Source organism: Notamacropus eugenii, chromosome 3 (genome assembly GCF_028372415.1).
Source record: "Notamacropus eugenii isolate mMacEug1 chromosome 3, mMacEug1.pri_v2, whole genome shotgun sequence".
NCBI classification, from domain to species: Eukaryota; Metazoa; Chordata; class Mammalia; order Diprotodontia; family Macropodidae; genus Notamacropus; species Notamacropus eugenii.
The window spans coordinates 15792188-15864276 of record NC_092874.1 but is presented as its reverse complement, the minus strand read 5'-3'; the positions used below and the strand labels follow the sequence as shown (position 1 = coordinate 15864276).

The following is a 72089-nucleotide window of genomic DNA, read 5'->3' as shown; positions in this document are numbered from 1 at the left end:
ATAAATGCCAGTTATGACTGAAATAATCACAGCTATGGTTAAATAATTATTAGTAATTAAATAATCACCATTATTAATCAAATTATGATGAGTATAACCATAACTGGTATTATATAGCATTCTAAGGTTTATATAACTTTACATACATTTTCCTATTTATAGAGATTCTCTGAATCACTCCTCCCCTGTCCTATTCCTATTTGCCAATTTCCCTGTTCCCCAGAATCCAGGTCTCCTGGGCTAAACTCACCTGTCATCCAAATATGAAGAAGAAAAAAGAAGCCAAGAAATATCTATATCTATATCTATACCTATATATTCAGCATAGAATCCCAAATATAGAACTGGAAAGGATCTTAGACGTCACTAAGCCCAACTAATTTACTTTGCAGATGAAGAAACTGAGATACAGACACTAATGACCTATCCAAGGTCATGCTGGAAGTAGATGGCAAAGATGGAATTGAAATTTATTTAAACTCCTTTGATTCTAAGTCCAGACAGTGCCCTTTCCACTACACTAAGCTGCTCACTTCCATAGGACAACACAAACGTGGCTCCTCCCAAAGTCAGTCCTCCCTCCCAAGTTCTAGCTAATCAAATCACATCAAGACTTCCCCAGTCACCGGAACCTCATTTACAGTCATCTTTTTCTCTTAAAAAAAGTGTCAGTGAACATTTCCATAGTCTATCAGAGCAGGTGCTTTCAAAAGTCCCAGGGAATGAATGTTTCGCTGCTCTATTGGCTCAAAGTGATATGAGACTACTGGCCAAACGTGATGGCTCACAGTTTCAGCTATGGACTACAGAACTGTTAGCCTTCCTTGTCAGGGAGAGGCTTTTTAGTAACTACAAATTAACAATGTAAAGTTGAAAGCCTAGCAAATGACCCTGCAGAGCTGAAACATAGAAAGTGGAAGCAAAAAGAAGCTCATTGACTACTAGACCAATGAGGATACCTAGCAGAGGACAGAGATATGGCAGCCTTTACAGAGTATAGTGATGTCATCTCCAGAGGACACAGTCCTTCAGCATCATAGCTCTGAGCTGTCCTGTATGTTCATGTATGTGCCTGTCCATTACATGTCCCCTATATTTGTGCCTTCCACATGTGTGTCTTAGCTACATAGGCTCCTACGTTGTCTCCTTTCACGCGTATTTCTTAATTACACATGCTCTCCATGCATGTGCCTACCATGAGCCTTTCCTCATAAGGCATGTTCTGTGCCTGTGTGCCTCCTCACATTGCTGATATGAAAGATTATATCTCCACATGTTTGTGGGGGAACGTGCATATAATTTTTAAAAAATTGATTTGCTGTACCATTTGATTAAATGTCTTTTTTTGTTTTGAATTCATTTGTAGCAGTTATGGTTTGGAGTGAGTGTTAATCTGCAGAGTGCTTTAAGCCTGTGCTAGCTGTTTTGTTTCCCACCATGAGGGAAGAGTGATCTGGCTGCCACATACTGGAAAATGGATTTCTGTACAGGTATGAATTGGACAAGACAGCCTCTTACTGAGGTCCTTTCAACTCTGAGATTCTCTGATACATTACTCTGTCAAAACAGGGAACCACTGTTAGCATAAGTGAAGTTTCATGTATTTCAAGGGATTACATTGATCTGCCAGTCACTCTTACACAAATCAGTGTGGTCCCAGAAGGAAGACAATCATTTCCAGATTTCTTTGCAGACAAATGCTATTCTGCTCTGGCAGAAGAGCTGTGTCTTCAAACTTTGTTCAAAACTAAAATAAAGGACGAAGTAACTCCCCTGTCAATGTCTTGAGGAGTCTTTCTGTGAGTTGCCCAGTGTCCAAACTCAGTGGCAATTCAGTAACAATTTGTTGGTCTGGGCCAAGGGAAGGGAGGGAGAAGCAAGAGAAGAAGCTCATCAATTAAAAGCTGAGTTGTGTTAGGATGCTATGAAGATGTGTGACCTTCTGGGGCACCTACGGATACCTAGAATAACTTGGTTGGTTCTCCCAGGTTCGAGAAGAATTGAGGATTTTCTTTTCACTTTTAGATTTTTAATTAGTTTGAAAATTGCCTTCTTTGTTGCCTCAACCTTCTATGGAGAGTCGGGGTAGCTCATCCTCTGAGCCCTTAAGCAGGGAAAGGTCACTGGGGAAAACTGCCAAATCCTCTTCTCATTTGGGACCCTGAGCCTCTGCTTCCAGAATATTGAAGATGAGATATTTCCTGTCTCTGATTTTCTTTTGCAATGTCTGCTGGCTGTCCATTCATGATCAAGGATGTTATTTAACACATTCCCCTTCAGTCTCCTGCATGGGTTCCTGTGGTGAGTGCAGAATGTGAATTGGGTACAACCTGTTTATTTCCATGGCAACTAAACAGCCAACCATGCCAGACTGGGCGGCTACAAGGGAACGAGAATCCAGGTGATGAGGGAGACACACTTCTATCGAAAATAAATACCTTGAACTACAAAGCAGCAAATCAGCCTGTGAAGGGAACTGATTTTGTATGCCTGCTCCCTTTTACTGGCTCTAACATTATCCCTCACTCCCACCACACACCCGTACTTCAGCAAGTCCCTTAAGAGAGGCTTTTCTATTTTCCCTTTCTTTTTTGGTGGATTTTGTTATCTTTTTATAAGGTTGCCGATGCTAAAGAAACCGGAGTGATGACACATTGATCAGCCTGACATCCCTCTTGATTTTCTTTTTAAAAATTTTCTTTATTTTATTCTGAACTAAAAAAACCAACTTTTCAATTGTTTTTCCCCTTAACTGGTTTCCCTTTACCTCCCCTTCCTAGCTCACAGGAGAGCACATTCAAGATCCTCAAGCCACTCTTCAGCCCCATCACCGTTTTTGACTTTGGAATAGTAACCAGGCCATGGGGGGACACACTATGACCTGGCACCGGTGCTATGTTCTAAGACACAAATAATATGTGCATTAGTAGAGGCTGCTCATTGAATCATTTCAGGCCAGGACTTATGTGAGACACCGACTTCCTGACTTGGTGATGATTAAGAAGCTTCCTAACTGATACAGATTCTAATCCTATGAATTTGCACTAGGCCTACTGTCCTACACCTCTCATTGATATCTGCAACAAACCTTCAGTTAGGATCGACTGGGTTAGGACCATCTCCCATGTGATCACCTGCTACGGAAATAGACCAGCAGTACCATAACATTCCATTATCCTTTCGAGAAGGTGATGACTCTCGGCTGAATCATTGTTCCAGAGGTTGAAGGCTCATATGTGATGCCTGCAGGAGGCACTTTGGATCCTAGCAAAGGATCATATTCCTTAGCCCACTGATTGCAACTCATCTATATTGATCATCAGTCCCTTACCACTCCTTCAATTCAATTCAGAAAGCATTTATAAGGCAACTAGGTGGCACAGTGGATAGAGCACCAGCCCTGAAGTCAGAAGGACCTGAGTTCAAATTCAGCCCCAGACACTTACTAGCTGTGTGAGCCTGGTCAAGTCAGTTAACCCCAATTGCCTCCAAAAAGAAAGGAATATTTATCCATCACCTACTAAGGCATGACCCTCTGCAAAAGGACACAAATAAAATTGCTCCTGCCATCAAGAAGCTTATATTCAATTTGTTCCTATTCAATAAGTATTTACTAAGTACCTACTATGTGCCAGGCACCTTGATAGATGCTGTGTATACTAAAAAGAAAAAGAAACCATTCCTGCCCTTACTGATCCCTCCTTGCCCCAGGAGCTGGGCAAATAAATGCCAAAAAGTGCACCCCTAATACACCCAGAATTTCAGGCTTAGAGAGAATCTCAGAGAACAACTAGTCTGACCCATACCTGAGGGTACCCATCCATAAAACACCCCTGAGAAGTGGGTATCCAGTGTCTGTTTAAAGACCGTTAGAGACTAGGAGGCCATTAAGAGCAAGAGTTGAATTCTAAGCCTAAGTGTGCCCCCACTCTGTGACCAAACAGTCCCTCCCTCTCTCCCTCTCTCATTCACTCATTAAACATTTACCAAACATGTAACAGCAAGGTACTGAGGATAAAAAGACAAAAATTAAACCAATCCCTTCCCTCAGGAAACATCTATTCTATTTGGAAGAAACAATGTTTATACATATAAATAAATGCAAAATATACCCAAAGTAAATACAAAGTGAGGAGTTAGTCCTGCCAACTGGAGAGATCAAGAAAGGCATCACAGAGCTGGTACTTGAGCAAAGCTTCAAACAATGGAAGGAGTTAACAGGCAGGGGTGACCAGAAAATGCATTTCAGGTAAGGAAACCTGTCCATTTAAATCCCAGAGGTCAAACAGAAATGTCATGTTTGGAGAACACTACTGTGATTTGGTCACCTGGTTAAGTCTTTAGGAGCAGAATGAGTATAAGTAAGCACCCTGAAACTCAAAGCCTTTCCCAATATGGCAGCCTCATTCCCCTCAGTGAGCTCCCCCACAAGGACCTGGTGATGGTTTGTCTGCTGGTGTAATTAGCATTTCTCGATGGTGTCTACTTTGGCAGGATGCCCACAAGTTCCCCAAGTGGTGCCACACTTGGGCTCCGAGTAAGACTGTCATCACTAATTACAAGCTCCTTTGAATAGCAAATTCTATGAAAGTTGACAGACCCTGACGGTAATGACATAGTATGCAGCCCTCGTTGGGAGAGAGAATATGTCACAGTTGAATGGGGGCTATTTTTGTCACATCTTTTGTGAACAAATGTTCAAGTGCTCTGTTGAATGTCTCACACACATTTGTGTACTCCCACATCCCATATTTTGGCCAAAATCAAATTGGTATACCTAAATAGAGCCACTCAACGCCCCTCTGGAAGCTAAGATGTCCCATCATGGCTCCAGCTGGAGGTGGAAACTAAGACACTCCAAGAAGAGAACATGGCCACTTGCCACTCAGAGACATGACACATTGCCAACACCTTGAAAAGGTAGAGTGACTGTGGAAGACTGATTTTGAAATAATATGTAACATTTGTTGTTGTTCAATTACGAACAACTCTTTGTGACCCTTTGGAGGAATTTTCTTGGCAAAGATGCTGAAGTGGTTTGCCATTTTCCTTCTCCAGTTCATTTTAAAGATGAGGAAACTGAGTCAAATAGGAGTAAGTGACTTGCCTATGGTCATACAGCTAGTTAAGTATCTGAGGTCAGATTTGAACTTGGCTAGATGAATCTTCCTGACTTTGGGTCTGGCACTCTATCCACTGCACCACCTAGCTGTCCTAGTTAACCTTGGGAGTGAGGTGCTACTATTACTCCATTTTATAGATGGAGAAATTGAGGCAATCAGGGTTAAGTGACTCGCCCAGAGTCACACTGCTTGTAAGAATCAGTGGCAAAATTTAAATCCAAATCTTCCTGATTCCAAGTCTAGCACTCTATCTACGGTGTCACCTTGATACTACTTTCTCTGCAAGTGTTTGTCATGGTGATTTCATTGCATCTGAGGGCCTATCTGTGATTGCCCCCCCCCCCATTTTCCTTGTCATCATCATTTCTGCTTAGCTATTGACAGAACATATAAACCCTTCTTTATTACATTATAGATAGAAGCCATCAAGACTCACTGTTAAACTCTTCACTGTAAACTTAGAATCTAGGGGTTCCATATGATTCACATCACCACTTTTCTCATTTTATCCCCAGCACAGGGGTGGGAAACTTTTGGCCTTAAGGCCATATGTGGCCCCCTAGATCCTCAAGTACAGCCCTTTGACTGAATCCAAACTTCACAGAACAAATCCTTTGAGAGGACTTGGACTCAGTCAAAAGCTATGCCCAAGGATCTAGAAGGCCACATGTGGCCTCTGAGGCTGCAGGCTCCCCCCCTGCCCCAGCACTTTGTACAGTTCATTGCACATAGTAAGCACTTGATAAATACTTCCTCCACCCATTTATGCATAAGGACTTCATTAGGAAGTCTCAGCATTTCATACACCCCAATGTGGGACACAGTGAGTTTGTAAGTTATGGGGAAAGGATGGACCAGGAGGCCTGCGATATTTGCAGTAAGGGCTATAGTGTTGAACTGATGACTAATTTTGAGAAAAATTTCCCTAAAGTACCCCTAAATCCCCTGAGAACATTTTTTACCTATTCAAATTCCTCCCTTCCTTCATGATCCTGCTCTAAGTCCACCTCCTATAGGGCTCTCTCTGAGCATCTGGGATTACAAGGGTGACTTCCTGCTCCTATTTTTTCTCCAGTCTGTATAGTTGTGCTGTTTGCTCTCTCAAACATGCCCTGAGGGGGCTGTATCAGAGCTTCAGAACAAGTGTTATATCAGAAATAGAACTAGGGCTGTTTCTCGAGGATCTTCACAGCACAAACTCAACCCTGGCTGGAACACTGATCTCTTGCTACCTTGGAGTAGCACCAAATGCTGTCTTGGGTCACCTGGGGGAAGGGATACACATACAAGCAATAAGATGTATTTAGTAGAGATAAAGGTAAAATCTTATGTTTGGGTCTTTGACTTGAGTCCATGAAATCAACTACACCAGTACAAAATAGGGAGGGGCATAATTAGCACCTCATCTGAAAAATGATCTCCAGTTTTAAGTTAGCAAGCTCAATATAATTCAGTTATGTGACCTGGTCAATCATGTGACCTGGTCATGTGATCACACCAAAAAAGCTAGTGTGATCTTAGGTTTTATTCAATGGAGACTAGTGACCAGAACTAGGGATCTGGTAGTCCCATTGTACTCTGCTCTGGTCAGGCACTATTTTGAATATTATGTTCAGTTTCAAATGCCACCATTTAGGAAGGATTTCAAGCTAGAAAATTTCCAAAGAGGGGTGAACAAGTATATTGAAGAGCCTGAGTCCCTGTGGTCCATCATGAATATTCAGAACCATGGACAGAGGTGTCTGTCAACCAATTGAACACCACGTGATTGCTATCGTCACTCTTGGGCCTTTTATATCTAGGAATATGACTTATTCAGTTAACAGCTAATGCTGCCATAAAAGTACCCCTTTACCTCCTGTTTCTTCTCGGTATGCTATGTAAATCAATTTCTGCAGAAGGTTTCAAACCTTGGTAAACAGTTTAAGAGACTTAGATTATATAAGGGTAATAAAGTGTAAGCGAAGGACTTTTGTATGTCAGATGCTGCAAAATCTCCAACTCCCTTCTTCTCCATGGTGAAACCTTGTTCTTCCTGGCACCTGCTACAGAGTGAAAGAAATCAAAAATTCATATGCTTAATTCAAATCTCCTGGCTCCCATCAGGCACTGGGAGGGGAGGTGTCAGCCACTCACCATAATCAACCCAGGCTGGTGAGTGCACTTTTACAACTGGCTCAAACAGCTACAGAAAACTTGACCCAACCCCATGCCCAACACTAGTTCTCTGATTTGTTTGCTCACTGATTTGACTGGAAAAGAATGTGCTTACTTTATTACAACAATCACTTGAATCCAGGACCTCATCCCTACTTGACCCTGAGATCTGGATGGGCCTACTCGCTGCCCTTCCCTAATTTTGGGAAAAAGAATGAGTACAAGGAGATGGATGACCTGCTTTCCTTTTCCTCCCTGTTCCCTTCCCCTCCCTTTCCCCTTTCCCCTCCCTCTCCCCTCCTCCCTCTCTCTTCCTCTCCCCTCTTCTCCCTCTACTTCCTCCTTCTCTCTCCCTCTCTCTCTTCCCTCCTATTTTTCTCTCTCCCCTTCTCTTCCTTTTACTCTATCCCTTTTTCTCTCTCTCTCTCCTTCCCCTTCAAAGTCCACATACCAGGTGATATCCAGACACCCTCTCTTCTTCCCATGGGCACCTGAGAAGTCCCTTTTAGAATTCCTGTGCACTTTGTCCCATAGGCTATTAGCAGATGTAGTTGATGGAGGGAAGTGAGCAAATTTCCAGACACAAGTCATCTACATCTCATGTGGCTAGGTGCTGGTTATCTCTCCTTAAAATGGGCCATTTCCCTGGACAAAGAGGCAGTTTTGTGAACCACTAATAAAGATATTCCATAGTTGTTCTATTTTTAAAAATGTAATAGGTATAAGGAAGCAACTCTCCCCATCTGCCTGGTTTCAGCTGATGCAAAGAATCCATTTCCCCATCTGTATTCTACAAGATATGGAGGAGCTCCTTTCCTGGTGTGCAACAACACTCTAGAGGTTGAAGTAAGATTATACCCCCTACTAATACAGTCATTGAGCTGCCTTGACTAAATGTTGCCAGAACATGGAGCCCCACGGAGCATAATTGTTTAAAAAGCTTAAATCAGGAGTTGTTCTCCAAGTAAACAGAATGCAGAATGACTCCCAGGAGAAGACCAAAGCCCAATTCTGACTTTGGTCAGAGCAGGAAAGCAGCTGCTCTGACATATGAGGTGATTTTTAAAAAGTTAAATGCTGAAATCCCACATTCTGAATGTGATTTTTTTAAAAATCATGCTATACAACAGAAAGGAATATTCATGGTATATGAGATCAATTCAGCAAGAATGCACCCATAATATCTAGGCATTTAGTGTAGGATACTAGGAATACAGAGACAAAAATTAAAACAGTCACTTACTTTATGAAGAAGTTGAAGAAACTGGAAGGAGCCTTTCAGGCAGTGGTGGTGAATACACAATTGTGGGGTTGGTCAGGAAAGAGGTAAATCCTTTTATTAAGGGGATTTGTTCTGTGAAGTTTGGATTCAGTTAAAGGGTCACACTTGAGGACCTAGAGAGCCACATGTGGCCTCAAGGCCACAGGTTCCCCACCCCTGAGCTAAGTTGTGTTTGAGATCCCTTCCAGCTCTTAGACACTGGGATGTTGACCCTGTTCTGAAGGAGACTGATAAGGTGAGAAGCACATATGGGGAGGCCCATAAAGTCCATGTTATTGACATTTTAAATACCAATGGCCATGGATGCTCTTAGTCATTTGCAAAACAAAAAAAAATCATCCTAAGCTATATTGGCAGAAAGGACTTTAAAAGTCCAGCAAGTGATAGTAATAATAACTAGTATTTACATAGTCCTTTAAGGTTTGAAAAAGCATTTTATATATTATCGGCTTGGTCCTCACAACTAGCCTTGAGAAAGGGAGGCCATTATGTACCTAGACAGAAGAAGAAACTAAAGGAGACAGAAGTTAAGAGACTTGGCCAAGGTCGCATGGATAATAAGTGTCTGAGGTCAAATTGGAACTTAGATCTTTGTAATACCAAATTCCACTTACTATCTACTATGTCACTAAGCAACCTTTTCTAACAGTGGCTGTTTTCCTTTCTACTCTGACTTTAGATTTTGATGAAGACCTTCAGGAAGACCCAGATTGGCTCTAGTGGGGGCTGGTTTGTTCAGCTGAATTCCATTAGCATCTTGAGAAGGAGCAAGAACTTCACTGGGAAGGAACCATGGGGCTTCCTTCATATATAAATACAGATGCAAAAGTTTCCATGGGTCTCGCCTCTGGATTTTGTCAAAGGGGCATAGAATCTCTAATGGACAGATCAGAAAACCATTTATATTTGCCTTTGTAATACTTAGGTCTTTCACACGATCAGAAAATACCAGGGGACACTTTGTCCAATTCTTCCCTGAACAGTACTCTCTACATCAGATGTGCACAGCCTTTGTGTGAAGTGCTCCACTAAAGGGGCGTCTAAAGGGGCATCTACTACACTAGGAGACAGCCCGTTCAGCACCTGGACAGCTCCAGTTGTGAGGAAGTTTTTCTCAAAGTCTGAATAAACTTCTTGTTACCAATTCTACCCTCTGGGGCCAAGCACAACAATCTAATTCTTCTCCCAAGTGACAGTCCTTCAAACCTAGATCTCCTGACCTCAAGAGAAGCTGGGAAATTGTCCAATTTATTTATTCTGCCCTGCTATTCATTGCTGTTCATCCAAGGAGACTGGAATGGGGGATCTCGAGGTATTTTGAAGTCCTAAATCCTATGATCTGATGATATATCCAATTGGTGTAATCCACCAGATGTCATAGGCATATGTTGCCTTGATAGGAGAAGGTAATTAATGTTAGAGATTTAACAGGCATCCTGTTGGTCTGCAAGGCAGAGTAAATAAGAGAAAACATATTGTATCAACACAGGTCCCTATCACTTACTCTGTTTACTTATGCTATTAAGAAGTTAGAAGGAAGATTTACTTTGACAATCAACAACAGATAATTGGCTACATACCTGGGGTCCACCCTACATCAAACTTTATCAGTGTGACCGTCAGCAAGTCACTTAATCTGTATTTCTTCATTTCTGAAATGAAGAGGTTGAAAGAAATGATCTTTGAGGATCCTTCTAGATCTCAAACACCATGTTTACTAATATTTCTTTCAAATTTTAGGATTTTCTCTTTGGATAAAAATCTCTGACCAATGCTTCTCTGCCTCTGTTGTTTCTTCTTCGTCTTTCATTCGTGCATTAAATGCGGGTGTCTCCCAAAGTTCTGCTCTTGCCTTCTCTCTTCCCTACACTTATTCTCTTAGAAATCTCATTCATACCTATGGCTACTGTTAGAATCTCTGGAAATGACTCCTAAATCTGTTTCTCCATCCTAAAACTCTCCCCTGATCCACAGTCCTATATTTCAAATGGTGTGTCGGATATATTCATTGATCTATTCTACTAGCACCTTAAGTTCAGCATATCCAAAATAGAATGCCTCATTCCCACCCACACTCTAAAAACCTGTCCCTGTTTCTGTTAGTGACCCCATAATCTTCCCAGGCTCAGCTTTGTCACCGTGAAACCATTCTTCCCTTCCCTCCCTCACATCCAATAAATACCAAGACCTATTCTATTCTTATGATATCTCTTGCATCTTTCACTCTTTTTCCTTGTACAGCAATTACTCAACAAATCAACAAACATTTATTAAATACTTGCTATGTGCCAGACACTGTGCTACATCAGTGACCATGGGACATTCCATTTCCCATCTCTGTGACTTTGCTCAGGCTGTGCCCAATGCCTGAAATATTCTTCCTCTTCACTTCCACCTCTGAGAATCTCCACCTTCTGTCAAGATCCAGCTTAGGTGCCACTTACTACACGAGACCTTTCCTAATTTCTCATCCTCAGATGCTAGTGACCTCCATCTCCACAGATATCTTGTGCATAATTCGTATATTTTGGATGTGTATACATTATTTCTTCTGGAAGAATATAAGCTCCTTGTGGGCAAGAATTCTTTTTGTCTTTATATTCTTAGCATCTAGAACTATGCCTGGTATATAGTAGGAACTTAATAAATGCTTGGTTGATTGATTCAGAATCACATGTCATCTCACCTAGGCTTAGCCTTCCTACCAGTTTTTCTTGCCTCCAGTCTATCCTCTTTGTCTTCTATCCTTTAGGCTGATGTCCAGCCATTCATCTTCATACACTGCCTATTCTACCAAAAAAATCCAGTGGCTGCCTATTGCCTTCCAAGTAAATTATACATTCTTGAGCAGCTTACAAGGCCCTTCACAACCTGGTTCCAAACACCTTTTCAAACTTACTTCATCCTTTTCCTCCTTTGAGAATTGTTTTTTCCAAATAGGATTCACCTCCATTCATTTCTTCTTCCATCTTGTCTTCGCTCCTCTCATCTTTGCATCTGTATTCATATTTCCCCATTGCCTGGATGGTCACATCTCTCTCAGGAGACATCCCTCCTTCTTTCAAATGCCATCTCCTTCAAGAAGCCTAATGCAACTTCTCTCCCAGCTTACAGAGATCTCTCTCATTCCAAACTCCTCTCAGAATTTTGTCTGGGCCTTTTCATTCCCTTCTATCACTTTCTCTGTTCATATCTTAGAACTCTCTGTGACAGTCAAGTCACTCATCTGTCTCTCTTGTCATCCCTGGTGTCCTGCGTAACAGATGCCTAATGAATGTTCCTTGGAATGAATTTAGGTTGAAAGTGATTTTTGCAGCAGCTTTCTTGGTGACATTAGGGACTAATGGGGCAGCACATAAGAGTCAGGTGGCAGTTTTCTTTCATTTTCTACTCTGCATTTAAGGTGTTTTTATGGTTGTCCTTGTTCTTGGCTGGACCTGTGATTACATTAGAAACTCTCTCCATCAGTGCAGATGGACACTTGCTCTGCATTTTGGAGGTGCAGAAGGTTGCCTGAGGCACTAAAAGGTTAACTGATTTACCCAGGGCCACACAACCAGTAGGAAACAGAGTGGGGAAGTAAATCTGGCTAACTCCCTATTAACCAAGTCACACTGCCTTCCCCTCTGTCATTGTTCTTGATAAAGATGCTTAAGTTCCACATATGAATACAAACTTACATGATCCAGTATGTAAGGAAGGAAACAGGTAAGGAAACCACATGGGGAAGCATTCCTTCTCTTTCTCCTTTTCAAACTCCCGACCAGGGTCAGTAAGAATCCTCATAGTAATTGAATTTGATACTTCCACTAGAAAAATGACTGGGTATTTCTCGATCCCTATGGCACCTGCATGAGACTCCAGGAGCAATCTCAGTTGTACAAGAATAAATGACACAGCTTTTTACTATGTGAAGATGTAACTCAACCTCTGAGCTCCCAGCAGTCAGTTTTTGGGAAATGATCACCTCTAATGGAAAAGTAAGTGCCCCAAAGGAAAAGAAATGTGTTATGACATTATAAGATCAATAAGTTTTGTGAAGCCATTTGTTTACACAGGGACAGTGTCCACTGTGTTCTGTGTACTTGAAGGTTTCGATACTATCTCTTGCTATGAAATGTGAAACATGGACTAGGTTATTGTGACCATGTGGAAAAAGCATGCAATGGAAGACTGTTGTACCATAAAGAATGATGAAAGGGACAAATTCAGAGAAACCTGCAAAACCTTGTCCATCACTTGGGGAAATGGCTGAAAAAGCGATAAATATTTGTAATGAAATACTATTGTGTTGCAAGAAATGACAAGCAGGACGATTTCATAAAAACCTACGTAAACTGATGCAGAGTGAAGTGAGCAGAACCAGGAGAGCATTGTACACAATTACAGCAATATTGTATGATGATCAACTGTGAATGACTTAGCTGTTCTAAGCAATAGTGGTGCTAGATAATTCATAAGGATTTATGATGAAAAATATTATCCTTTTCTTAATAAAGAACTGGTGTTGTATGAATGCAGATTGAAGCATACTTTTTCAAACTTTCTTTTTCTTATAGGGTTTTATTTTTGGTCTGCATTTTCTTTTGCAACATGACTAATATGGAAATATGTTTTGCATGACTGTGTATATATAATCTATATAAAAGTGCTTGCCTTCTCAAGGAGGAGGGAATGGAGAGGATTTGGATTAAAAAATTCAAAAATTAAAATTCAAAATTTTAAAGAAATGGAAGTTAAAATTGTTTCATATGTAATTGGAAAAAATTTTTTTTAAAAAAAGAGAAATGATAACGAGAGATCAGAGATATCCTGTATTAATGCAGTGACGTTAGGGAGCAGAAACAGGTAAACAATTTATTCATTGACAGCAATATTTTAGAGACAAATAACTTTGTAAGACTTAGGATCTCTGGCCAGTCATGATTCACAAGATTCATGAAATATGCAGCCCTTTTCCTGACAGAGAGATGAAAGACTCGGAGGGCAGATTAATGTTTTTTATGGGAGGGCAGGGATATGGTCAAAGTAGGAATTTGTTTTACTTGATTTTACATGCATTTATTCATTAAGTGAATGAAGTAAATAGTCAAGTCAGAAGGAGTCAAAAGGTTGAGAGGGAAAGATAGGTTTGGCATTTACATGGGTGGTATCTGAGGTACTGGGAGAACATCTCATGGGGAGCTCAGCAAAGAGGTTGATGCTGGAGGCAGATCATTGAAAGATGAAGTAAATATGGCAGGAAGTCAAACTGTACCTTGATAGAGCTGAGAGGTAACAAGGTGTTTGAGAGATGGCTTCACAACCAGCAAGGCCTGGTTTCAAGTCTTGTCTCTGATATGTAATGGGTAGATGACCCTGGGCAAGTCACTCAGTCTCAAAATGACCCAGATAAATCCAAGGGGTTCTAAATCTACTCCCTGTGAACTTCTAAATTTTTTATTATCTCAGTATAATTGGTTTTTCTTTGTAACCCTCTGTATTTTATTTTGTGTATTTAGAAATATTATCCTGAGAAAGGGTTCATAGGCTTCACCAGACTGACTACCAAAGTGGGGCAAGATATTAACAAAGTGAAGAACCTCTGCTCTAAAATTACGTGAAGCAGATACAGTGCCAGTCTGCATTGGTGGAGGGAGTTTCTTCAAAGGAAGTCCCTGATCATGGAAATCACTGATCATGTCTAAAAAGATCCAGCCATCATACCTTATTTAGTGTACTTGGGAGTCCAATGTTCTCCTTGTCTACATGCACCTCCAATGCCCATGGAAAAGAAGGAGGAAGAGGAAGAGGAATAAAAGGAGGAGGAGAAGAAACATTTATAGTACTTTAAGATTTACAAAGTGTTCTACAAATATTATCTCATTTTATCCTCACAATAGCCGTAAGAGGGAGGTGCTAATATTATGCTCATTTTTATAGATGAGGAAACTGAGACAAAGTTGCCCAGGATCACATAGCTAGTAAGTGTCTGGGACAGAATTTGAACTTAGGTCTTCCTGATTGCAAGTCCAGTGCTCTATACAACCAACTCCTATATACACACACATATGCATATGTATGTAAAATTTTGCTAATAGAAAAATATTGATTTTATACCCTTCCAGGCTTCTATTTCCTGCCTCAGGAGACCATTTTAAAAACTTACACATAACTGAGTAAGAAGATATCCATTTAAGATCAAATTTCACATTGGTTTTTTCTCATAAAGAGTAAATTATCCATGAAATTTATATTAGTGCGTTCATAGCACCAACATATCTATAATATTAGCAGGTGCATGTAGCAGGTTTGGAGATTATAAGATGTTCCCAATGTCTCTACAGCTGATGTTTTTATAATAAGGATATTTACAGGCTTAATATTACAGACAGACAGATAGACGGATAGATAGATGGATAGATATAGATATTCACACATGGAAACAACTTCCCCAAAGGCAAATTAAGGGAGAGTAGTGTACACACACACACACACACACACACACACACACACACACACACACATCATGTCCAGCTCTTAGATGAACACCTAATGGGACTATTTTCTATCCCAGATCTTCTCAATTTATGAAAAATGATAAACACAGGAAACTTCAAGTGATCTGTTGAAATGAATCTATAACATTCCTCTGATTCTTATCAAGGTTTTGTTTTCCTTTTTTCATTGTTTTTAAAGTCCTGACCTCTGATTTTAAAATAGTGAAGAACTTCCAGTGTGGAGTCTCCCTCCACCAATATTGATTGCCTACCAGCCTTAGAGTTGCTTGAAGAGGTTGAGACTTGAGTAGGTGACAAAGGCAGGGCTCAAATCCTGATTTAGTCTGAGACAGTTGTCAGGGAATGCTAAGAAGTTGACGTGACTTGTTTTGAGTCACACAGCCAGTAATTAATCAGAGGTCTGGTTGGCTTCTGCTCTGGCCTCTCTACCCACTAGACTACACTGCCCCTCCCTGTCAAAGAAGAGTCTTAGTCAACTGATGAAGATTCCTGTGTGCTCAGCCAGTTATTTGTCATCATGAATGTGCAAGTGAACATTTGGCTTCATTCATCCATCTCTTAGGTGTTTTGTGACTGTCAATCAGTGTCCCAGGTCCTGGTCACCTTTCTATGCAACTCAAGGAGGAAGACTAGACATTGACTGTGACCTGGCATTTCATATCTTTGATTATAGGACCCTAGGCCCTATTGAGGATGAGAGATGCAGATATAAAGGGGCCCTCCGAGGACTTCTAATCCAACCTGAAATAAACTGAGGCTTGGGGATGTGAGGTGACTTGATCAGGATCATAGAGGCAGAATTTGAACCCAGGTCCCTTGACCTCAGAGCCGGGGTTTCTTCTACTGCTTCCCACATTGCTTACTGGCTGTAGCCATGCCTTTTCTTAGAACTTGAGGGAGATCCCATTTCCAAAATGTTCCATGCCTTGCAAGATATTTCAGTTCAGTGATGAATGGTAGCATTGGAAAATATTACTCCGAATATTCTCTGACCTTGGGGAGCTATAGAATGCCTTGGTCTCTCAAAATGATAAAGTAACTGCCATTGATAGAAGTGGCTTATCATGCATTTTCTTCCTTGGAGACGAGGTTACTGAATGAAATTAAAACCAAATCAGCAAATCTCAAGCAGTTTTCTAGAGTCCCAGATATAAACCTGAAGGCCATGAAGCTTGTTCTCTCTAGGATCAAAGCCCCCACTTGTCCACTTGCTCCATGCTAAGTTCAGCTTCTCAGGTTCTGGGAGGCAAATGAGACATTATTAGGCAAAGTGCTTTAAAGTCTTCAAACATCATATAACTGAGCAGTCATCACTGCTGACAAAATAACAGCTGATATTTCTATAAAACTTTAAGGCCCCAGAGTACTTTACATAGGTTATGTCACTTGACTCTCACACAACCCTTTGAAGGAGACATTATTTTCACCCCTATTTTGCAATGAAGGCAACTGAGGCTAAGAGAGTGTAAATAACTTGGCCAGGGTCTCTCAGTCAGTAACTGAAGTGAGATTTTTAAGTCATTTTGAGGAAGGGGAGAGAAAAGGACATTTATGCCATTTGAGATCTGCTCAAGCAAGAGGTCTTAAGCTTTTTTGTGTCCTGACCACTTTGGCAGTTGTCTGGTGAAACCAAGGAACCTCTGCTCAGAGTCGTGGTTTAAAATGTAGAAAAGAAAATCCATAAGATTATAAAGGAAACCAGTTAGAGAGAAATGCAGTTATGAAGACACTTTTTTAAAAGTTCATAAACTGCAGATTAAGAACCACTGGATTCAAATATACCTTTTAAATGAAATAAATCCCTTTTCCTATGGATATAACAGTAAGGGAAGTTTGGGGTGGGAAGAGAAGGGGTGGGGAGATAGTGCAGGCATATTTCATCCATGTAAGGGACTCCTGGTGTAGAAACGTTTTTCACTAACACATACTGGGAATTTGCTAATATCTGTTCATCACAGAGAGTTGCCTAAAGTCACTGAAAGAATAAATGATTTTCCCAGGCCCAAACAGTCAGGGAACTTCAAAAACAGTGAATCTCAAACATAGGTCCTTGCAATTCCAAATCCAGCCCTGCAACCACCACACTGGCCAGGCTGCTCCCAGAGACGGAGGGGAAGGGAGGAAGATGCTGCTGTAAGACAAGATATGGGGGCTTGATGTGAGACCACGGACCACAGGAGAGGCTATGGAGAAGAGGCCTCGAGATTCCCCTGTGGATCACAGAGCTTCTGGGATAAGCAGGACCACAGGAAGATGTGCTACCACGCTTTACTGTGTTTGGCTAACTGGTACCCAAATGTGCCATTGGCTGGATGTGGATTTGATGCCTATTTAAATGTGCTCTTTTCATCTCTTCTCCTCCACCCAATCCTGTTTTCCTCCCTATGTTTTACACACACACACACACACACACACACACACACACACACACACACACACACACATACATTTTCTTCTCTCTTCCTTGCAGCTAGGAAGGAGGGAGTCTTTGAGAAGGAGGTCAGAAACCTCAGGCCTAGATCCACCTTGGCAACTGTGTGTGACCTTAGCCACATCATAGGATTACAAGAGAAATACATTAGAGAGAAATACTTATGAAAATTCTTTTGTAAAAAAAAGGTCCCAAACCCCAGGTTAAGAACTGTTTGATTAGAGAGTTCCTTTTAAATGGAATAAATTCCTCTGATCCTCAGTTTCCTTGTTTGCAGAATGAGGAGGTTCTACCAGGTTATTTCTAAGATCTCTTCTGTTCCAATCATCTGAAGTGATTATTGGGACTGTTAAACCCTTGATCCTGGAGAAGACTAAGGGGGTATGGGGCATGACAGCTAATATTTGAATGGCTGTCATGGGGTAAAGGAGGTCAGCTCTGTCCTGTTTGGTCCCACAGGGCTGTACTAGAAGCAATGGGGGGAAGTGACAAAGACACCAACAAGTATAAACATTAGACACAGTGTCTGAACATGACCTGGGCTGCCCCAGGGGGTGCTGCATTCCCTTTCTTCGGAGACCATCATGCAAAGGCTGACAGCTCCCTTGACAGCCAGTTGCAGAGAGAATGCTTGGCCAAGAATGGGTGGGAGCTTTCCTGGGGTCCCTTCCACGTCCACGATTCTGTCATCTTGATTCTGTAGCAGTGAATCCTGTGGTAACAAAAGCCTCAATCTACATCCAGGTCCTCTAGATTCAATAGAGACCACTGGCTTTCTATTGTGGCAAACTTACTTTGGGCATGTTGTGGTGCCTTTGTATGGTTGTTGTCTTTCGTTCTCGAGGAGGACCAAAATGACATCACCATGATAAAGGGAAGTTTCAATGTGTACGACTGGCTAATTAGAACAATAGGAGATTGGAATGCTGTACCATAGATTGGGCAAAGACAATCTGTGCGAACATTTGGGGTGGTTATTCCAAATCTGTTCATCCTACATTCCCTTTGTGCTGTTTCAATTCTGCTTTGCTCATAGAGCATAGCACCTTTTCTGATGTGGGCATGCCATGCTGATCAGTCCTGTGCCAGTGTCTCCCATGTCCCACAATCAAATCCAAAGTTCTTGAGAGAGACCTTGTATCACTTCTTCTGACCATCATGTGAACCCCAGGTGAGTTCTCCATAAAACAATCTTTTTGGCAAGAGTAAATTTTGCATTTGAACAACACGGCCAGCCCATCAGAATTGTACTCTCTGAAGCACAGTTTGAATGCTTGGCATTTTGAACAAGGACCTCAGTGTCTGATACCTTACCCTGCCAGGTGATCTTCAGAATCTTCCTAAGACAGTCCAAATGGAAGCAATTCAGTTTCCTGGAATGGCGCTGGTAGACTGTCCATGTTTCACAAGCATATAACAATGAGGTCAGCACAACAACTCTTCAGTATGGTAAACCTTCAGTTTGGTAGTCAATCAAATACTTCTTCTCTCCCAAACTTTTCTTCAGAGTCTCCCAAACACTGAGCTAGCTCTGGCAATGCATGTATCAACCTCATTGTCAATGTGTACATCCCTGGAAAGTACACTACCAAGGTAAACAAACTTATCCACAGCATTCAAAACTTCTCCATTTGTTGTAACCAATGGTTCCACACATGAATGGTGTGGTGGTGGCTGATGGAGCACCTGTGTTCTCTTGGTGTTAATTATTAGGCCAAAATTAGCACAGGCAGCAGAGAATTGATCCATAGCTTGTTGCATCTCAGCTTCAGAGGTTGGGTTGAGTGCACAATCATCTGCAAACGGAAAATCATGCACCAACACTCCTTCCACTTTGGTCTTGGCTTGTAGCCTTTTCAAATTGAAGAACTTATGGTAATTGACTTATGGTAGTTGACCCTGATGCCACATTCTTCCTCACTGAAAGCATTTGACAACATGGCTGAAAACATCATGCTAAAAAGCATGGGAGCAAGCGCACAGCCTGGTTTAACTCCATTAGTGACTGGGAAGGCACAAGAGCATTGTCCACTATCCAGTACCTGGGCAAACTTGCCATCACCAAATTGACATACAATGCTGATGAACTTCTCTGGGCAACAAAATTTTGACATAATTTTCCATAAGCCCTCATGACTAACAATGTCAAAGGCCTTGGTCAGATCTACAAACAATGTGTGCAGACCTCTGTTCTGCTCCTGGCATTTCTCCTGGAGTTGTCAGACAGCAAACACCATATCAACTATTCCTCAGCCCTTTCTGAAGCCACACTGGCTCTCAGGTATATGACCATCTTCCAGGTGAAGGATGAGCCTATTAAGGAGGACTCTATCAAGAATATTGCCAGCAAGGTTTAAGAGAGACCCTCCCCCAATGTGATTGTCACAGGACAATCTATTCCCTTTAACTTTATAGACATGGACAATGGAGGCATCCTTGAACTCCTGGGGGATAACTTCCTCTTGCCATATAACCTGGAAAATTTCAGTCAGCTTCTGTATGAGCAATAGTCCCCCTACTTTGTAAATCTCAGCTGGAATAGAATCAGCACGAGATGCTTTGCGGCATGAAAAGAGCCTAATGGCCCTCAAAGCCTTTTCTTCAGTTGGAAGTTCAGCTAAGGAGGGACTGATTTCAACCTGTGGTCAATGGCCTCAGCATTGATTGATTATGATCTGTTGAGAACACTATGGAAGTGTTCAGCCCTTCTCTCTAGGATCATGTCCTTATCATTAATCAATGTGACTCCTTCAGCACTGAGTAGTTGTGATGCACCATAGCTTTTTGGTCCATAAATAGCTTTCAGGAAATCATAAAAGTGCTTTGGGTTGTTGCTATCCACATAAAACTGCATTTCCTCTGCCTTCTTACTGAACCAGGAATCCTGCATCTCTCTAAGCTTTGCTTGTACTTTGCTTTTGATGGAATTAAATGCTGCCTTCTTAGAGGTGGATGAACTCTCCTGCTGGTAAATCCTGTGGAGTTCACATTTTTCATTTAGCAGCTTCTGAATTTCCCCATAATTTTCATCAAACCAGTCTTGGTGTTTGTGAGTGTTCTGACTCGGATGAGCAAATGCAGTGCTATACACCAAATCTCTGAGAGCTACCCACTCCTTTTCTGCTCCACTGTTGCCAACTGTGTGTTGGCTCAACTTTCCCTCCAAGTTAGCAATAAACTGTTCACACTCAGAGAAGAGCTCTAATTTGTTGACATTAATTTTTCTGGTAGTCATTTTGCCTTGCGGGAGGTACTTTTGATGAATGTGAATATTTAGCTTGGAAAGGATAAGTCTATGTTCAGTCCAGCACTCTGCACCACACATTGCCTTTGTCACTCTCACATCTTGTCTGTCTCATCTCCTGATAATGACATAGTCTATTAGATACCAATGTTTGCTGCGAGAGTGCATCCATAAAGTTTTATTGTGTTTAGGTAAATGGAAAACAGTGTAGGTGATGAGAAGGTCATGTGATGCACAAGTCTTCAGCAGTAAATGACCATTGCTGTTGCTGTTTCCAACTCCATTCCTCCCTAGGATTCCCTGCCAAGTCTACTAGTCTGAGCCTACTCTAGCACTAAAGTCACCCAGTATTATAAGCTTGTCCTCTTTTGGCACATTGACGATAAAGGTCTCTAGGTCTTCATAAAATCTGTCTTTGAATTCATCAGGGTTTGTCATGGTGGGAGCATAGGCACTGATCATAGTGGCATGGCTATTTCCTGTGAGTGGCAATCACATTGTCATGAGCCTGTCATTCACTCCTTTTGGCAGGCATACCAGCTTGCTGACTAGATAAGTTTTGATCACAAAACCCACACCAGCTTCATGGTGCTCCCCCTCACTGCACCCACTCCAGAAAAATGTATACCCAGCTCCAACTTCAGTAAGCTGGCCTTCATTTGCCAACCTTGTTTCACTCTGGGCTGCAATTTGGATGTGATACCTGTGGAGTTCTCTTGTAACAAGAACAGTTCATCTTTCAGGTCTACTGGATTTTGTGTTATCTATAAGTGTGCACACGTTCCATGTGCCAATGATGAATGGAATCATCTTCGCAGATGTTTTTGTGCATTTTATCCATTTTTTTTGTTTCAACCACAAAGTGGGATTCCCTACCTGTTGCAATAATCAGGCAGGGGTTGGCTAAGCAGACAATTTTTAAAGCACCTTTTCTAGCCCCCTTCCTCACACCATGAGATAAGCAGTATAATCCTTAAAAGACTGCACAGATACCCAGGGGGCTGCCAAATCCCACTGCTGCTCCCAATGAGAAACACCTCTATGACCTGGGTTGCTTATGTGTATCCACACCTGCTGCTTCATCACTTATCTGTCACCACCAGACTTTGAGGTATAATAGTAAAATGGTATGGGTGGTGTCTTTTGATTTGTGCATAAATTGTATTTAAGTGAGGCAGAGCTGCATGAAATCGTCAGCCTCACTCTCTCCTCCAGAGCCATCATAGTCCAGCCACAGGACAGAGTCAAGATGACTGGTGACGACTCAGGATGCAGTGGATGACCTCGGTGTCTTTGATATCTAACCAAGCTCTAAGTGCTCCACATTGCCTGCTTTAGATGCCTTTATGGCTGTTGGAACAAATTGTTCTCATCCACCCACTCCACCAGGGGAAATCTTCACATGCTTGGGGTAGACAGCTCTCTAACTCACCAATGGATTTGAGACCCCTTGGTTACCCTCAACCTGATCTGGCCTATCTGCTGAAATGGTTTACTGGGGTGTGACTGCTGCATATACTGCAGCTTCTTGAAGTCACAGGTGAGGGTTGGGTGGAACAGGTGGACACCAAAGGTGGAAAGAGCGCTGAAAAGGGCTCAGCAGCCATCACACTAAAGGCACTGGTCCTTCCTGAACACACCCTACACCCCAATGCCCTTGCATAGAGAGATTATGGCTTTCCTTTCTGATGGTGACAGCTGAGGGCCCTGAAAAGAGCCTTGGGAATAGGAGTGCTCCCTCCAAACCATTAGGCTTGCTTGCAGACCAGCCCCTGCAGACATCAGTAAGGAGAGAACTCATTGTAGGGAAAAAGGTCATCTTCCTCACCACCAACAGCAACCAGTATCTACTGCCCCCAACAGGTGGCTAGGCATAAGAGTACTGAGAGCGGTAGGACCACTCGCCTTGCTTCCAGCCATCACAACCAGGACCTGGGAGTTGGCTTCTGTGCAGAAGGGGCCACCTCTTCCCACCAATGACCAAACAAACAAACAAACTGCCCCTCTCAACGAAGTGGAGCCAGCTCAGCTGAAGCAGCAGGGGATCTTGAAGGAGAGACAGGAGGAGGCATGTGCCAGCCAAGTCAAACCACTACCACCACTTTGCCCACCATCTTCCCTAAAATCCCAATGGAGACACTTCAGGACCCTTAACCCAAGAGCCTTGGGAATAGCTGTGCTTCTAATATGGTGACAGCAGCCATCATCCTGGGAAGACATAATCAGCCTGATAACTGATCCCGTAGGGGCTCCAGTCACAACTCCTGAGACCCAGAAAACAAAATTCTTTCTAGCAAAGGCCTTGGCCCTGTCAAATGTCTTAATATCCATCAGAAACTGATGGGATTTGATCAGTGAAATTAACACCAAGGAAGAGGCCTTGACTGCCTGCTTTGCTCCTGAACCCTAAGGACCATGGGACCTTTTCATTTGACTATCCCTATAGGTTGTCTCCCCAATTAGAATAGAGGTTCCTAGAGAGCAGAGGTTATCTCTTTTCCTATTTTTATTCTCAGTGCTTAATATAGAGCTTTGTATACAGTAAATGCTTAATAAATCTTTTTATTCATTCATCCATTTACAGCAGTTGCATTGCAGCCATGACATTCTTGGAAACAACAAAATATCCTGGTCTCCTCGAATGAGCACATATGACCTCCCTGTCTGATTGGTAACACACACTTCTCCCTCAGTGATATGTTTTTCATTGTTTCCAAAGTCTGGGGGAGGGGAAAGTCTCAGGTTCAAATCTTTCAACCTCCATCCCAACTCCAACTACAAGTCTGCCACACATTTCTTTTTTTTATTCAATTTTATTTTCAGTTCCAGGATCTCTCCCTTCCCCTCAGTCAGAAGGAAAGAAAAAAAATCAATACAAATATGTATACTGAAGTAAAAAACTGACTTCATTAGCCATGGAGAGAGAAACAGAGACAGAAAGATACATGAGAATGACAGAGAGAAGAAAAGAGAGGAAAGGGAAAGTGAAGAGAAAAAAGAGAGGAGAGGGGAGAAGAGGGGAGGGAGGTGAGAATGAAGGGGAGGGGAGGAGAGGGGAGGGGAGGGGAGGAGAGGAGAAATGTTCCTTTTTTAGTCCATCAGCTCTCTATCTGAAGCTGAGTAGTTTGCGGTACATATCAAGGCCAAATGCCCAAGGATGTATGCTACAGTGGGGACTGCTACTTATTGCTGGTGTGGCTTTGGGCAATTTACTTAACCTGTCTGGGTCTTGAAGGAAGCTGAGAAGCCTAAGATGTGGAAGGGAGAAGGGGCTCCTAGTTGGAAGAATGCCCTGTTCAAAGGTATGGAGGCAGTAGATGGGATGTTGGGTGCAGAGAGCAGTTCAGATTCCCATTTGTCTGGAATGGAGGGAATAATGGGCAGTGAACTGGAGGGGAGCTCATGCCAAAGCCCTTCATGAGCAGTATTCGGGTGTCCTCAAAGAATATGGAGGAAAGATGTAAAATCTCGGAAGGACTTGCATTTGTCTGGTTTTCTGCTGGAATCAATCTCATTCACTTCAGTCATCCACATATCCAGCTGATGTTCTAAAAGTCCAGTATAAACATTTGAGCCATGTCAGCTTTCTTATTAGTAGTTCTACTGGTATTTGGTCTAGACCTGTGATTTCATCAGTGCAGGGAACTTCCAGTGTGGAGTTTCCTTCCACCAATGCAGCTCTGTATCTACTCTTGATGGTATTAAAGACCGCTGGGAAGTGAAAGTATGGGTCGGTAAGGGAGACACTGAGAGGTTAAGTGATTTCTGCAGAGTCACACGCACAGCCTGTGTCTGAGGGAGGTCTTCCTGACTCCAAGGGCAGCTCTTTCTCCACTGTGCCTCTCTGATGCCATGACGATGGGGGAAATTTGGAACTCTTGCATAATACATTAGGAAATAAACCCCAGTGACAGATAAAGTGAATTACAGATAGACTAGGAAGGAATTCATTGGAGGAAGTCATTCCAAATGACTTTACCTCAATCTAATGCTCTAACTGACAGGAGAAAAACAAATCATTTCGTTGTGACAGTATCACCACAATTCTAAGTCACACAAAGAAAGAACGTGCCGCTGAAACCCCCATTCAATACATGACGTTCTTTAATAATGGCCCTGAGTTAATGGTTGAATTGTGACGTTATTGTCATGATTCCTGAGGCTCGCAGAGAGAACTTCCCACAGAATACTGAATCTATGATTTTAAATCGAAAACTAGCTTATTGCGTCCTCACATCAAGGATAAACCAGGAGTGCTCAAAGTAGTGAATGTGCAAAGAAGCCCCAGGTTTCAGTCAAATATCACACAGAAATAGGGCTCTGGGCCTCTGAGGGTGGCTTTCAGCTTCCCCATGGCAATTTGCTGTCTGGAGTTTGGATGAGATTCATTAGCACTTCTGACAGACCCGCTGTGAGGTGGGATTCCAAAACCCCTCATTCTACCAGATTGTCATTGAAACACGCTTTGGGTTGGGAGGCCCCCAGATGCTAAACCAGAGTCTTTCTGAGCCAAGCATCTGAGTAGTGGCTCTATATAGTAGCCAGGCTTATTGTACCTCCTGAATTCATTGTCTGAGGCCTAAACCACTGAGGAACGTCAAATCACTTAGAGAATGAACCAGAATTCTCTTTGTCCATGATCAGAGGATCCTAGATTGAGAGCTAGAGGGGATCTTAGAGAACAGCCAGTCCAACATCTCGTTTTACAGATGAGGAAACTGAGGTGCGCAAGGACACTAAGTGACTTGCTCAGGAGCATGCAGCTAGTTAATATTGGAGGCCAGATCAGAAGTCAGGTCTTCCTAATTCCAAGTCACTGTTCTCTCCACTGTGCCACCTAGAGATGTCTAGAGAATGCCAAAGGTCCCAGAATCATGCAGCCAAAGGATGCATTAAGTAAAAGTCCCACACTCCCCCCCCTCTTTTTTTTATCAGCTATGTATAGTGGCTATCCTCTGAAAGGGAACTGAGAATCATTTTTAAAAAAACACTAGACTTATGATTCTATAAGTAGAAGGCATTCCCAGTGAGGAAAGACCCTCTATCAGAGCAGATCAGCCCCATATCCATTTTAAGTATTAGAGTTGCCAGGGTCCTGGGGAAGTGACTTACCTAGGGCCAATATGACCAGTATATGTCACCTATATAACTTGAAGCTGAGGCCAAAACTCTATCCACGTGTGATACAATTTCTTTATTTTTTAGAATAATTTTTAGGTGATAAATTATCATTTGTTCAACTCAATGGGATTTTTGAAATATTTCATTGGAGGCATTAACTTCAACCTCAAAGTAAAAAGAAATGCAAATGTGAGGAACACTGGGCAAGGTGGTGCTAGGTGGAGGCTCCTCCCCCCACCCCCAAGAGGGTAGGAAGGGCACAGAGCAGAAAGACATAGGACAGGCAAGCAAGGATGGCACCAGAGAAGAGAGTAGGGACATTATGACTCACAGATACACTGAAGTGTTTGGCAGAAGGCATGGCCATTGAACCAGATTTTCATCCCTTTACTTGTTTTAGATTCTGAAGAATCCTTGGTTAGATAAACTAGATAAACTTGGTTAAATAGACAGTGGAGTCATTGGGCTTTCATTAGAAGATGGCATGTGTGTGTGTGTGTGTGTGTGTGTGTGTGTGTGTGTGTGTGTGTGTGTCCTTCCAATGGCAGCCTTCTCTGATACCTCATAATGACCTGGAGGTGAGCCTGGGCTCTGAAAAGCAGCTGCCATCAAAGTCTGACAGGTTCAACATGCTACAAAGACTTTGAGGACAACCCTGAAGTCTTTCATCTAGAAAGCAGCCTAGTTCAATGGAGGGGGTGAGATGGTATCAATGAGTCAGGAAGACCTGAGTTCAAATTCTGTCTCAGACACTTACTACTAGTATGACTACTAGTATGACTTGTAATTCACTTTAACCTCTGTCTGGCTCAATTTCCTTGTCTGTAAAATGGGGATAATGTTAGCACCTACCTGGCAGGGTAGTTGTGAGGATAAAATGAGATCATATTTAAAGGTACCTTACAAACCTTTAAACACTGGATTCTTCTTCTTCTTCTTCTTCTTCTTCTTCTTCTTCTTCTTCTACTACTACTACTACTACTACTACTACTACTACTACTACTACTACTACTACTACTACTACTACTACTATTTGTAGAGAGGCTTATGGTTACCAGGGCAGCTACAGGGGGATGGACTCTTTGGTCACAGCAACTCTCAAAGGCCATCTTCTATGGCATGGAAGGGTGGCAGTCTCTGTGTGGAAGGAAGGCTCCCTTTGACAAAACCCCACTTCCTTGCACCATCAAACCTGGCATGTATGAAATGACTCACTTGGCTTTTTGGTTGCCCATAGGTATTGTACATCTAGTTTTAGGATTTTATATTAAGATATGTTTTATGAGCATTGTTTGAGCATGGCAAAAAAAATCAAATGTAAAATGAGGTCCTAGATTCTGTTACTTTGTAAATACACCCAAGAAACCAGCCATTCATTTTAAACAGCCCAGAATTAAATGTTGTTGTTCTTATTGTTTACTGAGTTGTTTGGACTAAAAATCATTTATTACATCAAGGAAAAGTGTCGTGGTAAGTGTAAGTGGGTTACAGCATCTACCTGAAAAGGTAGGTCCCGGGTAAAAACATGGTGAGGATGAAGGATGACAGGGGGACACCCGGAGGGAGCTGCTGTCATCCTCACAATGATAGCACATTGGACAGAGCTGGCATGGGCAAAGGTAGCCCAGGACAAGCTGGCAGGGATGAATCGTGAGATGCACCACGTGGAGTGACAACCGTGCATTATTGGTGAGATGACAGATGTATGTAAGTACTCAGTGCTGAAGGGTGCTTAGGTAATCACCAAAGGGGGAAGAGTTCCCCAAATTTTAGCATAATTTAATTAACACATTCTCTGTTGCGTGAAAAGGCGAGAAAGAAGATTCCATTTACTCCTTCCTTCATCTTCCTATCTACATTCAGCTCATCCATCCCCTGCACCCCCTTGGTTCCTACACTGCATAATGTAGTCAAAAACAGGGTTCGAATCCTTCCTCTGATGTCCATGAGATATGTGACCCTGGGTAGGTAACCTTCCCTTTCCGAGCCTCAGATAGCTATAATGATGCCAAGATAGCTGCACTGGATAGAACTCTAGAACTGGAGTCAGGAAGACTTGGATTCAAATCTTGCCACAGACACTTAGTAGCTGTGTGATCCTAAGCAAGTTACAAGCCCTCTGGGTCATTCAAAAGCAGGAAGTTGGACCCAATGATTGGTGAGGTCTTGTCCAACTCTAAATCTGTGATTCTATGAGTCTTGCTACAAAAGCAAGAAACTTCTGCAATGACCATGTCAGGCATAAGATGCAAAAATGGAAAATCTGATTTTTCCCCAACTCATCATTACTTCTCAGTATTGTCACAGCTTTTCCCATTACAATGTGAACTCATCGAGGACAGAGACTGTCTTGATTGTTCGCACTTGTATCTCAGCAATTAACATAGTTCCTGGCACATTGCTAGTATTTAACAAATACTTTCTCAATTCTGTGAACTAATTTGAGTCTTGGTCTCACCATATTCCTGACTTTTTCTTCAAGAAAACCAAGGGAATAAATGTTTGGATGCTGCTACAGACTATGATGAGGTTTTAATAGCATTTAATGACTCACAAATCCTTACTCTTCCAACAGTAACAAAATTTCATATGCTGATATATTTTGAATGCATGGAAATTTATTTAAATAAACATATATTCAAGACAATCATGGGAAATAAATTCAAGGGATGTGGGGAGAGGTATTGCATGCAGTGGCAAGGTTGGTAAACCTAGGTAGACCAGGCTTTGTAGCCTGAAATATGGAGGAAAGTAGGAAAAAACTTAAGATGAACTGGAGTTCCCATCACCACACGGAAGTATCCTCAAACCTGTAGAAGAGGAAGAGCAATAGCTTGTAAAATATTCAAAGGAAAAGCTCCCAACCTCCTGAGAGAGTTGCAACAGAAAGAAATGGAGCCCTGTGTTGGCAGGTGGTCAAAGGGGAAGGATAGGACTTTTCTCATGGCCAAGAAGGGAGAAAGGAAAAAAGGAAGTGAGAAAGGAAAGGAAAAAGGAAGGAAAGGAGAGAGTGAGGAAGGAAAGAAGGAAGGAAAGAAGGGGGAAAACTTTTTCCAGGGCCTTCATTACCAATGGAGTAAATCTATGGCTCTCTGGGGCTCAGGAATCATCCCTAAATTTAAAAACAACGGTCACTGTCATTCAGTAAATGGAGGGCATTCATGTCTTCTTGCAAGCCATTTTAAGTTGGAAGAACTAAAATTGTATATTCTGAACAATCCCCCCCTCACGCATGTGCGTGCGCGCACACACACACACACACACACACACACACACACACACACACACACAATTTACAGACAACCTCAAAGTTGTCCAGACTTGGAAATCTTCCAGCCCATTCTCTACATTTCATAAATGAGCAACCTGGGGTCTAAACCAAGGAAATGATGCACCCAAAGCTCACACAGTAGGGCTAGGGGCTTTGTCCTAGCGTGTCAGTGTCATCCAAACAAAAGTCATAGCCTCTGCCCTTAACTCTGGCCAAGGCTAATTGATGGGTACTGGCTCAACTCAAACACATCACAGAAGCTCAGAGTAGTTTACTTTTGGAAGAAGTCACTGGTGGGCAACTGCAGAAATAGAGGGGTTGTATCGCCCTCTCCTGGCGAACTTAGTTCTTGATGTTGTGAAGCTCTGTAACAGCTAACCAATGGAGGTTGGAACCAGGGAGAAATAGTGGGAAGTTGAAGGTAGGAGAGGGAGGGCATCATCTATAAGTGAAAATAAATGGTCCACTGGAAAAAGCATTGGGTATGGAGTCAGAAGACCACATAGAGGTTGCCTTTGACCTTTGGGTACACCATTTCCTTGGTCTGGACGCAAGGTTCTTCATTCATGAAATAGAAAGAATGGACTCACAGATTTCTAAGTCCCTCTAGTTCAGACTCTGAGAGCTGTTCAGAAGGCAGAATAATTGCTTTCTTTGAAGCAGTGACCTCACTCTTGCCAGTTTTTTACTACCCCAACAACAAGTATGGTGCCTTGTACGTAGTAGCTGTTCAATAAATATTTGTTGAATTGATTTCATGAGCCATACTAGGTATTAATCATAATTTAATTATAATTAATAATTATAATACTATAGTACCAGGAAGTCCTTTCCAAGAGCCTTTCTTTCATCTTCCATATTCTTAGAAAATAAGCTGGGAGCTTCAGAAAAGAGCAGATGCTTTTTCCCAGGTTGGCTCCATTCTCCAAGCAAGAGTCAAGGCTCTAAATAAGAACATCTGCTTAGGAGTCCAAGGACCTGGGTTTGAATCCCACCTCTGCCAAGTGATATTTGTATGACTTTGGACAAGTCATTACTCCCTGGGCCTCAGTGTCCTCATCTATAAAATGAGGGGATTGGAATAGTTGATCTCTGAAGTCTCTTCCAGCATTGCCCCTTATCATCCACAGAGAATTCTAACACTTCAGTTTGTCCGTAGTTGGAGCTGGATTCGTCAGAGATAAATCTTACAATGACCACTTACTCAACCCTTAGAAATCGCCCAACACACGGGACTGGCCTGTCCAAACCTAGAATCTGGCCATTTCATCTTAAAGTGGTAGGCTCATTCTAGGACCATGCCATCGCCCCCTGAATTCAAGTCAAGTGGAATACAAAAAGGGAAGGATTTTTTAAAAATTTCCCACTCCTCTCTCTGGCAGTAATAATAACAATGTCATTATTATTATTTAATTTTAAAGCCCTGGCATTCAGTTTCAATTACCTAGTGGGTGGGTCCATTTTGACTCTGTTTTCATATATGTCAGTGCTATATTTTTGCGTGTACAGCAGAAAGATCATTGGCATCAGAAAGAGCTGGGTTCGAGTCTAATTCTTCCTTTTCTGACCTGTGTGATCTTAAGCAGGCCACTTAACCTCTGTAAGACTCCATCTCCTTATCTATAGCTGGAGATAACACTACCTTTCACATTATATAAATATTAGCTATTATTTCTCAATGCATCCTTTGAGTTTGATTCTTTAGATTTCCATGAGAAACTTCAAAAAATATATACAATGGGCTGAAGTGCTAAGGCAGTTTTCTAGGACCTTACAATCCGGCACATTGTTTTACATAGCCCAAATTTGATTCTCCATATAAACTATAGGACTCTTGAGTTGGATAGGGCCTTACAACAATCTCTATTTTACATATGGGGAGACTGAGTATCATCGAGTTGAAGTGACTCCCTTGCTTTACCTTAGGCCATAAGACTAGGGCTCAGGTCTGACTCCTGGTCCACTGCTCATTCAAGTATTCCATGCTGTGTCTTTTAGTGATTAAAGACGCAGTCACTATATTTTCCCACAAATCTTTACATTCTGTCTTTAGCACCACAGGGAGACTATTCTGTCTTTCAGAGGTTTGAGTCTGAAGCTCATGAGCAGAACAGAACTATGCCTCGGAGCCAATCTTTTGGTACCTGAGATTTTCAAAGGGCACCCAAAATGCAGAGAACTTCAAAGGATTATGGGAGAAAAGACTGCAAGTCAACTGATTGGGAAAAGGTAGTATTTAGAGTCTGTTCTTTTCACAAAATTGCCAAGAGGGACTTCAGAGGTCATTTAACCTAACCTGTATCTGAACAGATTGAATCCCTGACCACTGGGCTTTCAACTTTTGCTTGAAGATCCCTAGTGACAGTGAGCTCCCTGCCTGCTGGGATAGTTCATTCCACTTTGAGATCTAATTGTTAGAAATTTTTTCCTTATATCAAAGCCTAAATCTATCATCCTGGAACTTCTACCCATTTCTCTGGTTCTGTGTTTTGGGGCCAAAAAGAACAAACCTCACTCCTCTCCCACACAACAGCCCTTCAGATGTAGAAAAATGGCTCCCTATGTATCCCAGAAAACTTTCACTTTAATGTCCTTTTGTACTTTCTTTTCCCCAAACATAACAATAATAATGTGTTTATTCTTTACACTGGAATCTTGAACTGAATGTGCCCGTTTGTTGAATAATAATAATTATTATAAATAATTAAAAAATTATTGCTCTCATTTATAGCATTTACTTTATGCCAGGAACAGCACTAAGTACTTTATTAATACTATTTCACTGGATTCTGCCAACACCCCAGGGAGGCAGGTACTATTAATATCATTCCCATTTTGCAGATGAGGAGATTGAGACAGACAGATTTAAGTGACTTGACCAGGGTAAAACAGCTAGTATATGTCTGAGGTTGGCTTTGAGCTTCCCTCTTCTCAGCAGGACTCCACCCACTCCCCACTGCTGGCCAAGGGCAGAGTTGGGCATGTGGAGAGCTGCGGTCTCATTGGGCGGTTTCCTGGGGCTACCTAGCAGTCTTAGTGCATTTCACCAGAAAGTCCAGGATAAAGGACCAGACCAGGCAGACAAGCTTAGCTTGGAAGAAGGTTTGAAGGTTGCTACCTTATGTCCTAGAAGCCTTTTAAGTCAGTATAAGGATACAAAACTGGAAACTTTTCACCTCAAGCTCCATAGACCAGGAAAACCTCCCTACTGTCATTTGCTCTGTGATTTTAGCTCACAGAGATGCCTGCACAAACACCGGGGGACTAAGGTTGGTTGCCTGAGACTTGGGAATGACATTGTGGGGTTCTCTGCACCTGCTATGTTGCTCTCATCCTCTACCCAGATATGCACACATTCCATCCCTCTAATACCACTTTCAACACAACCCCAGCTTTAGTAACACCAAATCTAAACCTCTTTTAAAACCACAATTGAATTGTGATTCGTTTTTCTTTTGGACTGTTCTTAAGGTATCTTCTCAAATGAAATTATCACAAATCCTTTACAGATTATGACAGAAGGAAAAGTGAGGCTTTCAGCTGAGGGGTGTGGTGGGGAGAATCAGGAAAAGCAGCTTAAGATGTCTATGAGAAACACCACAGTTGTTTAAGTCATACACAAAGTCACACAGTCATACACAAAGAGAGTTGATATTTTTTAAAAAAATTAAACCCTTCTCATACCTGGATCTAGGAAGGTTTTCTGTGTTTTCTTTCAACAAGAGATCTGAGATCAGGGTCTCTGGGCTGGATCGCTTTCCATATCTAAAAGAAGAAACAATGGGGGGTTAAAATGTTCCACCCAATACAAGGAAATATTTTTGTGGTTTCATTAGCTTGGGGAACTCCTGACCTCAGCAGCTCCTTAGACCACAATGGTCTCTAGCCTTCCTGTTTCTGTTCAGTTATGTCCAACTCTTCATGACCCCCTATGGGGGTCCTCAAGTGGTTTACCATTTCCTTCTCCAGCTTATTTTACAGATGAGGAAACTGAGGTAACCAGGGTTAAGTGGCTTGCCCAGGGTCACACTGCTAGTAAAAATCTGATGCCAATTTGAGCTCAGGTCTTCCTGATTCCAGACCTGGTTTTTCAATACACTGTGGCACCACCTAGCTGCCCCCTACTCTGATTTAGTATATAAATCCTAAGGAATCGCCCGAGATTGTGAAAGGTTAAATTTGTCCAAGGTCACCCAGGTGTGGATAAAAGGAGCACTTGAACCCAAATCTTCCTGACCCTAAGGCTATCACTGCTTCACTAGGCTGCCAGGCAAATGAAGTGCATTTATCCATTTTTCAGTATGTCACTCCTATTGATAACAGGATAATGCTATATAATACACAATCATGATATAGCAAAATACTGTATTTATTTAACTCTAATCAGAAAATGATTTTTTTCCAAAAAAAAGTTCTCTTATCATAAGCCTCAGTGGCAAACTAAGGCAATTTCCTGGAAAAAGATTACAGCTATTAACAAAATGCCTTTTGATTTGTCTGTGCTACTTTATGTTCCATAGTTTTCCTTCCCATGGAATATGAAATTATTGGCTGTCTGAGAAACTGCTCAGGGTAAACAATATTATTGCTTTATTGGGAGCCAGAGCATCTGGGTTTAACTCCCTTGTCTATCACTTACCATCTGTGGGTCCTTGTATTAAGCATATACTTCGCTTCTTTTCCTGGGCCTCAGTTTCCCATCAGTAAATAAGGAGTTGAATTAGCTTAGCCCATCTCTGAGGTCCCTCCCATATCTCTGTATGTATTCTGCACATAATTCTATATGGATGTGCCACCTGGGCCATTAGAATATAAGGTCCTTGAAGCTAAAACCCATTTTATTTCCTTTCTTTCTGCTCTCCAGTGCCTAACAAAATATCTGTTTAAAAAGTGCACATTGATTGATTGATTCTAACTTGGATTTATGATCCTATATTAGTTAAATTCTTATAACTTCAAGAAATCCTAGACCCATTATTTCATTATGTTATTCTCAATTTCTAATACTAAATAAATTGAGACTGATTCAAAAGCCTTGTTGAGTCCCATTTTTATTGGAATAGAAAGAGAACCTTACAAGAAAAAAACAATTTTTGAAGCCTAGTTTGGCTTAGCTTTGAATCAATTTCCAATTATTTCAATTACCGAAAAAATAGTAAGTCCCTTTATCTTATGGTCTATACAAGTAGCTCCCCCTCTTTCAAGGCAATATGGTACAATTGGAGGCTGAAGTTCTGGGTTCCAACCCTTCCTCTGACACTCTAAGATACTTACTAACTATGTGACTATGTGACTGTGAATGAGTCACTTAACCTCCAAGCCTCAGTAACTTCCTAGGATTTTATGCTCAGTTGAGTCCCAAGTAAAATGGCCATAATGCCTCAACTACCCAATATCAGAGCCTCTAGCCTACAAAAGGTACACTAAGGCAGCCTCAGCTTTCTGTTCTGAGTTTTAGAATTATCTCCCATTGTTTGTGAAATTCACTAGACAAGATGTTTTATTTAAAGATGAGCCTAAGGAAACCAATTAATTGTCGTCATTCTTTTGACTAAAAAGTTCCCTCCTCAATATGGGGAGAAGTGTTTAGACCTTTTAAATGTCAGCATGGCACTGGAACAAAATATTGAAATTAGCATAGGACTCAGCACATAGCTGGCAATTAATAAATACTGATGGATTGATTGGTAGCGTGAAAGCGCAACCCCAAGTATCTAATGGATAAAGTGTGAACTCATGTCCCAGAGAACTCTTTGGCCCCCAGTCTGCTCTTTAAGAAGAGACAGAGGGGCCTGGATTTTATCTCTAACTTTCTGCTTTCCAGGACCACGTTTCTTCCAAGCAATCAAAGAATTAAGTTGAAAGAACAGAAAAACAACATGATGTGCCATGGAAAAGTGGACTGAATTTGGAGTTAAGACAGTTTGGAGCCTGCTTCTCTCACTTTCTACCTGGGTGCACATTTCCTCAGCTTTCTGGATCTCCATTTCTTGATTAAGTAAAACCCTTGCCAGAATTTAGAATCAGAACTAGACTTGTAATGTCACCAGGATAGGGAACTCTGCCAGCGAAGGGCACCAGTAACTCTGCAGTACAGTCTTAGAAATTGGCGTAATAATAATGGTCATCGTTAGCATTTATACAGCGCTTTAAGATTTGCAAACTACTTTACAAACAGCATTTCATTTGGCCCTCACCAACCTCAGAGGTAGGTACTGCTATTATCTCCATTGAATAGATGAGAAAACTGACATACAGAGGTTAAATGACTTGACCAAAGTCACATAGACAGAAGCTTCAGAGTCAGGTTTGAAGCTAGATAGATCATTGCTGGGAGAATAACTTTCTATCCTCTATACCAGGCTGCCTCCTGCTAGAATTTATTAGAAGAAAATTCAATTCATGAGCTTTTTTTCTATATGTAGTTCTTTCATTTGGGGCCTGGGACAAATGGAGAAATCTGCTTTACCTTTTGACCCCCCAGCATTTTGCCCATTTCATTTTCTGTAATTTCTCCACATCCCTTTGATACCCTTCCTTTCTCCATCCTGGCTTTCCAGGATGGACACAAGAATCCTGATCATTGGAATAAAGGACCTGTGCCCTGCATAGGAAGAGTGATACTCAAGTGGGTTGAAAAGGGGGTTGAAGAAAAGTTGGAGGGGATTTCCCCTTCTTAGGGCTTGGGAGCACTGGGCTCCCTGCTTTAACTGTGGGTACCTGTGTTACCCTGACTGTGCACTCTGGCTCTTACCTTTGTCGGGTGATGAGATTAATGTAGTGCCGAAGAGCCGAGTAGTATCTGGCCAAGTCCTCTGGAGGAGAGTCCTGACTGGGACTGTCAGGTTTGGTTGGGTAAGACTCAGCCAGGGTCTCCAGGCCGATGAGCAGAGACAGGGCACAAGTCAGCACATACAGCCACAGCCACCTGCTTCTCTCCATCTGGACAGCACAGGAGAAGGATGCCGGAGGGACTGGGCTCCTGGTACGGTTAAAAGGAACAGAAATTTCCCTCCCTCCCTTGTAGTACTCCTTACTTGTCTCCCTCAAGTCCCAGCTTGCAAGTCCCGCAGTTCTCTTAGTGCCCCACCCCACCCAGCAGCCCTAAGCCCACAGTCCAGCAGGACCCCTCGGGAGTACAATGAGCATCTGTTTTAACCCACTTTTCTTGCCCCAGGGTAATGGGAACTTTGTCAAGGGCTGGAAAGTCTTGAATCATGAGGGGAAAGGTATTCGAGGAACCTGGAGCTTCCTATACCTTTACTCAATAAGGTTGAGGACTTGGAGCTAGGAAGAGCCTAGGAGATCATCAAGGGCAACGCTTCTCATTTTACAGGTCAGGAAAGAAAGGCCCTAAAAGGTTGCCCAACTCAGTGTGTGTGTTGGCGGAAGGAGCGGCAGTTGCTGTTTATCACAGAATAGGTAGGGAGGGAGCTAATGGCTCCTCTGACAGAGGGCTGGATCTGAGTTCAAATGTGGCCTCAAACATTAGTTGTGTGACTCTGAGCAAGTCACTTAACCTGTTTGCCTTTAATCCATTGGAGAAGGAAATGGCAAACCACTTTGGTATCTTTGCCGAGTCAAACAAATCTACTACAGTCTGGTCCGCAGGGAGGTATCTGAGAATCTGAACTAAAGGACTGAACAAGGTGGGGAGGTCTCCATGAAGGACTCCCTCTACCAATAACACAGGTCAGCACCTTTTCAGTCAAATTGGCCTTGATGGGTTACCTGGGGATAGAGGAAGCTATATGACTTGCCCAGGGTCATTCAACCAGGATGTCACAGGTGGCATTCGGTTTAGGATGCCGGCTTCTTAATTCAGGTCAAACACTCTTTCCAATACAGAAGAAACTTCTTCTGCTGCGGGTCAGGCTATCTCAGGCTGGCTCGCCCCAACTCTTTGTCCGAATCAGCGCACCTCCCTGGCCCTGCTCCAGGCTTTTGCCGAGACACATCTGCTCCATGACCCACCCTCGCTGTTTGCTAAGAGGAGCGAAGGAGCGAGCTCCGAATCTGAGGGGTACAGGTGGCGGTTCTGAAAGCCCGCGGCCCCTCACATGCGCAGTTGGGACACATGTCCGTATCCATGAAAAGCCCGCAACAAGTACCGGGGTAGGACAAGGGACTCCTCACTGGTCTCCTCCCCACCCTCTAAACTGTAATTTCTCCCCAGCTGGAAAGGGGAAAAGGTAATCAGGGAAAACAGCCAACGAAGAAACCTCTTTCTCTCGACACGTTTCAACCCAGACACTTACTAACATGCCTGGCACACAGTGGGAGCCTAATCAGTGTCTATTGATTCATTTTTCAGGGACTCTAGACAGACTGCCCTTTGCAGAGTGGTTCAAATTGCTTCCTCCCCACTAAGAGGCGGTAACTGAACAGGACACTGAAATGGAAACTTGGGTCCCGGAGGGGGAACCCCCCACCCCCACCCCACGCCACCCTTGAAATCTCACTTTGACCTTTCTGTCCTCATACAATGACCCTATGGTAGGAGATTCCCAGATCGGACCGAGATGTCTGGGATAGAGCTGGGAACTCGTGCTAGGTGAGTAAGGCTAGGGGCAGGGAGAGAGGGACACAAAGCAAAGAAGCTACTCAGTTAACCAAGTCCAGAGGGAAAGAAACAGCTCCGAGAAGTCATCTCTCCAAAGTTCACCCGCTCTTCTCCCTGCTCTCCTATTCCCCTGGGGGTTTCCAGAGAACCAGCTGCAGGTAAGCTGGAGTGGGGAGGGTAGACTTACTGTGGATGGCGTGAACGGTGGTCCTGGCTAAGTGCTGAGGTGATGCTTCTAGTTCGAGCCAGTCGTAGAATCAGTTCTCAGCTCTGGGTCGGAGCTATGCCACGCTGGGGCTTTTATGGCTCTCCGCTCCTCCACCCCCACCCCAAAACAACTCCCCAGTGGCTGCAGGAGGGGCCTTGGGCAATCACGTTCGTATGACTACCACCCTGACCATTTACCGCCTCCGCCCGGTTCCTGGGCTGCCAGAACCTTAACAGTACTCCTCCTGCTCCACCCCTGTCCCCCCACCCCCGCCTGTAGCAGGGAGATTGTGACTCTGAGGTGGTATGTGCGGGTGCCTGTCAGGGGTCTAGAGTGGCATCTCCCTGAGACGGGTGAGAATGACGCTCCGTCCTCTAACTGTGCTCTGTCTACCCCCAACCCCTCACATGCCTCCTTTCCACTCTCTTTGGCGAGGCCAAAACTTCCTCGATGCGCGGGAGCAAAAAGATCTCAGCTCTAGCTGGGTCTCCCTTCCCCTCCGCGACACCTGCTTGTCGGGAGGTGAGGAGAGACTCGGAACCGCAGCCACAAGACCAGCAGAGCATCCTAGCCAAACCTAGCTCCCACTGGACCAACTTTGTCCGCAGCTTCCTCAGCTCTCCACGTTGTTCCAAAGGGTCCGACGGAGTCGGCTGTCCGGACCGGTTCCACTGACCCCCTTCACAGCTGAGACAAGCTTTATTTTCACCCCCAGGCCTCCCCAAGCCTCCGCCAGTTCTCCTGGCCAAGCGCTCCCTTTGTCCGTCGCATCCCTCTCTCTCTCGGCCTTTGCTCCAAATGCTCTCCTGGAAGAAGGAGCTGGAGCAGGAACCAGCCGATGTTGGGTGCAAGCCTTCCCCCACCCCCACCCCCTTCCCCGAGTCTGACCCCGCCGTCTTCGCCCCTGTTCTCCCGTAACGCCACAGATGCCTCTGAGACCGTGACGGTAACCACGCAGCTTCCCCTAGGAACTTGGAGAGCTTGTAACAGGCGCATTTTGTCCTCTCTGACAGAGAGCAAGCGAACGCTTTCCATCTCCCGAGCCCCAGAAACCTAGCCGGGAAGGCCCGAGATGTTTGACTCTTTGGGTAGGTAGGAGACCATGGGAAAAAGCCCTGGGGATTCCAACAACCTGGGGAAAGGAGCCGCAGCCCCCTGATTTACACTGAGAGCCAGTTACAAAGCCAGACACCGTGACTTAAGGTTAACCTGTTGGGAGAATCTTTTTAACAGTATGCTCAAAGGGGGATCTCTCTTTCACAACAGCAAAAAGCCGAGCAGAGCCAGGCTGCGCCCCCTCGTCGCCACTGCACACCTGTTGGAGCTCCCGCAACCCTGCAAGAGTCCGGATATGAACAAGCAGGCTGAGTCCTGCTCACACAACTGCAACTCCCAGAATGCTTCTGGAGCAAGGACAATATCGCCTCCTGAGAAGGCAGTTTGTATGAACGCTCCCGGTGTTCAGATTACCAGCTAATTTTACCGGAGCGTGCCAGCATTTCCTTACCTTAAAGATGGTGAGTGGTCCCAAGCTGGGAGGAAGTTTCACGAGGTCAGGTTGGCTGGGTGTTTTTCAACGTCCATAGCCCCAGCATCCAACACAATGCCTTACCTATATTGGGTGCTTAAGAAATGATAGTTGGATTAGACAGGTTGGTGTCTTTTTTACCGTAATAATAATAATAGCTGCCACTTATATACTCCTTTGAGCCTCGAAAAGCCCTTCACACAAATCATCTCATTTCGTTTTAACAATAAACCTGTAAAGTCTACCCCTACCTCCCCCCTCCCCCCCAGTTTTACAGATGAGGCAGCTGAAGCTCAGAGAAATTAAGTAACATCTTCAGGGTCATACAGCTACTAAATCTCTGAGGTCAGATCCGAACCCTATTTTCTAGACTCCAGCTCCGATTCTCTACGGCACCCCGCCCCCGCACCCCCCTCCTCGCCCCCCTCCCCCACGTCATACCAGAACACACTTTTTGAAGATCACTGGTGGTGAAACGGACAGAGCACTATACTTGGAATCGGGAAGGCTAATTTTTGTGAGTTTAAGTCTGGCCTCAGACTCTTAATAGCTATGTGATTCTGGGCAAATCACTTAACCTCAGTTTCCTCACAGGTAAAACAAGCTGGAGAAGGATATGGCAAAACACTCTAGTACCTCTGCCAAGAGAACCCTTGACTCACAAAGAGTCAGATACATTTGAACAACAACATGCTTTGATTCATGCCTGTGACATATTTCATTAAAAGGATACTACCTTTCATTACATGTCGTATCTGTACAGGAAATACATAAAAAGTAAGGCTCTCTTAGCTTCTGTGAAAGGGAGTGACTCTAAGTAGTAACTATTAAGAGAATTAAATGCACTTCAGTGAGTGCTGTGACCTCTATTTTCCTTTATTAAAGTGAGAAAGGCGATAGATCAACTTCTTTAAGATGTTTAAAATTTACCAAGAATCCTTTAAAAATGAGAGGTTGGTAGATCAATAGGATTTGGAAGGAATAAGATTTAAAACTGGAAGGGATTCTGGTCATCACTGAGGCTGACCTCTCACACCATTTGATGCATAAGGAAACAGGCCCAGAGGGATCTTAGGAACAGAGCTGAAAGGACCTTACAGATCATGGAATCCATCTGACAGAGGAGGAGGCTAAAATCTAACTTGGTTTAGGTCTCATAGGTAATACAGTAATAGGACTGGAAACCAGATGCTCTGTTTGATTCAAAATCTTGTCATGCCTATTTGTAAGGGACTAGCTGTCTTCATTTAGTTATTTGGAAACTTGACTTAATTTAATTGTTTTAGTTTTAACTAATGTTACCTGTACCTCAGGACTCAGGATTCAGGATTTCATCCTGTTCTCAGGATTCAGCACTTCCAGGAGGAAAGGAAAAAGCAGTAGGTTGGTAATGTGTGGTTTAGGGTCCTCTGTGTCCCCTATTGAGGGGACCTAATGTGCATGATTTTATTACTGGAGTTCCAAGACATTGGACTTTGCAAACAAATAAATGGATAGATAGATAGAAGAATGAATGAATAAATAAAGCTTAGTTCAGCCTAGTTATAATCTCCTTACTCATCATTTTAATACTTAAATATTCATGTATAAGCTTAGGGGCAGATTACTTCTTCCTCATCTGTCATGAAAAGCATGACTAATAGCCATAAACTGAGTCTGGGAACATCTTACAACATGGGAAATTTCCCAGTGGAATAGAAAAGCTAAGACAAAGAAAAAGAACTGGGATCCAGGTGGAAAAAAACAGCGAATTAAATTTGGATGGGAATAGAAAATAAACAACAAAAAAAAATATAAAGACAATGTGTGCAGAACCCAGCACATAGCTTTTAGCAACAAAAATTATTTTTTAAAAGTTTAAGAAAAATATTTTAAAAAGATTTAAGATAGATACCTAATAAGGTTAGTTGAAGAAATAATATGGTATGTTACACACAGTTTACCTTTCCGTTCTCTACCTTCATCCATTTCTTCAGTTGTGTATAGAGCTATAACCATAGTGGGGAATTGAGAACTTTGGTCCAAGGTCCTGAAATTTAGATACTGCTGATAGCACTTTCACCGTTGATCTTACCACCTTGTTAGCAAGAATCATTCACTAATATAGGTAACTACCAGATAATTTTCTTCTTCTCTAGCCATATTATCCCCCTAAGTCAGCTCTTTCAGGATTTTCCCCACAACAGTAGTCTCTCCAGCAAGGAGCTCATGATGTCTCCCAGGTATGGGTCTCTATCCTTCCTGACCTCCCTATGCCCTAGTAGAGAAGATTTCCAGTCTTTCTTAAGTATACCTTTCTGGAATCCAAAGAAGTTCTTCTTTTATCTTCAACCAATTTACAACTCCTTGTTGTCTTTATTATAGTGAGGATTTTTGGGGGGTGTGGGGGGATAAGATAATCACTGAGGTTCCCGCCAATGATGTGATTGTGTTTACTTTTGAAATAAAAGTTTACTCTTTCATGGAATTCTTAAGATTCTCCCTGCTGAGAAAGAAAGATACAGATTTCACAAATTTACTATTGGATTCTTTGTGTACCGATAACTTTACTAGTTTAAAATCCCATTAATTTTAATCAAAATGTCTTTGCCTTTTTATTGCCTTATCAGTGGTTGCTGAGAGATGAAGCCAATGCCTGAGTGTTACATTTGGAACTAGAATTTTCTTTTAAAAATGATTTGAGCTGCCTTTACCCAAAATATCTAGTTTTTTAATCTAGTTGGGACCTGGAGTATATGTATGTGTGGGTACAGGGAACACTATGTACTAGAAATGAAAACAAAACAATGTTAATTCAAATTTGAGTTAAGCCCAATACATGTACATCAACTGCTCTTATCAAATCTGTAAGGTGCTCTGCTTGCAAAGGAGACAGCTATCAGTCATTTGAACTCACAGGGAAGAAAATGTTCCTGGGTTTCTGGGCCGGAGGTAAATGTCTCTGACAATCTCTAATCCTGGGAAGAGGCTAACCTGCAGAACAGAGATTCTACCCCTACCCTGACTCCCCATAACAGAGGCAGTAAAGCACAGTGGGCTGAGTCTGAGAGTGCCCTGGAGGTACCAGGCTTGGAGTCGGAAAGATACTCTCTCCAGGTCCACTCTCTCTGTCACTTATACAGAAACATGAGACAAGACCCATGAACTTCTTGGGAAACCAATCAATCCACATAGGTTTCTTCAATGCTTGTCTCATGCTCACGTCCATAACTGAGGAAGCCCATTTAACATTGAGATAATTCTCAAAATTTGAGTATCAGAAATTTTTCCTGCCATTTTCCTGGGCTTTCTTGCACCTTCCCCCTACTTCCTGCCATTGCTCCCAGTTTCACCCTCTAGAGTCATGCAGATCAATTCCGATATCTCTTACATATGAGAGTTTTTCAAACTCTTAAACATAAATAGCTATCATGTCCCATCCCAACTTCCCTGATCAAATTCTTCTCTTCTTCAGGCTCAACATTTCCAGTTCCTTCAAATGATTTTCTTGTGATATGGACTGAAATCATCCTGACTGCTGGCTTCACAATGTTGTCTAGTTAACCAACGTCCTTCCTAAAATGTGCTGCTCAAAATTGAACTCAGCCCCCTCAATGTGGTCTGACCAGTGCAAGACTATAGCAAGACAATCCCCTCCCTTCTTGGCCCCATTCTAGATTCCTTCCTTCTCTTTCCACAACCCAAGATCACATTGGCTTTCTCAGTTATCTGAATCACACTGATGACTCCCAATGAATTTGCAGATCCCACCCAAGTCCCAGATCCTCCCCTTGAACTGTGATAGGAGTGGGGGCTTCTTGCTCTTATTGTTTAAAAAGGATCTTGCTTCTCTCTAGAAAAGTGGCAGCTTCTATTGTAGCATTATGGAATTGTCCCAGGAGCTACAGATCTCCCCTGGGCATCTGCCCCAAATATAAGTGCAGGGATTGCAAAGAATTAAAGGAAAAAAGAGAGGGATTCATGATCATGTGATGGCTTCATAATAAGTGGACAGAGCTTTTACAAGATTTAGGTGCACAACATTAAATAGAATGGGAAAATAAAATGAAAAAAAGACTCATCCTTCCAGCGCCAGTAGGTCTTCCCTGCCAGGAGTGATTGCCGCTTGCTGGCTGAGAAGGTATGCATTCTGGCAGTGCTAATGTAATAACTCTGTGTCGGAGTAATTTCAGAATTCCATGCTGCAGTTCTGACTGCCCCATTAAAGCCTTCTTGGGGATGAAATAGTGGGTTTGCCTTTATCAAAAATCCATTTCCATATGGGAGTGAATTTGACAAGCTAATGAAAAACATGATTACAGCAAGAGATGCTATAGGCCAATCCTGGCTCTGTTCCATCCAGGCAAGTAGCCTTGGTATCTTGGACTCTATAGTCAGAGGACCAATTTTGAAAATGACTAGTTTTTTTTGCTTGTTTAACTCATAAGGAATGGTTCGAAGGGCAGTATTTGTCTTCTAACATATAAGAGTCTGGAGGAAGATAACTATCTATATTATATATATTTACATATTTACGTAATACTTTTTGTTATTCAGTCATTTCTGTTGTGTCTGACACTTTGTGACACCATTTGGGGCCTTCTTGGCAAAGATCCTGGAGCAGTTTGCCATTTCCTTCTCCAGTTCACTTTACAGATGAAGCTGAGGCAAACAGAGTCAAGTGACTTTGCCCAGAGTCATATAGCTAGTCATATACCTGAGACTGAATCTGAACTCATTTCTTCCTGATTCTTAGCTGGCACTCTATCCACCATGCCACCTAGCTGCCCCATAAAACTAGAAAAGATATTTTCTTTCCCTCCTCAAATCTCCCCAGAGTTCTTGGGTTGACTCTATCATACTTCTCTATTTATATGCCATGGAACTCTCAGCAAACTGTCTCCTCCATTAGGACAGGATTGAGGTAACTTAAAAAAAACAAATCTCTCCATCCACCAAACCCAACACAGTGATATATACACAATAGACAGCTAAACGTTTGTTGAACTATTAAGTGGTATCCAATACTATCAGGGCATGTGCTATTTGTTGATTCATTCTCCACCTGATGCCATCACACTTCCTGATTTACCCTTTTGTAGGAGGCACTTGCAAAGAGTTTCTGACTTCCCTTGTTTAAGAACTTATTCATACAAAGATACTCCTTTAAACAGTCCTAGCCATAAGTTCATGCACACAAGACAGCTAAAAGCAATGGAGACAGCAGAGCCATACAAAGAAGGTGGAAGGAGATGATTATGGATTTTCAGGATCGTGAAGAAACCACACAGGTGTCTAGGGCTAACAAATGAGGATTTAGACCCCTTCCTATAACAATAATTGTTGACAGTAACCTAGTGCCTTACATATAATATAACATTTGTAAAGTACTTTGCATAGGGCTATATTAATGCTAGTTATTATTATTTCAATTGATTCTCAAGAGAAGCCGGTGGACAGGTATCATCATGCCTATTTTGCAGATGAGAGAAATGAAACTCAACAAGGTCAAGTGGTTTCCCCATGGCACACTGCTAGCAAGTGTTAAGGGAAGATTCCAATCCAAGCCTCTCTTGACTCCAAACCCAGTTCTATTGGTTCTCTCCTCACCAAGCACCTGAGTAAGGAGGCAGACGAGGAAATGGTCCCTCATCAATTTTGGTGAATATCAATGTATTCTAGACAAGTAGGAGAAACTGATGATTCATTCATTTGATGACAGATCTCTATAGGCCATGAGAACTAGGCAAAAGAAAATTGTGGGGTTTTCTATTTATTTACTTTGCTACTATTTACATGACCAGCACACAACAGGTACTAAATAAATGCTTATTGACTGACTAGTATAGCAAAAGACTTTAAATAGGAGAGATCCAACTACCCTAAATAATTTTCCAGATTTAAAAAACAATAACAACTCTATTGTGGAAGCAGCAAGAACTTTTTTCAAAATATGTTACAGCGACTTCTTTTTTAATTTTCCCCACTATTAATAGGTAATCTGCAGGTTTTTGGAATGACAGAATCTGATTAGGAAGGAGCCTCAGAGGTCATCTAGTTTAAGCTGTTCTTGCACTAGAATGGTGTCTCTAGTCTCTTCAGCCAGTAGTCATCCAGACTTTGCCTAAGTAATGCTTGAGGAAGAAGCCACCACTTCCTTGGACAGCTCATTCATCTTTGGGACAGCTGAATGAAACTGATGACAGCAACTCAATGGGTTCAGTTATCCCAGAGATCAACACAATGTCAGAAACATTGGCATGTGCCAACTTGCTCTCAACCTATCCATTGCCGGTGTACAATAGCAACGTTTTCTTTCCGGCAAAGTCATCACCATATTATTCTCTCCCCATCTTCCCTGTATAGAAGAGGCAGTTATGAAATCTTTTGAAATTTCTCTGTCTAGGTTTATGGAAACACAGAGCTACAAGTTTCTTTTCTAGCAGGCTAGCTAGTTGGATGCTTTTATTTTATTTCCATTATGAAAACTCCCCCTTTCAATGAAATGCCCATTTGACAAAAATGGGTCTTTGTTGAAATATCTCTTCTCATTTTAGCATTAGAAAAACTTGTCAGGACAAAACTCAAAAGGCAGGATGATCATCTTCATTTTAGCTGCCTTCTGTAGAGAATTACTGCTAATAATTCTGATGAAAAGGAAAATATTTCCATCTTTCAGTAAAACAATGAAAAACCTCAGTAATAAAAATGCACTAACAGTAAAGAGACAGGGGGTGGTGTCAGTTTGACAGACCTCAAAATGGGCTTCCAGGGGAGAGGTGGGAACAAGAGGGAAGAGGCTGATATTCTAATGTGATTCCCAGTTCAGCTGAGAATTATATGTCAGCTCACAGAATTTGAATATGGTTGCTAACTAGATTTAAGCCTAGTACACATTTCCCCCTATGAAATAGTAGATGAGGCTCTCAATTATGAAATTAAATGTCGGTGACATGTTACTTTCCACCTATTGTTTTCCTCAAGCTGGTCCAGGGAATATTTTTTTCTGTTTTCAGACAAAAATAATGTGATCAGTCTTTGGTTTTTTTTTTTTTTTTCATTTTCTCCTGACCAACTTTCCAACTCTCTGAAGTTTCCTAATGCTCAGCTTTAGGAGTGTGAGTCATTGCCACTGGATCTTAGATAGGAAAGAAATTCCTGAAAGACAGGGCTCAGGAGGGAATGGTGGGAATCTCCCAAAGGGTAGTTAATATAAAATGAAAGACCTGGATCAGGGATGTAACAATTAGCTTCTTTCAAATTCAATTTGAACATCATAGTGAGGCTCTTTTATGCCTTGGTCCAACTCCATGTCATAATCTAAACAATAGATGCTCTTGAGTTTTCCTGCATGGATGACTATGCCAAACTCTTCAGAGGGACTTTGGATTTCATTTAAAGGGATCTGAAATGCTCCGCGGAAGGCAGTACAATGTCATCCTTAAACAGGATCATCTGGAGACCCTCACGATCTATAGGGAATCCTTCTGCCTTTTGGACTCTATGCTAGAACTCTGACACAATGCTGGGCACGTTTCCTTGTATGAGATTGGTAATCAGTATAACCTAGTAACCTAGTAGAGTTATTGCTAGATCCATCAAGAACTTTTGCCTGGTTTCAATCATTGGCATGAATGATGGGAGCCCATTTCTTAAAGAAGTTTGAAGGGAGAGTTTTTCTCTAGCAAATCACATTTCTTAAAAATGATAAATAACAAACTCACAGTAGGAAGCTGTGGATGCTGTGCTCTCTGTCCTTTCTAAGCCAAGCATGATGTTTTCAGTGGTTCTTGTTTTGAAGTGTGGCTTCAGTGACTCACCCAGGGCCCTTTAGTAACGTGACCCCTGGCATTCACTCTCCACCCACTCTGCATTGGTCCACCAGGACTGCTGGTGTTTCCACTGGAGTCTTAGACTGCCCTTAGGCTTAGCCCTACTGCTGGCCATGCTTTTTCTTTTTAAGATTCTCTTAAATCTAGAGAAGTCAGAAACACTTGTGTTCAAGCCCTACTGCTGATGTACTGGCTGTGTGACTTTGGGCAAGGGATTAAGCTCTCAGTGGCCCCATAAACTCTCTAAGCTTATAAATTGTAACCCAGGGGCATCCTGGCATTAGGAAAGGGAGTTTTGTCCATTAGAGTTGTGTGCATTAATGAAATCATAGGTGAGAATTAAGACCCGTCCACCTACCCCCAAAGTCTGACTCTCCCAAGCATCCTTACCTTTAGACCTTTAGGCTCATCACCAGACTGGGCTGAACTTGAACCAAATGTCCCTGCAAATGTTCCCTTTCCAACAGACTCCATTCAAGTCCCATCATTCCATGTGTTCCTTTATCCTAACAAGATAGATACTTCTAACTGCTGAACTTTGCATCCCTTGGCTATCATAGCATTCCTAGAGCCATTCCTATCAATACAACCATGATGGCTTAGGCAAGGGAGTTTCTAACTTTTTTTGTGTCATGGACCCCTTTGGCAATCTGAGGAAATCCTAAATCCATAAAATAAAATACATAGCATTACAAAAGGAAACCAATTAAATTGTAACGCAGTTGTCAAAAAACTAAAAAAAAATTCATGGACACCTGGTAAATCTGTGATAATTCTATGAAAGTCAGTTGTCTCTAAGCCTTAGTTTCCTCATGTAGAAAATGAGGGGGTTGCATTAAATGTTCTGTACAGATCTAGCCTAGATACTCTTTGGAGCTGGCCATAGCCCCTTTCAGTCTTACAATTGGCAAACCACCCCCATGTCTACACATGACTGGTTTAAGTGGTTGACGGATCTAGAGAAGACTCCTGGCACAGGCACTATGCACAATTACAGATGTGCCTTTTGCTGCAGCCCAGGGGCCTCTAGGGATATTATCACTATAACACAGGCAAGAAAATAAAAGTGGCTGTGTGAGAGACATCTTAACATCAAATTCCAGGTAATTACCAAGAACATCTCTGCCTCTTCTTGTCAGCATCACAGAGACAGGATCAAGGAAACTGACAGGTAATTGATGATGGTGGGGGTGTGGGTGGGGGAGAGTAAAACCCAATAACAAAAAGTCTACTGCAGATTTTCAGATTTTTAAATGTCTGCCCAGAGCAGAGCAAATGCTCACAATGAGATGCCAGGGAGAAGCATCAAGAATTATAATCATTTATACAGCAATCTATTATTTATTATCATCATCACCATCATTATAGGCTTGCAAAGTACTTTCTATCCACAATTACAATTGATTTTCACAATAAACTTGTTTCTTCCTAATAGTCCTGTGGGGCAGGGAAAGTTTTCTGATGTCCATAGTATGACAGTGGAAGCTGTCAGGGCTGCAGTGATTTACCCAAGGTCACACAAACTATTGAGTGTCAGATCCTGCACTGAACCCAGATCTTCTGGTTCCAACTGCAGCACTCCACACCCCATAGTCATTTCCTTACTAAAAAGGTAGAAAGGAAGTGAGTAGTTCTTAGATATCTTCCTGGAGCCCATCTGAGTATAACTATTTGAATAAAATTCAGTAGCTCTCTGTTCCCAAAAAAAGAAAATGAAAGGTCCAGACTTACTCAGAATATCTTTACTGTAAAAATTACTAAGTACTGGAAACAGAGAGTGGTAGTTATGCATGGGCAAAATAGGCAACCTCCTACTGTGATTTCAGAAGTACAAGAATACTATTAATATTAATGTTACTAGTACTACTAATTACTGCCACCATGGCAGCTTTGAAAACTATGTAGTCATATGCAAGTACATAATCATATAATTATACAATTACATAAAGCATATAAATCATACATATTATATATGTGGGTGTATACATACATATATACACGTGTGTGTGTGTGTGTGTGTGTGTGTGTGTGTATTTCCCTCCATTTCGTTATCTGAAAAATGAGGTAATTAGACTGAAAGAACTCCCTGGTCAAAAGTTTACTACCTTATGAACCTAGGAACTCTTTTCAATTTTATGAGCCCATGAATGCCTTACAAAAAGAAATGTCTTTATTTCCCATAATCCTCATAAGGTCAGGAGAAAAATGTAACTTTTTCTATTAAACAACAACGTGAGGCTTTTACGTGATTTCAAAAAAAAACAAAAAACACATCTATAACCTACAGTTCCATGCTTGAAGACACTGGGATTTCACCAATGATCTTTTCCACTTTCCTAATCTGTTCCTCAGATCATCAACCAATTAATGCTGAAGATATGAAAACAAAAACAAATCAGTCTCTGCCCTCCAAGATCTTGTATTTGAATGAGAGACACTACATGTATCTATATAAGCATGTGCCTAATAGATACAAGATGAATATATGGTGGTTCTGGGAGGGGTTGATCAGGAAAGGCTTCATGCAGAAGGTGACAAGCTCTGAGTCTTGGAGACTAGAGATTTCAAGAAGTAAACTGAAGAGAGAGGGGAGCCCTGGCATAGGCAATGGGCAGGGTTGAAAGATAGACTATGATCTAGCCACACAGTTCTACAGAGTGGCATAAGGGGCAAAATGTGTAAAAGAATGGAGAAGTCCAAGGGGCCCACTTGGGAAGAGTCTTCAATGTGGAAGAAAAGGAGTTTGTTTTTTACCCATAGTCAATTAAGAGCATCATTCCATGCATTCCTTTATGGATCTGTAAATGATGCAATTAGACTTACAGAAAGGAGATTGACCTTGTTTTAGGAAAGTGAGAAAAGGGTGAGTAGGACAGGAAAGAGATATGAAATTTTCTGTGCTGGCTTTGCTGCCTTCTGAAATGCAGAGTCATCTTTGTACTACATTGAAGAATTAGAGGAGGATTTTGGTGAAGGAAAATCTCCACACTATATTAAAATAAACATTGGCCCCTAAGGCATTGCTGAGATTCATGGGTTTTTTTTATTTTTTCCAATTACATGAAAAGACAATATTTTTTGTAAAATCTTAAGTTCTGCATTTTCTTCCTGCCTCTCTATCTTCTCTCCCTAAGACAATAAGCAATTTGATATAAGTTATATATGTGCAATCAGATTCATGTTTTTCTTAAGAACAATTTTTTAAAAAAATTATGCATTGGAATAGTTAAGTAGAGTAGTATAGCAAGGGATTAGTCTTAGTCCATTATCAGTCATAACTGCCCATTCTGGAAATAGCTACTGGCATCCACCAGCCCCACTGTCATCCCCTTTTCCTTTTTGGAAAATTTTGAGAAGTCTGACATCATTTACATAGGAAGAAGGGCAGGTGAAAGGGCAGGAATGCCTCTCTGAATTCTAGAGCCCCAGTCCTGTTGTGAACAAGAGATATTTGGTCCCAGTACTGGAAAAGGGGGCAGGTAAAACTTCTATAAGCTTACTGAGAGTAGAGACCTAATTGCCCATCTCCAGAGGCATTCCCGCAGTTACTTGGGGAGACTCTTTGTGGTAAAGAAGGGCACTCTGGCTCCTGGAGTCATGAAAGAATTATTAGCCCTCATCTGAGGCTCTGGGGGAATCACAGACTGATAGAATAACAGACTTACGGTTGAAAGAGACACAGTAGCTCTCTAATTCAACTTAGAACCAAAAAAAGGAATTACAACCACTCTATATCCAATAAGGGGTCATCCAATATCTCTCAACTTCCAGTGAAGAGAAGGATGCTCCCTCCTGAGCTCACCCATTCAGTGTTAGGATAACTCTAGCTCTTAGGATTCTTCCCCCAGCATCAAAACTAAAATTGCCTCTTTGAACATTTCATCCACTATTTCTGGTTCTGTCCTCAGAAGCCAGACAGGATACATTTATCCATTTTTTTACAGATTCTTGACATAGTGATAATTTCCTAGCCAAGTGCTCAAGAACTAAACCCTAGAGAAAAGATCACATGGAGAAAGAAAAGTATCCTTTGCTTGTGGAGAGTCAAATGCCGAGTTATCAGAAAACAGAGCTGAGGATAATGATGGGGGAGAAGACCCCAGGATACCTGATGGAAACAAAGAAGGAAGATGTGAGTGAATCAATGGGGCAGCATCAGCAAGAGGAGAACTGTCAGTGACAAAACAACATGGTTCAGGGTAGCAACATAGAGAAATGAGCTTCGCCCTTACTAGGTGACTATTTAGGATAGTACTGTAAGGTTACAGGGACAATATATACGGTAGAGTATAGAGTAGCTATCAAGAGGAGAAAGGACCTAACTCTTGGCTCTCTGTGGCTCAAATGTGAGTTTTTTTGTCATTCACTGCATAAGTAAAACTGTTCTATGTTTTTAATGCATGTGAGCCTGGATACTTGTAAAAGGAGCTGATGGACATCCCTGGGGTAATGTCAGACACTGACATTTCCAGGTGCCATGCAAAAAAAGCCATAGAAATGACAGATCCTGAAAGTGAACTCAGGCCCTTTGTGACATGAAGGAGCATTTGACCCAAAGGTACAGCCAAACTGTAACCAGAAATTTTAGCAACTGATTCAAATAGTACAAATGTGTCTGTGGTAAGTAGCAATTAATTTCACAATTCATGGTGTGGAAATAATTCAAGAAGTAATTGAGACAAATTGGAAATTAGTTGTAACAATGGTCTACAGATGGGCATAATTAACAAGACTTAAGCCAACACTTCCAATATGAATTATTCTTTGCATTCTCAGGAATATGGATACAAATTTATCTTACTATATGTGGATCCACTTTGTCCAAGCTCTATTGTAGTCAAACTGGTCTGCTAGCTGCCCCAGAAGGACATAAGCTCCTTGAGGGCAGAGACTATTTCATTTTTTGCTAGTGTCTGAAAGTTTCTGATTAATAATAATGATACTAATAATTAAAATTTGAGAACATTTTCAATATTTGTTGGCACACTGAATATGCAAACTCTACATAGAATGAAAAGCTCTTAAGATACAGAAACCAAGCAGAAGAAATCAGATCTGTGTGGGAATAAGAAGAGGTCCATCCCATTCCTCTCTGCCACTGGAGATGTCCCAAAGATATCTTCAGTGAACCTACAAAAGATGAGCTTACATTCTAATATTTTTATTCAGATACAAGTAGCAGGCATTTTATCCAAATGTGCAAATGCTCCACTGAACATTCAGTGTAAAAAAATTAAAACTTGTGTCAGGACCATTTCTATGCAAACTCAGCTGTATTAGATGAGCTCTTGAGAACCAGCCTGATAACATGTTTGTGTAGCTGAGAAGGATTATGAAGCACTTCTCATACTGATGCCTTCTACCTGTTGTATCTGGCGTCCCATTACTGGCCCTGGGCATGAACAGGTGGAGCTGGCACAGAACCAGGCTCATTCACAGCCTCTGAGTCAGCAAAGATTCCTGAGTCACCATGTTTGACTCCTAGTTTCTATTGCTAGTCACAAATTCTCTCCTAATTACGCTAAGGATTCTCATTAATAAAGTCATACGAAACTTACTTTCAATACAGCAGCCCAACTCAGAAAGTAAAAACAGGAAAACCTTAGGTCAGACTCTGAAACCCCACTTATTTCTTTTATGGTTGAGGGAGAAGCCCTAAATGTTCTCAAAAAAATTCCTTGTAATGAGAAAGAAAAAGAAAAAAACAAAAAACTTTCCTGTAGAGAGGAAGGAAGGTTGGAAAGTGAGTGGCACTGGAGTCAGGAGATGGAGAGTTGGGAGGGACCTCAGGGGCCATCGAGGCCTATTCTCTCTTTTTACAGATGAGAAAACTGAGGTGTAGAGAGGGGAAGGGATTTGTGTAAGGCCACACAGGGCATTAGAAGAGCACTGATGGGCACCGACTCCCAGCCCCCAAATATGCTCTCACAAATTCCCTGGATACTTCATACCAACTGCGAGATGACTCTTTCTTCATACACTTAGCCTCCTTTGAAACTGAGTGATAAAATGACAGCATCGTTTCAGAATTTCTATCCTATTAAGTTTTGTGTGTGTGTGTGTGTGTGTGTGTGTGTGTGTGTGTGTGTAAGGGGATGCGGCTTGGGGTAGAGGGCCGTGTGATTCCCGTCGAGTCAGTCAAGGGAACCCTCCACCCCACCAGAGGAAGCTCTCAAAGAATTTTAGAAGAAAAAGGACTACATAATTACTGTTGAGAGCCCTGTCCAGCCCCAGGGGACAGGAAGGCAACTTCCTTAGCGATGTCTCCATTTTAGGGCAGTGTACTTACAAAGCCCAGAAGAGCCTGGATCTGCATTGTTGGGAAGTCTGCGGGTTCACTTCTGCAACTATCTAAACTCTGTAGTGAGAGAGGGTAAGGTCTGCTAGATTTAGAGTTGGAGAAAATAGGCTCAAACCTTATCTATTGCTGAACTCCTTGGACTAGTCATTTCACCATTTGGGGCCTCATTTTCCCTCTGTGATTCTAAGCCAGGCCCCATCAGTTTTGCAGGACTTTCCTTCCCTCAATGTATATATCTTTTTTTGTCCTGGCAAAATGTTGCATTACTTCTTACCCAACAAGATAGAATCATCTCAGGACACAATCGATCGATCAATAAGCATTTATCAAGCAATTACTCTTTACCAGGATTTGGATTTGACAAAAGGAATACAAAGACAAAATGAAACTTTCCCTGACCTCAAGCAGCTTTTGTTTTACTGAGGGAAACAACGCATATGTATTGTTGATGGGGGTGGGGGTGGAGTTGGTGGTTTTCAGTCATTTCCAGGTGTGTCTGACTCTCCATGATCCCATTTGAGGTTTTCTTGGAAGAGATTTTGGAGTGGCTTGCTATTTCCTTCTCCTGCTCATTTTACAAATGAGGAAACTGAGGCAGACAAGGTTTAATGACACACTCAGGGGCATACAGTTAGTAAGTGTCTGAGGCCAGATTTAAACTCAGGAAAATGACCAGACCCAGCACTTCATCCACTGCACCATCTAGCTGACCCTGTACATGTAGAAGCTTATAAATAATAGATATAAGTGCATAATAATAATAAAATAATACAACGAAAAGAGTATTGGATTTGGAATCCATGGTTCAGGGTTTGAATTCTGGCTCTGCTACATATTACCTGGGTCATCTTGGACAGGTCATTTTCCATCTATAGGCCTGCTTATTCAATTAAAAAAAAGTTGGGCTCCCTCTTTGCTCATTAAGGGTCTGTCCAGCTCTCTGTGCTATATCCTTAGTGGTAGAGTGGGTACCTTGAAGAAATGGCAGACCGCTCCAGTATCTTTGCCAAGAAAACTCCATGGACAGCATTGGCATGCTATGACCCACAGAGTCATGAAGAGTTAGATACGACTTAATGATCAAACAATAATAATGGTGGATAGAGAGCTGAATTTGGCGTCAGGAAAGACCTGGATTCCAATCTTGCTCCAGAAGCTCATTTTGCTGTATGAGTCCGGATAAGTCATTTTCACCCTCTCAGCCTTAGTTTCTTCTTCAGTAAAATGGGACAAGATGGCAACAGTCTCCCCAGGTTATATTGGCAATCAAATTAGATTGTGTGGATAAAGTACTTTGCGAACATTAAGATGCACAGCAATGCCATTCTTCATGATTATAGACACAGAGAATTGATGTTCAGAACAGAAATAGTCCTATAAAGGTTGACTTTGCACCTGTGGAAAGGGTCAGAAAGTCAGGCTTTGACTTGTTCCCATAAAGGAAAGAAATGTCTCCAGACTGAGAAGAGATGGTCTCAGTTGGGGAAAAAAATATGAACCCTTCCCTTTGAAGATCAGATTCTGGTACAGAGGCAGCAATTGTCATTTGAACTGCTGGTGCTAGGACTGAGCCACAGAGCTTCGTGTTTTCATTGACTCTGCATCTACTGTGATGAAATCATGTTTTCAGGAAACATCCCTGTCATGCCCTGCACTAATAAAGATTAAGTGAGCATAACCTTTCTAGGCACAGGGGAGAAGTGATCAAGAGGTCTAGTTCTTCCTTATCCTCCAACCTACTTTCTATCACAGAGCAGTTGAATCCCAGCTCCCTTCTGCTCAAGCCTCTGCCACAGTGAATCGTTGGCTCAGGCATACCCAAGAGGATTAATAACAGCACGGCATCCTGCTAACCCACAATTTGTACAAGCTTTTCCTTGATCTCAATATAGAAGAGGTGATATGTTAGGGATTTGAGGCTCCTGCATTTTGCTAATCCAGAAGTGAACATCTCAGACTCGCCAAGAAAGCAAGAGAATCAGTAAGTACCATGGGATCTTTTACTACACTGGAAAAATCAGTGCTTAAAACATTTCTAAGAAACAGATGCCAAAGCCAAAAGCTGAATGCTCAACCTTCCATACCCTTTACAACACATTCTTCTCTATTTCCTACTCATCTTCTTGAAACAGATCCAACTTTGTCAATTAAATCTAGTTAGCATTTATTAAGCACCTACTATGTGCAAGGCACTGCATTAGGCACTGGGATGCAAAAACAAAATTGAAAATGTTCTCTGATCTCAAGGAATTTACTATTTCTGGGAGGGTGGAGTGATTCAACCCATAAACAGATAAGTACACACATGGTCATTTTAAGAGGAAGAGCTTGCTAAGAATAAGAAGACTTCCCATAGGGGACAGCAAGCTAAGCTGAGTCTTGGAGGATGCTAAGGATTCTATGAGGCATAAATAAGAAGGGTGTGCATTCCAAGCAGGAGGAGCAGCTATTGGAAAGGCACAGAGGGGGAAAATGGAGATCCAAGTTTGGGAAACAGTAGGGAAGCTCTTCATCCTCAAGCCACTCCATATTTTCCTTTTTTACCTGACTAAGAAAAGGTTTTTAGCAATTTTTGTTGTATTCATTCATTCCCCTTCATTTGTTTCTTTCATCTCAATGGCTTTTTCTATGTGATCGATTTCATCATTCATTCATTTATTTAAAGTTCAAGGGACTTACAGTGGTTCTGAATCCAGACAAAGGGATGTCAGCCTTTCTTATTCAGCCTCCACATGAAAGACATGCCCATCGTGGAACTCTTTGTCATGAACTTCTCTGAACGTCAGTTTTCTCATTGGTAGAAAGGGAATGGTAGTGAGTATTCCACTTGATTTCAGTAAAGAGATCAGCTCTAACCTTAGAGAAAGCAGCTTCAATCAAATGATGAGGCTGGAAGTGAGAATGCAAGACGGTGAGAAGTGAGAGGGGCAGTGAGAAAATGGAAGCAAACATCAATGGCAACTGACGACAAGTGAGTCAACCCTCATATTCCTTGAGGGAAGGGATTATTTCCTTTTTCTTTGTCTTGTTTTTGTATATCCTGTTCCTAGTGTAATACTGGAACATCACAGGCATTTAATAAATACCTGGAAGAGCAAAAAATAGCTCCGAAGTATGATCATCTTCTCCTTTTTATATAGAGCACACCTTCCCTTTTTTATTTCTCCATAACTTACTTGTTTGCAGTTGGCACTCCGGAGGAGAGAAACCTCCAGGACTTTTGTTTCTCCTGCTGTGAGGAGCCCAAAGATGAGAAACTCAATGAGAAAAATTTCAGCAAGTACCTGTCTTAGAAGGCTAAAAATCTGGATGCATCGTGGTTGAGTCAGGAGGACAAGATTTTGATTGGTGGTGGGATCTTCTGAGAGTCACAAGGTTTAAAAAGGAAGCAGATGATTCAGTGGAGCTGTCAGGGCTGAGAGGACATAGCTGGGAAGTGGCCAGACTGGGTGGGTCAGGGACAACGAAAAGCATTTTCTTAAGCTAGTAAGCAAAGATATTCTCAAGCCAGAGTATGCACAGAATCCTGGCAAAATTGAAACCTGCTAAACAAATGGCCCCACCTATGAGGCATTCACAGAGCTCTATGCAGGCAACTGAAACCAAGCTGAGAGGAAGGTGCTGAACCACTGTCTGCCCAAACATGAAACAGCTCTCCCTTCCTTATGCCAGCTTTCCAGAAAGAGTATTTTTTTGTAAGTCTGGTTGAGAATTACTATAATGTTTAAATTTCTCTTAAAATGTAATTTCCTACTTTGTATCAATTAATTATTATAGCTATTGGATTTAAGGTTTTGAGACTAAAGTGTACACTGGAATAGGGGCTTGAGGCATATTTGAATAATTGCAAAATGGATAGAATGCCAGGCCTGGAGTCAGGAAGACTCATCTTCCTCATTTCAAACCTGGCCTCAGACACTTAGTAGTTATGTAACCCTGGGCAAGTCACTTCACTCTGCTTGCCTCAGTTTCCTCATCTGTAAAATGAGATAGAGAAGGAAATGGCAAACCACTCCAGGATCTCCTCCAAGATAATCCCAAATAAGGTCATGAAGAATCAGGCATGATTGAAAAATGATGAAACAAGAGCAACGTTGTTCAAAACATTTCACCTGAACCCAAAGTTTTAAAGGATTTACCAACTGAGAAGAAATCACGTTACAAGTGCGTATCCTAAGATGACTGTGTACATATGTCAGATGTGCGTTCTAACGCACACCATTCCCAGTATTACCACAGGAGATTTTTCTCCTGTGGTGACTCTTTTAAATGCTTTTCCCACTTCTGGTATGGGTTTTTTTATTATTAAATATTCTTTTGCGTAAAGGAACCATTTTTCTAACTGTAGAGCAATAAATGCCTAATCTACATTTATTTTTAAGAAATGAAAATAATTCACTGCTAACAGGTTTGCAATCTCCCACTGAGATATTGAGTAAATGAATATCTCTTCTCTAAGCCATTAGCAAAAACATCAAATGAAGAATTCTAGAAATGAGGGAAATGTGTATATTCTGTGTAATTAAACTGTCTATTTTATCTCCCAGGACTCATCCATGCAAGAGAAGTTCATTGGCTTTTGAGCATCTCCCTGTATAACCCATCTTGAAAGCTGTGTTCTAATAAAGACTCACCCCTTGGACCATCAGACATCATTACTTTCCCTCAGACCTACCACTTTCACGAGTTAATTACAAGGTCAGCTAATAATTCTGTTTGTTTTGTTTCTTGGAAAGTTCATATATCTGAAGCAATTCCTTTCTGCCATTAAATGATTTTTAAGATGTATTGGATTTTCTTGTTTATGTGAGGTGGTAGAGGTTTGGTGGGCCAAGAGATTTGTGTCTTCAAAGACTTGGTTTCTGGTTACGATGTTTATTCCCATATTTAAACGCAGATTGTTAGGTACCAAATGACACTGAAAAGAAAGTCGCTGATTTGGATGATGTTCTGAAGCCAGTGGAAGCACATTTTCTCTCTAAGCATCTTTTCATTAATATCTTTTGTTCAAGGGATATAATGTCAAGAAAAACAAATATCCTTTCAGGACAGATTAATCCATCTGTCAATCAATGAGCATTAATTAACAACTTACTGTATGTTGGACACTGGAGAGACAAAGGCAGAAACAATACAATCACTGTCCTTGAGGTGTCATTTGCATATGTAACTTCGCAAGTGAGCATATATGCATGTATAAAACAAGTACAAGAAAGTGGAAGGGAAGGGAAAGGGAGGAATGAGGAAGGGCAGGAGAGAGGATGATTAGGAAAGGTCTCCTGTAAAAGGTGGGGCTTGAGCTGAGCTTTGAAGGGAACTAGGAATGCTAAGAAGTGGAGGAAAGAAGGGAGTGCAAACTAGGTGAAGTAAATTTAGACTTGTCCTGGGACATCACTTGTGGTCTGCATGGAGCTACCTGTGGCACACAAACCATCCTCCCTTGCACTCTGTTCCTGGATTCTTCAGGTACCTATGAGGTGAAGTAGCTAAAGCTCAGGGCTGGGAGCGGAGAGAGACCTGAGTTCCCATCCTACCTCCGACACTGACTAGCTAGAGTAATCAGTGACCCTGAATAAGCATCTTAACATCTGTTTACCTCAGTGTCCTCATCAGTTAAATGGGAATAAAAATGGTACCTAGTTCCCAGGGTTATTATGAGGATAAAATGAAGATAATCTTTGACAAGTTCTCTGTAAACCTTAAGGCTTACAGAATATATACTATACACATATACGTGTATATATGTAGTATATACGTACTAGTTCTCATTATTCATAATATTTGCGGTAGCTCGAGCATCCCCATTCTCTCTTCTCATTACACCTCCACTACCCCGTGCTCAGATTGGAGCTCCACATTCAGAATATAAGCTCACAGAGGGGAGCAGCCACATTTCCTTGTGCTTTTCCTGCATCCTCTCCAGTGCTTAACAGGGCGGTGGGTACCCAAGGCAACAAGGATTTAGTAAGGGCTTACTCTGTGCCAGGTACTGGGCTGAATTGGCACTCAGTAATGACTGATTTAAGCCATTTGTTGGACCTTATGTTCAGTCTGACAGCAAATTTTTCATCCATAGCTATAACTTTGCCAACTAGAAACAAAGTAGGGTCCATCAGTGGAGAAATGGTTAAACTATGGTGCATTTATATAATGGAAAATGATTGTGCTAAAGAAGCAATGAATATGAAAAATATGAAGAAATAGGAGGAGATTTATGTGAATTGGTAGAGACTGAAGTCAACAGATCCAGGAAAACAATCTGCCAAATCATCACAACCACCCATGGAATGGATGAATGAGACTGAGCCTGCAATCATGATTACATTTGGCCCTGGGAAGAGAAGACAGTAAGTATTCCCAGCCTCTCCTGAAGGAGGGAGAATGAGTGGGAGACATCACATGTACTGTCAGACAGGGTTCAAGTGATGGTTAATTTTACTGAGCTGTTTTTTCCCATGTGTTACTCTCTGGGCATAGGGTAGTGATATATTTGGAAAGTAAGGGGATATAAAAATAAAGGATTGCAATAATTTTAAAAAGAATTATAACTGTGTATTTAAAACTTATTAAGAGTGCTATGGGAAGGTAAGAAAGAGATCTATCTTCATTCCAAGACACCAGAATAAAGGCCCCTAAGAAATGAGATGTGACAAAGCAGGCTATATGGATATAGTGGGACATTTGAGGTTACTGTGACCTTGTTTCACAGATGAGGAACTGAGGGTCAAAGAGGTGAAGAAACTTGCCCAAAGTTACACAGAGAGGAAATGTCAAAGCAGGAATTCAGACTCAGCCCTTCTGGCTCCAAATGTTTGATAATGCTCCTACAAGTGGCCATTGGTGACACATTCATGATTACTGGACACCGCAACAGGATGGTCAAACAGAGTAGGTACTATAGAAAGGGCCCTGGATTTGGAGTCAGAGGGCTAGGGTTCATATCCCAGCTCTACTAATTATTTCCTATGTGACCTTGGACCAATAATTTAACTTCTCTGGGCCCCAGTTTCCTCATTTGTAAAAATGAGAAGGTTGGACTATATGATCTCTGGTATTCCTTTTAGCTTTAGAGCTATGATCCCACATCATTCAGAAAGGAGCCCAGTGGACAAATGACCCTCCTAGGCCAGACCAGTGCAGCAGTAGCTGAGCCCAGTCAAGATATAGCTCCATAGATGAACAACTTGTTTGATCCAGTCTAACAGTGGCTTGATGGTCCACCTGACATCACGTGAGGAGCCGCCCAAGCAGTGTGGCTGAGGACCACCCATTTAGCGCTGTAGGGGACTTTAAAGACCATCTGGTCCAGTCCCTGATTTTTACTGACAAGTAACAAAGACAAACAAAGGCAGTGAATTGCCCAAGGTCACTCATGTCATGAGCTGGGATTTTGACTGAGGACTTCTGAGTCCAAATAAATACTTTTTAGACCATACAATTCCACCTCTGGGTAATGAACCTCTGTGAGCTTCAGTTTCCTCATTTAAAACCAAAGGGGATTAAACAAGATGACCTCTAATGGCTCTTCCAGCTCTAAATCCAATTTACAGGAGCTTAGACAAACCCTTTTTATTCTTCAGGCCTCAGTCTCTCCTTCTAAAAAATGAGAGGGTTGGAAGAAATGTGCTCTGAGGTCCCTCTCAGCCCCGGTTACTAGGCTGTGTCTACTGGGGAGGGAAGGAAGGGCTTCGCTAAAAGATATTGGCTCCCAGGGACTCTTTCTGACATACTCTTTCAAGATACCCTCTCTCTGCCAGCACAAAAATATTCATTATCCCATTCATAAAGTGAGGTCTTATGTGACAATCTGCAGCAAAGCTCCTCTGTGATGCTAACGAGAAATCAGTCGCTTCTTTGGCTGGATTGTTCAGGAGCCTGGCAGCCGCACCAAATGCGACTCTCAGAGGCCTGCACCTGGTCAGGAAACTAAGACGGGACCAGGGCTCTCTGTTGCTAATAATCACTCGCGTAGGGTTTTAATCAGCAACCTCACGGCGAACAGAAAGGAAGCACAAAACTAGGAAGATGATGAAGATATAGGTATTGAAGTGGAGCAATGCTCTGTGTTCAATTAGCATGGTGATGAGGCACAGTTGTCTGGCATTTGAGCTGGTGCCAATGGTATTTTAAAGTTAAGGTAAGGCATTATGGAAGCAGAGTTTGACTCCTGACACAATGGAAAATGTGACTATTTCCTTTACCCTGGAGAAAGGTTTCTTGATAGTTTGAATCAGTGCCAAGAAAGCTAACAAGAAACAGAAAATATGACTGTTTTTATGAAAAGAGGAGCTACAGGACCCAAAAACACCATCTGAGGAGGGTCTGCTTTGGGCCTGACCAGCACAGTTGGGGGTGAGATCACAAGATGTGGAGTCAAAGAACCTGAGTTCACATCCCAGCTCTGCCCATGGGTCTCAGTTTCCTCCTCTGTAAAATGGACAGTTGGACTGGAAAAACCATGTGATCCTAAATCACTTCACCTCTCTGACTCAGTTTCTTCCTCTCTAAAATGAATGAGTCTCATGAAGCAGCTTTTAGCAGAGGCAGAGCCAAAGTACCTCAGATCAAATTCCAGATCAGCTACTCGATGCCCAGGTGACCCAGATAATCTGCTTCCTTTCTCTGGTCCTCTGGGTTCTCATGTGAAAAATGTCCTGAAATCTATGATTCTATCAGGAGACCATATGAAAAGACTTTGGAGCCCAAAGATCCCGGTTTAACAGTGGTCACCTTTGTGATCTGGGCCCAACACAGCACCTGGCACATAATAGGTGCTTAATAAATGTTTCTAGAGAGGTTGGCTGACTTTGGTTGAATCATTGAACACAGGTGAGCCTCAGTTTCCTCATCTGTAAAATGAGCAAGATTGGATTAGATGATTTCTAACATTCCTCCCAAGCCTGGTGGTGAGGGTAAAAACTAGAGTAGATTATGGGAAAAGGCAAAAAGGAGAATTAAGGAAACTTATAACCTGTTTGGGCAGTTGTGTTTTTCCAAGTTCATGCATCCATTTCCTCAGCTGTGGGACCGATCTGAGTTCATCCACTCAGATCTTGTTTGAGCCCATTTGGAGATGTCAGTCACCCTCTGGAGAAAGCAGCAGAACAGTAGGGTCACCACTCTCCCCTTTTTTCAGTGGTTACTCCTTAATTCCCCCTTTCAATAAATGCTGCTGTTACACTCCAGCAGACTCTCCCTACAAAGCAGCTTTTAGGCGCCAGCATTTACAGATGGTATTCATCACAAAATGCTCTCCTCTTTCTCCACACTCCCTGCAAGATTTCACTAGCCAAAAGACTCACTCATCTTCCTTAGTTGCCCAAGTGGAGTGTGCTATATTTGCATCGATGCCTCCCGTACCTTGGCCCCCAGTCAGCAGTTCCTGGAGGCTGAGAATGCTTTGGGATTTTTTCAAGCAACCTAGAAAATCCATGAAAGGCCAGAGTTAGCAGATCCACTCACAGGTCCCACCACAAAAGGACCATAAAATAGAATTCCAATTAATTGAACACTTGGGTGCTGGTCGGTCTGTTGGTCATTTGGAGGTTAATGATAAAGGAAAGACAATGGACAAGCTAGAGATGGGCAGAAGAGTTGGGGATGCTGCCGTGCTTGGTTCTCAGCCCTGATCTGCTGTCCAATATCCTCCCAAGCATTGCCCATTCTGCACTCATTTTGGTCCCTGACTGCTTACTCTCCCAAGCCTCAATGACCCCAAGCAAGCTTCCTCCTGTTGGATGTTGCTGGTTGTGCAAACTAATTTGAAAACAATCCCCCAAACAAAGCTGAGTAGGATGCTCTCCACAGCCCAGAACAGCACCTCGTTCCTTCCTCATCTCCACCTTTTCAATTCTCCAGCTCCTTCCAAGGCTCAGTTCAATTGGCTCCTCATCCAGAAGGCCTTTCCTAGCCACCCCTCCTCATTAATTCAGTTTTTCCCCTTTCAATCTCTTCATATTTGTAAGGGTGAAGGTTTCAATGGATGTTATCTCTCAAGGTCCTACCATCTCTGTTCAATTAATCAAAAGTAAAGTAGGTATGAATAAGTCTTTAATCAATTTGAAAGGATCATAGAGGCTTTGTATCATTGGGTGATGCCACACAGGAAACGTACTGTAACTGGCTGGAAGAATCAGATGTGCCTCTGGGCCTTAGCTTAACATAGAAAACTAGTTCATAATCAGGCATTCTAGGAGGAGGCCAGTCAAGAGGTGGTGGAATCCAGTGATGAAGGACTCCTCACAGGGAATATCTTCTGACTACTGGACATTGGGGGACAGAGACTTGGGGGAAGGTTAGACTGCTTCAGGCAAAGGTACAGAGAAGCAGAGAAGGAGGAGAGGGAGTTGTCTGCTATAGAGAGTAAATAAAGGATTTTAGCATTAGAGATGGATGAAAAAGTTGGATAAATTGCTCAGTCAGAATAAATATTTTTTTAATTAAAATGTAAGGTCTTTGAGAGTACAATTGTCTTGTCTTTCTGTTTGTATCCTCAGTGACTAACACAGTGATTGGCACAATGGAGACACTTAAAAATGCTTGTTGATTGATTTATTGTGAAGGACTGTATACCGTATGGTCTTGAATGCCAGGCATGGGATTTGAGGTGCGACAAGGTGCGGCCCATAGTCAGAGTCCCTCATATTGGGTCTCTGCACATGGAGAGGCTGAGGTCCCTGCTTTCAAGACAGGCATGAGGAGCTGCAGGTGCACAGGCTGGTGTTCTGTAACTGCTCCCAGCATGTTAACCACATTGCTTAGAGATGCCTCTTTGGATTGAATGCATAGTTGGACCAGACCTGAGTAAACCTCAGGCCAAACTCCTTGGCTCTCCCTTCTTTGGCTACGGTCTTGGTAATTTTTTTGAATTTTTACTCAACTGTCCTCTGCTGAGACAATGCTGTAAAGGAAGTCCTTGGGTCCTCCCCATCAAGTCCACCATGTGGCCTGAATAATATAGGCCTGACTCTCTTCCCACTTCTTTTTCTTCATTTTAAGTGGAAAGATAGTAATGCCCCTTTCCTTCAAATCTAGCCATGGTTGTGCAGTCAGTATGGTGTCAATTTCTTGAGAAGCAAGGAATGACCTTTGGGAGTGACCCACCCATCTTGCATCTGGACATGAAGTTAATGGGACCAATGTTCTCTCTAGGGACAGTGTTAAGACTGAGCCCCCTCTCCTAGGAGACCAAAGCAAAATGAGAGGTTATGTCTCCAAAGAGTTGGGGGAAAATGTTTGTACATTTGTTCTTGCTATAACTTCAAAGTTATTGTAAAAGCTAATGGATGTTAAGTAGATACATGAAACTGGGGTGCTAGTGCCTGGGACCTAACAATGGGGGGAACACAGAGCTTTGAACAGTATATATAGCCTGCTGGCTGTAGGAGAGAGGGACAGAACATATTCATTACATATGCCTAGGTTCTAGAGACTTAAATATCTTGAAGTAATACTAAATAGGAAGCCATTAAGAAATCACTACCCAAGACTAGCAGAGAATAAATGACCCCACTTGGGATTCCCATTTTTAATCCTTGCTTCCAAAACAATGAATCTGAGTAAAGAAGATTTTCTACCTTGTACAAGGACCTTGTACCTTCAAGAGGACATCCATCCTTCCACAACACTGAAAATTACAAAAAAAAAAAGTTGCCATCAAAGAGGATAGTTGCAACTGGCCCATCATGCCATGGCGAGAAAGGCCCATCATTTATCTCTGTGACCATGGGGAGCAAGACTTGGCTTATGGTACAAGACCAAGTGTCTCATGTGCTTCATTACTGAATTACACTCTATTTTCTTGCCTATTAACGTTTATAAAGAGCCTCCCACGAAAGCCAATATCAGATCATAACATTCTATGGCCAGGAGGTATTAGTCCATGGTAACAAAGGCCCTAAGATAGCCAGGAGGAGAAATAGAGTAAGTTTCAAAGATTGTCCTCCAGTCATTCAGATTGGTACAGCAAGAAAGTGTCAGAAGTGTCATCTTATTTTTCAGGTGAGGAAACTGAGGCTCAGAAAATAATGACTGATATTTATGTTGTTATAAATGTCATCTATTAATTGTCCAAACCCCTCATGATACATATACATACATGTGCCCTCCAGCTCTCCAGATGAACTTGACCCAATCCACAAACATTTATTACACAGGCTGTGCTTACCTGGCAGTTTGGGATTTGCAACACGCTTGTGTACATTGCCTCATCTGGGGATCTCAACAACCCTGAGGTGGGTGCGATTACATTTCCCATTATGAATAAAACTACAGTTCAGACAACTTAAAAGTGGCTTGCCCAGCGCCACGTAGCTAGTAAGTATCTGGGGAGGGGCCTGATCTCAGGACTCTATCTACCTTGCTGGGTCTCATCTACTCCACATTAGGCATTCTCTAGTTGTACTAATGTCCCCACTCTCCAATTACTGTGGATTTACCTCAAAAATGCTTTGCATGCACTTATTTATGTGTTACATTTTGCTGGGGGGCTGAGCTTGGCTTCAGATTTAGAACTGAAAAAACACATTGGCGTTAGAGTCAAAAGTTTCCAGAGTGAAGCTGAGGAGGAGGTTGCCGGGCAGGTACTTAGGCACCGGTCACAAGGGAGCTAGGCCAATGTCAGCCAATTCAATAAATAATTACAAAATTCTTGTGCTCAGTCCTAGAAGGGGAATAAGCATTTGTAGGACACTTACTGCGTGCCAAGGTCTGTGCTTCGCACTTCTCACAAACATTATCTCCCTCAATCTTCACAGACACCCTGGGAGATAGGTGCTATTATCAGTATTCACATTTCATGGTTGAGGAAGCTAATATGAAATGACTTGCCCAGGATCATACAGCTAGGAAGTATCTGAAATCAGATGTGAACTCAGGTCTTCCTGACTCCAATCCAGCAATCTATCCGCTGTGCCACCAGTGCCTCCAGAGAGGCTGGTCTCAAGGGGCCTCCAAACTAAAGGAGGAAAGAGCTGAACACAACTTGGATATGAGAAACAAAAGTAAGCAAAAAGAAGAGATCCAGGGAAACACATCTCTGGAGAAGGGAAGGGATTCATCCAGAGCTGGAATCCAACTCAGGATTGGCTCTCTTGCCCCTCTAGGAGGTGATGCTTGGGCTCACCCCAAATTCTTGTGTGTGTCTTCAACATTCCAGAGGCTTGTGTCTCCCTTCCACTCTTCCTTCAAACACTCCCTGGCCCATGTGAGCCAGGGTGGTATCGGGGGAAAGAGCCCTGAGCCAGAAATCAGGCAAATCATCACTGATTCCTTGTGTGCCTTGGAGTAGGTCCCTACACTTATGGAACTTTGGTTGTCCATGGCATTGAATAAGTGAAGAAGAGTGAACCATGTTAATCCATCGCACCTGAGGTTTTAGTTCCACTACCTGTCACCTGTGCGACTTTATGCCCTACATGAAACATCACTTTGTTTCATTTGGCCTCAGTTTACTGATCTGTAAAAGGAGGAGGCTGCACCACACATCATCTGACATCCTTCCAGCTCATGACCCAGGATCCTAGCGTCTTTCTTTCAATACTTCAGTCTACATTGATGTTATCAAATTATATGAACTGCCAAAACTTACCTGGACCTTAAGGACAACCCTCTCCTGTAGCAATTAGCCCATATTAAGTAATAACACTTAAGTCATATCTTTAGAGGGAGGAGAAGGGGTTCCAAAATGTGCTTTTATGTGGTTAGGCAACTCCAAAAATGCAAGTAAGGTTTTTCTGAAGTCCGCCTGCTCTTAACCAACCAAGGTAGACAATGTTGTTACCTGGAACCCAGAGAAATTGCAAAGTTTGCCCGTTATCACCCAGCCTGCACATGTTACCCAGGACTTGGAGCAAGATCTTGGCAAGTGAGGGCTACTCCATCCATTCATCCATGTTATCTCTCCCTTTTCTTAGTGTTGTTAGTCCATCAAGATCATCAGGTAGAGAGACCCTGTCTTTGTCTACTTGTGGGGCTCACTCAGTACTAACTGTAGGGTTGGACTAAAAGGGACCATTGAGTCCAGCCCCCCCGCCCCCCATTTAACAAATGGGCTAATGAGGCCCAGAGAAGAGGGAACGTTATTTGTGCTAAGGTCATTCCCTCAGTGGGGGATATAAGCTCCCAGAGAGCAGTGTGATGATAGAATGATATGCTTGAGTTCCCATCCTGCCTCTGACTCTGAGTGATCTTAAATGGCCAAGTCATTGTCCTTCCCTGGGACTGTTTCCTCATCTATAAAATGGAGATAATAATGGCACCTACCTCACAAGCTTATAATAAGTTTCAATGGAACTAAGCATAGGACCATAGATTCCTATCTGGAAGGGACTTCAGACTAGTTCAGCCTCCTTGTTTTATGGAAGAGTGCCCAAGGTCACACAGGTAGCAAGTAGCCTAGGTGGAATTCTCGGCCAAGTCCTCTGCCTCCAGATCCACAGAACTTTCCATTGCACCACACAGCCTTTCTTCATGGGTATAAACCTTTGCAAACTTAAAGAACCATGGACAGGTCCACTGCTATTGCTTATAAGAGAAGGGTCAATTTCACATTTTTTTCTTCAAATTCCCTATTACTTAGCAAAGTGCCTTCACCAGAGCAGGTACCTAGTACTAGTATATGTTTCTTGGATTCAACTCTCTATACCTAGTGCACAACGTCCTTCCCCCCTCCCATGTGACTCCTGCACAAATGATCACAGCCTGGGATTTCTTAGACATGCTCTGTTCCCAGTCTCCAGACTCTCTGCCCCTTCCTGCTGACATATCCACTGGGGGGTGGGGGTGGGAGTGGAGGGCAAGAGAGAGAGGGGAGGGAAGGGAGAGGTAATCAGACTGTCTTTCTTTGCTACAAGTGTTTGTTCATATTATTATTAGCAGTGATTTTTAAGGGACTCCAGGACCTTCAAAACCTTCCCTTTCCCCACTCACAACAGGGATGCAAGGTTCATTCTATCAATTGTGTTTTAGAGCTCTGAGAATGGAAAGACTCACAATTTCAGCAAGGAGGTGTACAGCAGAACAGTGTGCTGTATCTTGCTTCCAGAGAGGAATGGGCTTCTCAGCTTCTGCAGTTAATGGGCTCCCACTTTGTCATATTATGAGCCTCAGGCATGCTTAAAGATTGCCAAATAAATATTTAATGACTCAATGTGAAACTGCTGCTAGGAGTCTCAGCTGATCCTCTGGCAAGTACAGCAAGGATGACAGGAAGATTCCTAAAAGGCTAAATTGTCCTTCAATTAAGGCCATTACAAGGAGACTGTAGGAAGGAGCTCAAAGTCCATTCCTAGAGCACCAACTATTGCTGCCAGTCAGGGCAGGGAGGTGAGGGGCAGCTGCTGGAACACAGCATGGTGCAAATAAGAATAGCAGCCTTTTCAGGGTGGCAAAGAATTGGAAATTGAGGAGATGCCCATCAATTGGGCAATGGCTGAACAAGCTGTGATATATGAATGTAACGGAATACTATTGTTCCATGAGAAATGATGAGCAGTCGGACTTCAGAAAAACCTGGAAAGACTTACATGAACTGATGCTGAGTGAAGCGAGCAGAACCAGAACATTGTACACAGTAACAGCAACATAGTGTGATTACTGATTTGGTGGATTTAACCCTTCTCAGCAATGAAATGATCTAAGACAATTCCAAATGATTCATGATGGAAAATGCTATCCATATCCAGAGAAAGAACTATGGAGTCTGAATGCAGATCAAAGCATACTATTTTCTCTCTTTTTTTTGTCTTGTCTTTCTCATGGTTTTTCCCTTTTGTTCTGATTCTTCTCTCACAACATGACTAAGGTGGAAATATGCTTACTATGATTGTACATGAACAGCCTATACCAGATTGCATGCTGTCTTGGGGAGGAGAGAGACCAGGGTGAAGGGGAAATTTTAAAACTTAAAAAAAGTTGGGAATGTTGAAAACTAAAAATTAATTAATTTTTAAAGCTGTTTATTGTGGCAGAAGTAGAGATTTTTACAAATATTTTAGTATCCCTTATCTTCAGTTCAATGTAAATCAATATTATCAGTTTAATATCTGTTCAATATTATGAGTTTATTGTGAGTCATCTATTGTGTACTAGGCATGGGGCACCCAAAGACAAAAATGAAGATGATCCTGTCCTCCAATTGTTTCTATTTTATTGATTAGGAGTTATAAGGTTACTCAAAAATGGGGTAGTAATACCTGTGATACCCACCTCACAGGTCTGTTTCTAGAGTTAAATGAGAGGTTATGGAAAAGGCTTTACAAAATACAATATAATATATATGTCTGTGATGATTATTATCTGAAAAAGATCACCTGCCTTACCTGCTTCACAGGGTTGTTGTGAGACTCAACTGAGATCATGGAGAAAAAGTTCTTTGCAAACCTCTGATTAATGAACAGCAATAATATTGAAAAATGTAGTGCTTAGAGGGCCAGTCAGGAAGATCTGGGTTCAATTCTCACTTTTGACACATCCTAGCTGTCAGGTGGCATAGGGAGCTTTTTCTCTCCTTACCTATCATGTTGACCATAGAGTTTTGAAAAGCCAATAAGAAATACTTTCAAGTGGAGAGAACATGCACACACACACATACATACACACACACAAACACAAACACACTCTCTCTCTGTCTCTCTGTCTCTCTGCCTGTCTCTGTCTCTCTGTCTCTGTCTCTCTCTGTCTCTGTCTCTCTGTCTCTCTCTCTCTCCATCTCTGTCTCTCTCTCTCTCTCTCCAGGCAAACATAAATACAGAGACACCATCACCTTCAAGATGAAGAAGAATCAAGGAATGTGAGTTGGTAGAGAATAGAATTAGACTCTAGAGAGAAGTAGACCCTGGGCACTCAACCTGGCAATTCACTCAACAGAAAGCCTGCATACAAGGGGAAGGAGCTGCAGGAGGGCTCTATGTAGAAAAACAGGACTTCCAAAGACTTATGGGCTGTCTTTACCACACAAATATCCAATCTGTCTGCTTCACCACCATTTTGCTCTGAGTTTACTCTTTCCACGAATTCTGTGTGTATGTGGAAAGTACACTCCAGGTTTGGGGAGGTGGGGAGAGGAAATTTTTTAAAACTATTTTCTTGTTCTTCTATTTGAGTAAATCCCTTTCTAAGAGCTAGTTTAGTCTATTGGCTGATCATTAATGAGAAGCCTACTAGTGAGGGCTCATGAATAACAATTGAGGAATGCAACTTATAGGGTGACACCTAGAACCTGGAGTACCAGTCTTCCTCTGGAAAGCCAACTCACCAACAAAAATCCAAGTTGGGGGAATGGTCCAGAGGGAGTTTTACGCTAAGGATGAGTTAGGAAATAGCAATGAGTTATTGCCAAGTATCTTGAACAATGAGTGTGTGTGTTCGTCCTTCATTGCCCAAAGAAGACCATTTAATAAATAGTTATTTCCTTTCCTTCCTTCCTTCCTTCCTTCCTTCCTTCCTTCCTTCCTTCCTTCCTTCCTTCCTTCCTTCCTTCCTTCCTTCCTCTCTTCCTTCCTCTCTTCCTTCTATTCATCTTGGTATGAATCTACTAGAGAAAAGAATTCTTTGGTATAATAAGACAATTGATTGTGATCATATTCATGATATTAAATTGATTAAAAACTTACAAATATTTTTAATACTACAAAGAGGTATAATTTTAAAAAATTATGTTTTATTTGTCCATCTAAGAGAAGCGACCTTAGGGTGATTTATCGGTGTTCCTTTCCTTCAACACCTATCTCCTATCAGTTTATTTGGAAGCCTAGAGACTAAACTGATAATAATACTTTGTAGGAGAGAAAGTGGGACATGGGAAATTATGTAGCAGATTGCAAATGTCATTGGAGAAGCATGCATGTATGCGTGCGTGCGTGTGTGTGTGTGTGTTTGTCCTTCACTGCTGAAGAAGACCATGCCATCAGAGAAATAATGATATGACTTGCACTTGACTTTGTTTTGAGTGAGGGAGGGCTGTGCAGGTCACCAGTCTCACTTCTCCTCCAGAGCCATCTGAATCCAGAGCCCTGATATTCATCAAGATGACTGGAGATGACCCAGGATGAGGCAATTGGGGTTAAGTGACTTGCCCAAGGTCACACAGCTAGTGAATGTCAAGTGTCTGAGATGAGATTTGAACTCAGGTTCTCCTGACTCCTGCACTGGTGTTCTATCTACTGTACCATCTAGCAGCCCTCATCTTGAACAATATCAAAAAGGAGGGGAGGGAATGGAGAATCTTGCCTTTGACAAGCTAGTATTCCAAGTGTTACTCTCCATAATGAAGCACTCACTTGCAGTTTATGGGGCAGGGATGAGATGACAGAAAGCTGCAAATCTCTGACACATGACAGCTTGGCCTCCCCAGATCATTAGCAGACGGTCAGCCCATGAAAAGTATCTGTAGAGATGAGAAAGGACATAAGAATGAACCCATAAATCAAAATAATGGCAGCCACATTCAATTTCATCATTCCTTAGTGCAAATTGGAAACCAAAAATAGGTCATTCTCCCTTAGTCTCTATCTTCTAACAGGGTCTTTTTTCTCCACAAAATGTCATTAA

The 72089-nt window shown here is 42.2% G+C and overlaps 1 protein-coding gene and 1 long non-coding RNA gene across 7 annotated transcripts; one reads left to right on the top strand and one right to left on the bottom strand.

Annotated features, from left to right (window-relative positions):
- Positions 1–28456: 28456 nt before the first annotated feature.
- On the bottom strand, positions 28457–38066 carry NPY (neuropeptide Y). Of its 3 annotated transcripts, none has more exons than XM_072650943.1 (4): positions 37880–38066; positions 35884–36111; positions 32814–32894; positions 28457–28668 (listed from the first exon to the last, which is right to left on the bottom strand). In XM_072650943.1, the coding sequence occupies exons 2-4, from the start codon at positions 36069–36071 to the stop codon at positions 28644–28646; spliced, it is 294 nt and encodes a 97-aa protein (XP_072507044.1). In that variant the 5' UTR covers positions 36072–36111; positions 37880–38066; the 3' UTR covers positions 28457–28643. The 3 variants fall into 3 exon arrangements, with proteins under 3 accessions (XP_072507044.1, XP_072507046.1, XP_072507045.1); XM_072650945.1 differs by having other exon boundaries at positions 35884–36071; positions 37880–38049; XM_072650944.1 differs by lacking the exon at positions 37880–38066 and adding an exon at positions 36861–37224.
- Positions 37207–43459, top strand: LOC140532457 (uncharacterized). 4 transcript variants are annotated; one of them, XR_011976523.1, is made up of 5 exons: positions 37207–37321; positions 37444–37850; positions 38914–38988; positions 39167–39417; positions 42883–43459. It is a non-coding gene; the product is annotated as an uncharacterized lncRNA (long non-coding RNA). The 4 variants fall into 4 exon arrangements; XR_011976520.1 differs by having other exon boundaries at positions 37207–37850; XR_011976522.1 differs by lacking the exon at positions 38914–38988 and having other exon boundaries at positions 37207–37850.
- The last annotated feature ends 28630 nt before the right edge of the window (positions 43460–72089 follow it).

What these genes read in the sequence shown, in the direction of transcription:
- NPY (XM_072650943.1), bottom strand. Translation starts at nt 36,071, where the DNA reads ATGGAGAGAAGCAGGTGGCTGTGGCTGTATGTGCTGACTTGTGCCCTG. An exon ending in AATCTCATCACCCGACAAAG is followed by an intron (nt 32,895 to 35,883) that starts GTAAGAGCCAGA and finishes TTCTTCTTTTAG; the next exon opens with ATATGGAAAGCGATCCAGCC. An exon ending in GAAAACCTTCCTAGATCCAG is followed by an intron (nt 28,669 to 32,813) that starts GTATGAGAAGGG and finishes CCTCTTCTACAG; the next exon opens with GTTTGAGGATACTTCCGTGT.